Source organism: Phytophthora infestans, genomic scaffold (genome assembly GCF_000142945.1).
Source record: "Phytophthora infestans T30-4 supercont1.54 genomic scaffold, whole genome shotgun sequence".
Taxonomy (NCBI): Eukaryota; Oomycota; class Peronosporomycetes; order Peronosporales; family Peronosporaceae; genus Phytophthora; species Phytophthora infestans.
Genome location: NW_003303705.1, coordinates 575,869 through 647,957, shown reverse-complemented (window position 1 = coordinate 647,957; position 72,089 = coordinate 575,869). Strand labels below are relative to the sequence as shown.

The following is a 72,089-nucleotide window of genomic DNA, read 5'->3' as shown; positions in this document are numbered from 1 at the left end:
ACATTCCTTGGCCATGTGACCGTACTGATTACATGAGTAGCATTTGGGTCCCGTTGGGCACTGTGCTGCCCAATGTCCACTCTTGTCACACTGCCAGCATGCTTGTGGATTCTGCGGTACTCTTGGCTTCCCTGGTGGCTGTGTACTACCACTTCGTTGTTCTTGTCGAGGTACTGCTGCTTGTCGTACAGCGGCTTTCTGTTTCTTGCGCTGCGGTTTCACATCTGACTCATCGCTGCTCGATGTCGGCGGTTCAACTCTCGTCATCTGCGCCTTCGCTGGCTTCTTTGTTTCTTTCCGTGAGCTTCTGGCTGCATTCTCGGCAGAGCGTTTCCGGCTGGCCTTCTTGGATTCGTACCAGAACTTGCCGTTCCATATGCGACCCGCTGGTACATCCCACGTGCCTGAATACTCGTTCCATACACCTTGTGGGTTCGTAAAGAGGGCTAATGTGCCATGCTCTCCCTCCGCAGCTGTCATTCCACTTTCATGCGCGACCTGCAACTCCGCTGGCAATCCAGTCCCGCCAATCCCAGGATTCACTAACGTTTGGCCAGTTGTGCCACCAACTGGTACCGGATAAGGACTTGGAACTATGGCCCACGGCTGTCCTATATTCAGCATGCCCTGCGCCACATTATCCATGGGGTCGTCGATTTCATTGGCTTTGTCCGCAGCCTCTTCCAAAGTTGAAGTCTTCGGTCGCTGTTTCACCAACTTCTTCGTAGTCTTATCCAGATTTCTGTAAAACTGCACCAATAGAATGCGTTCACTGACGTTATTACGACCAACCACATCTCGCAATGCTGCCGCAAAATCAGAGTACGTCTCTCCAGGCATCATCCTGCGCATGTTCACACGCCATTCTGCTGCCGATTTATCCAGCCTCTCACCATAACGTCGTAGAAGTGCTTTCTTTAGGTAGGCCCATGCCCGGTCACCTGATGGCAATCGTCGATCCATATTCACCCACCAACGTGCGGCATTGTCCATAAGTGTTTCCCAAAATAAAATACAACGCATGGTCGGACCATTTCCCACGTCCAGACTCCGCGGCAACTTCAAGGCTAAGTCCACCCTGTCTATCCACGTCGAGACGAGGACCTTTGGCGAGGGGGTGAAGGTCGGCAACTCTAGATCCTTCACGTTCCTGCGACGGGGTTGTCTTTCACAGTCTTCATGTCGTCCCCGCTGGACTTGACGCCTCCGTCGTTCTCCTCGTACATGTCGCCAATGTCGCCGTCGGCTTTCCTGACGCCCTCGTCGCTCATCCGACTTGGCCATCACTGGAGGCGCTAGAGCTTTCACTCGGCTCGCTACTGTCGTCTCCGCTACTGCCGTCGCCATCTGGATTCCCCCCGCTGCAGTCGACTCCAACTATCGTTGTTATCAGGAGTGCTCCCGTCCGACGAACCGCTGTCTCCACTATCACCATTGTGACGTGCTTCACCAGCTCGGTAATTCTGGGTTCTCGAAGGAGCAGGCTGCAGCTTCGCGACCACGGTCGTCAACGTGAATATGGCGGACGCCATCGCTTTCATGTTCACGTGGTTGTTTGGTGCACTGCCGCCACTCGCGGCTGTACTGGCCACCAATTCAGCACCATGTTGGTCCTCGTCATTGCTTTGTTCATCGGGTTCTCCCTCTTGGGCCTCCCCAACAGCTCCATCGTCACTGGGCACACGGCGCACTCTCTGTACACGGCGTCGATACTTCCCACGTGCACACCCATGATGTCCTCCCTTGTCAGCTCCACGGACCTCCTTGGCTGACGCTTGTAGCTCGGCTATTGCCCTCGTCAATCGCTGCATTGTGGCTGTCATGCCCATCGTATCTTTACTTTGCGCTCCTGCAGCGTCTTCGCCACTCTCTTCCGCTTCGCGGCTCCGCGTGCAGTCCTTCTCATCAGTGGCTATAACCCGTCCGAGTTCCTTGGCATCCTTATTCTTCGAGGTCGATCGCTGCTGATTCGCCGACGCTCTCCGTTTGATCTTCACCGGCTTCGCTTCCGCCTGTTAGATCACCCACGTCCTCGCCGAAGAACCGTGACGTCCCGATGCGATCCAGATCACACTCAATCTCCAAGCCACTTGGGCGTACGCCCACGGCGCCTACCCTACTCGTGCGCGGCCACCACAGCGAACTCGGGTGCTCCACTTCCCCTGTCTGGTCTCACCGTACGTCGCTTCGCTTGTCCGTACGTTCTCCTCCTTGGATCCTACTTGTCCTTCTTTCTACGGTACTGCAGTGTGGTGTAGTGATTTCTCCGTAGTTGCGGATTATCACCCGTCGACAAAGGCGTGACACCGCCCAATATGTTCAAGCGACGAGCCCACGGTCATGTGATGTACGGTGACGCCAAGGTGCAAGGGAATCGACGGCGTCACTACCGAACTCTCATCGGATATTGCATACGGTCCATATGTCACTGAATCCAGGCTGTCCTTATTATTCATAATGGACTGGCCGGATTCGCATTCAGCGGCCAAAAACCGCTGTGCAGCTAGGTGGCAGCGGGGCCACTGTTGCATTGTCTTTTCGGCTACAATTCGCTGCCCTTCTTCCAGCACATGGCACTCAAAATTGTCATAAAGAAGGACAGCGGGTTCGTCTATTTCAAATTTAGGAAGTGTCTCTACATAGAACTTCCAAACCGACGTATCCATTCATGCACTCCGTTGCATGGCGTATAAGTGACCGTCGGGATACTCCTCAAACTCACTTTGCTCGATTTTACCACCGGGAAACCCACAGATGATAAAAAGTATTGGAAATTTTGCTCTTAACAAAAACAATATTTATTAGAAAAAGAACAATTAAAATATGTCAATAAATAATTAAACTCTTACCATCATCACGTACAGTCAGCACGGCTGGTATGCGGCCTGCATGCTTGTTTAAACCGACGATGTGAGCCGAACCCTTGCATCCTTTGCCCGCTTAGCTTCTCTTGATGGCATGTCAAAAAGAATGGCTGTTTCATCGACGTTGAACATGCCTCCTTCTTGAAATGCAGCATATTTATCCCGAAACTCTATTGAGAATTTTGCACGAATTTCTTCGAGCTCGTCGGGCGTCTCCTTAGCAGCTTAGGGCTTTTGAAAAGTAAATTCGGTAATGTCAGAGACGCCGGGAAATATTTCCTTGCGCCTCTGACCTTTCATCGTTTTGACATGGGGTCACCGGTATAGGCATATATAGCGTCAGATTGCTTGATCCAGTCGTAGACAGTCCTTCCCGCGTGATTTTAGGGTCCTCTGAGGCAGCCCTAACCTAGACTTGTTCTAACAGAGCCAAAGTCTCGCGTTTTACCTTGTAGTGTAGCTACGCTTTGCGCGATTTCGCGTCATTTTGAAGAATGAGACCGAATTTTACGGGCGGGGCCTGGTGATTTTGTCTGGAACCATTCATTATTTTATAGATTGTCATTGGTTGTATTTTTTCAAATATCTAATTTAATTTGCTAACATAATAAAAATGCCTTTGGTATGGAAATCAAATCCGTCCCACTGTGCGAGTCGAATTTTTGTGTCTGTCGAATTTATGCGCCATTGTCTGTGCCTTTATAGCCTTTAACGGCATTAATGCTCGTCTCACGGAATGTAGACCGCTCAGGTTTTGAGTGCTAAGCTTAGCTAATCTTCTGCCATAGCACGAGATTGAGTAATACTTGTGTCCTGAACACATGTCGTTCAATTGCCAGGTCTTGCTAATAACACACAAGTACGTCCTTCGGCTTCCTGGTGGCCTTTTTCAGGCTCGCGCTTCTCTAGAAAGAGATTGTTGCGTGAATGATGCTCTGTCTGGCGGCAAGTCAATAGGGCGTGTATATGTGCCTGGCGGTTGACTTGGGCTGATACGTACGCGAGTGCCATTGCCCAGTCTTGATCATCGGTACGATGTTCATGGACAGCGCTAAATAAGCTACTAAAGTGCCGTCTGTTACTTGAGCACGTATCGTAACCAAACATCGACGCCTCAAGTATATAATGCAGATCGATCTAGCACGCAGGAATCTATCTGTTACACCCAGTTGTCACGCATACATAGCTATAGGTGATGTTGTCAAAAGAGACTTTACGATACTATGACTGAGCATGTGAGCCCTAAATATATAGAGTACAGTGTTGTTTTATGAGAAGCAAAATTAGAAGAACACGGTTTATATATAGTTTATATAGCCTCGCTTAAAGTAAAAAACCTAAGCCCACCGCAGCGTAGCGGAGGTGGTCGGCCCTCTCTACATCAACAAACCATGTCCTAGCGTCCGCAGAGCCGGCGCTTAGAGTGCTAGTCGCTCCGCTTCTAAACTTGCAGCCTGTCCGTCCGTCTGTGAATCGGTCCGTCGTTTTCCTTTCTTGCTGCTAGTTCCTACTATCTGCCATTGCTACAATCGGCATTTCTAATACATTTTCTCCCATCTTACCGACCACACCTATTTTTTTTATTCGGCCTTACTATGCCAAAATTACAAAAACAGCATAAACGCCACACAATTAACTCGCACCCGGATTGGTTGCTATTTGACGACATGCGAGATCTGTCACACGATCCCACTGTCTCTCGCCTTCGATATTGACGGATGTAAACATTTTTGCTGCGAACGAAACGCACCAATTGGATGCAAACAACAAGGTGAGCTTTGTTGATGATTGATTATTTACATTTAGCTACGCAAACCTGTCATATGTACTGCAAATCGGGCACAGTAACTACCTCATCGTGTAAGAGCTCTGCGGTTTTAATTTCCACACACTCTAAGTAAAGACGACATTTTTATCAATTTTATTTTTTATAAAAGTAGGCTTCACGGCATTTGCATTAGATGCACCCGGACACCACACTGTATGCGCGCATGGCACCTCCGTGATAGTGTTTATTATCATTGTAATTGCTTAAAAGTATGTTTTGCTCGAAAAAAAATAAAAATCTTACCCCTGTAGTGGAGTGTGTTGTCCGTCAGTCTGTCCGCGGCTAGGGCTAATTAATCTAACGCAAATACGCGCGTTTTACTGGCTGCCGAGCGCAGCGAAGGCGGCCCCCATTGGCCAAAATCGACATTATGTAGTGTACGCATTGTATGTGGTCTAAACATCGTACTTAAATGCTCCGTTTAAATTATATTTAGCCCCATTTTCAACTGGGGACCACCACCTCACGCGAAGGGCGCTGCCTGTGTGCGCGTTAGTTAGCATTGGTAGAAGGCGCCAATGCGCACACACGTATTATATGTTCTTATGAGCCGGTAGTAAAATTTGTAGGACCTGGTGACACATATTGCGTTTCAAATAGTCATTTTAGTACTTATTGCTTACTAATATAATACTTTAAGATTTTGTAGTACTTTTAGAATAATGTTTCTCCCAAAAAAACGCTACTCTTAGAATCTTTCATATTTTTTATTTCAGTTATTTGTAGTATTAGTTCACATAAATGTATTGAATTTAGCGTTAAATGAAAAGGTGTTTTTACTAATATTTAGAGCTAAACACTTTAGTAGTAGTAGTACACGTAATTATTATATTAGCGTTTGATGAAAGTACACAGTTTCTTACAAATATTAATTACTAGAATCTTATATTCTTTTCAACTCCGCCACCGCGAGAAAAAAAAACGTATCCCCTTAATTGGTTTATATTCGCGTGTGTAATGTGCGAAATAAGATAGTTGGCGCACTTTCCAACACGTTACGTAGCTTACATCAAGCGCACTGGGTGATCGAGCTGACGCGAGGTAACTGAACAACACGAGCTCAGGTAAGAGCAAGAAACACGGAAGAATATTAAGCTAGACAATGTTCACGCTGGGGTGGAAGCGGAAGCACGAATGGGTACGAAAACATCAAAAGCCACTAGCTATTCAGAAAGCGACGAACCACGAGAGAGCACGCAGACATAAAAATTAAAAGGAACAAGAACATGACGGGAGTGTACGTACCACGGAAGAGAACCAAAATATTGACACCCCACATTCTAAAAAGCATGGGTTACGGAAGAGCACGCACGTTCGAAGCCACGGTAGAGCACGTAGCGGTAAGGATACACGGACAGCAACTCTCTTACAGCACCACGGTCGAGCACGGAGCACAGTCGACGAACCAATCATGAAGGCGAGGGCGACCATTAACGGAAGATCACCGAGCGTTGAAATACGATATTTGGGTAGCACCGGACTTCGCCGAGACCCGGAGCATGATACTACGAAAGCTAAGGATCGCACAGACGACCGACCAGCCGCGACACCACAAGATAACACGATAGCATGGAAGGTGTCACTAAACCATGAGCTAACTCAGCCGCCGATCTATAGACGGGAAATCACCGATCCGCCGAGAGCAATACCAGTGTAGAACCTGAGCTCCCCAAACCACGGAGGACGATACTACATTCGAACCGGACTGCACAGACGGTAGACCAGCCACGAGACTACGAAGAACACTCTAGCATGGACGGTGGCCCAACCACTTACCCATGGAAAGCCAAGCAACCATGAGAGCTATAGACCGAAGATCATCAAGCCACGGAACACCATACCAGTGTAGAACCTGAGCTTACCGAGCCACGAAGGACAGTAGTACATGAGAACACGATTGCACGCACGGTGGACCAGCCACAAAATAAACAAGGGGGCGCTTAGGGGGACCACGATTCCCTTTTATGGATGAATATCATCACTTATCGGACCTCACTTAAGGTAAGTATCAGCATTAATGGCCAATCATATATTATTTGTTTTGGATAACCAATCATATCCAAATAATACGTCAGGCTTGGCCAATCAATCCGTCAAGGGTTAGGCTGGTCATCTAAACTCCACATCGGACGCATTAGGTCCGAGGGGCCCGGAAAATATGTGTATCCCCTTACAAATATTAAGATGCCGGCGTATCACACGCATATTTTCATTTTATCCGACCGACGTAATCATTTCGGTACAAACGACTCCATTTGCGCTTTTAAAATTTGTTGTATTGATACCGTAGCAATTTCTCGAAAGCGCTTAAATGGCGACATGATGCATGGAATTAAGAGCCTCTGTGCTGACGAGATGCAGTAGCTACACTTGTAACTTCTAATAGCTTCCGTGAGGTGGTGCATTGCGAATTCTTATTATTGTACCCGTTTTTAAATAGACATTGACAATTTGCATCAATTACTTAGACATGTTTTACATTATTTAGTGCTCGCTAGCTACACGCAACTACTGAGAGCATCGAGCTCTTCATCGACACGACCAGCAGCTGGGACAAGCACCTGGACTTGGTGCGTCGCCAGCGGGCTATCGGCCGGCAGCATGCTTCCCGCCCTGCCGGGTGGGGAAATAGATCTTGCGGGGTCTGCACGGGGCCTGGCGGCGGCATCCTCGCTGCTGATAGCTGGATGACTCGACGATACCATCGAAGTCCGCCCTTCGGAGTGCCACCTGCAGGCACGCACCCAACGGGCAGCCTGCCGCCCGCCCTGCCGGGCAAGCCACCACAGCCCTTGAGGATCCGCCCGCTGTTGTTGTCCCCTTCGCTCCTTCCGTCTTTGTTGTCCTTCCTGTCCATGGTGTTGCCCCTCTTGTCGCCGCTGCCACCCTCCTGCTGCATGCCGTCATCGCCACCCTCCTGTCACACGTGCCGCCGCCGTCATCGCCCCTCGCCATCTCCCTCCCCGCCTTCTGTAAAATAATAATGTTTAGTGTGTGGGCCACAATATCTAATCCATAAACTAATAAATTGATTTTGAGGGTTTTTATTTAGCGTACCCTAGTTTTGGTACAGGTCCGATAAGGTCATCCGGTCCGATAAATTTTGGTATGGAGTACGATGCCATTGCAAAACATGATAGCACGGGCAACGCAGGTGCACTACGCGAGCACAATACCATATACAGCAAACCACACCGCGATTATACGATAGCGTGATACCGCGGTCGATGGAACCTCACCAGGAGAGCACGATACACGGGTGATGGAACAATACGACTGCATGGAGGCATCAAACCACGGAATAGCACCCTTCGGCTAGAGTACCAGCGATGAGAGGCCAACGGCCACGAAAGCGGCCGTACTAACGAGTATGATCCCAAAAGAGAGGTCGTATAGCCACTAAGCATCGTGGGCCACCGGTGCGCAGGGAGCCACGAAGCCAGATAGAACACGGAAGAGCGCCGGCCACTGTAGAACATGACATCCAACCTGTAGTACGGGGTAACGGAAGCGTACCAAACAACGATATTATACGGGTCCACATGAGACTACGGAATTATAATTAGTTAAGTACACGAAGCCAAGACCTACTGGGGTGAACGACGCTAACAAAGTACGCGACACCAAGAAGCATTTAAATTTGCGGCCACCGCATCTCCAACAAACCATGCCACTCCGCCGCGTAGCGGCGGCGAACGGCTAGTCTACCCCATCTAGTGGAGTGTGTTGTCTGTCAGTCCGTCCGCGGCTAGGGTTACCGTATTCACTATGTGCTTACTGACAGGCATATTTACGATTTGTACCTGCACTATCCATTGACATAAAAGTTACCTTCATGGATGGCTTTCATGAAAGAAATATGTGACGTGTGAAAAATGTTGTGTGGCTATTTAAAAGTCTTCGTCATCCGAGAAGTTAAACTCGTCGTCTGAAGAGATGTCGCTGATAAAAGCGTTTTGGCACGAATACGGGGTCTGTAGCGTTTTAAAAATCCATTTTGCCAATGCCACGATCCACGGAAACCCTCAACTGCTAAATCTTCTGCTACTTCTAAAGCCTTGAGTTGCAGCATTTCGGAGCTAATAGGAACACCTTCTTTTCTTAGCAGATTGATCCACTGAACAATTTCAGCCTCCTCGTCCTTGGGTAGAATTGTTGCGATCCCTGGCGCCCGAACATACCTCATGTCTGCTATTGAAGCAGTCTTGCAGCGTTCTTCGAGCACCCGCACATCGTTCTTCCACTGATAAATCAGTTTCCTCCTCTACTCTTTAGCGTGATCATTTAGGCCTAAATAGAAATTAGCCAGAGTTGCCTGAACATCCTCGCATAGGATGAAGTGCCGTGCTACTTCTAACTTGTGGCGGTTGGTGAAGATCGTTCTGCTGTGCTTGGCCTTCTTGCGCCCCGCACCGGTCGTTTTTGGTCGCCCTTGATGCTGGGGCATCGTCGCTGAATGCCAAATGGGTTTATTTTCTGCACCACACTGAGCCTGTCTGTAAGCACATAAACTCCTGTAACACACTATTTCTAGACCTGCGATTGGCTGGTTAAATTGTCAGGAATGACTGAACGTCAGTAAGCGCATAAGGAATACGGTAATAAAAACCACGCTAATGCGAGCGTTCTACAGGCTGCCGAGCGCAGCGAAGGCGGCTTCGTTTGGCTAAACTATCATTAAGTGGTGGACACATTGTATGTGGTCTACATCGTACTTAAATGCACCGTTCGAATTTCATTTTGCCCCATTTCAGCTGTGGACCGCCACCTCACGCGAAGGGCGCTGCCTGTGTGCGCGTTAGTTAGCCTCAATATAAGGAGCCGATGAGCACACACGTACTATATCGTCGTAGGAGCTGCTGAAAAAAAATGTAGGCACGGGTGACTTATATTTCGGCCTCAATTGAAACTTTAGCACTTATTAATAATAGAATGATGTGTAGTACTTTTTTTTAATAATTGCACTTTCAATACTGTTTTGCGTAGTACTATTCTAAATACATTTCATATTTTTGCTCGCCGTTATTTGTAGTAGTAGTACACATAATAATTAAATCAGCGCTAGATCAGAAATTACAATTCTACTACTATGATTAGTAATGTGAAAACAAAAAAAATATGACTATTGTGGCTTCCCACCCGACACACCCCTGCACCCCACACTGCCTCCGGGTAAAAGTATCATCTTCCTTTGTATTTGCGCGCGCAGTGTGCGACCTTAAGATATTGTGCGAACTTTACAACAATGTATGTAGCGTACATCGAACAAAATGGGACAGCTTTTGTGTTTAAGTTAGCGCGGAGGCACGTGACTAAGCAAGAACAAGAAACACGAAGAAAGACCGACCCACACTATGCACACGATGGAATAGAAGAGAAACACGAAGCGCGGAAGGCCATGGACGATGATAGAAGACATAGCCGATGCAAGCCACGAAGTTTTATGCGTAGCGTGGGAAACGGAAGAGCACGCTACCATGAAAACTTGGAATGGCAAAAACATGACGGGAGCGTACGAATGACGGAACGTAATTGAAAAAATGACATCCCAACATGTTGGAAAGCACGGGCTACGAAAGTTTATGCACTATCGAAGCCAAGGTAGAACACGTTGCGGGAAGAGAGTGCACGGACCGAAATTCTCCCGTGGCACCACGGTAGAACACGGACCACAGTCGACCGACCAAACATGAAACCGCGGTAGATCATAACCGGAAGATCACCAAGCATTGGAGCACGACATTAGGATCGAACCGGGGCTCACCGAGTCCGACAGCACGATACTACGGTAGCTAACGATCTCACGGACGACAGACCAACCGCGACACCACAAGTTAGCACGATAGCATGAACTGTGCCACTAAGGCATGGGAGAACGCACCCGTGGAGCTATAGACAGAAAATCACAGAGCCGCGGAGAAAGATACCTGTGTAGAAGCTGAGCTCCCCAAGCCATGGAGGACGATACTACATTAGAACACGATTGCACAGACGGCAGACCAGCCACGAGACTACGGAGAACACACAAGCGTGGGCGGTGACCCAATGACTAAACTGTGGAAAACCAAGCAGCCACAGGAGCTATTTACGGGACCACCGAGCCACGGAGCACGATACCAGTGTAGAACCTGAGCTTACCGAGCTACGTAGGACAGTAGTGCATTAGAACTGGATTGCACGGACGGCGGACCAGCCACGATATACACGGGGGGGGGGCTTCGGGTGACCACGATTGCACTTTGGGGAGCACGATGCCATTGTAAAACACGATAGCACGGGCAACGCAGATGGCCTACGCGAGCACAATACCATATACAGCAAAACCACACCGCGATTAAACGATAGCGTGATAACGCGGTCGATGGAACCTCACCAGGAGAGCACGATACACGGGCGACGGAACAACACGACTGCATGGAGGCATCAAACCACGAAATAGCACCCTTCGGCTAGAGTACCGGCGATGGTAGGCCTACGACCACAGAAGTCTATGTACCACGAAACCAGTGCAGCCCACGAAAACGGTTGTTTACAGATAATAGCTACCATCCACGAAAGGGGCAGTACTAAACATCATGAACCTAAAAGAGAGAGCACATAACCACTAAGCAGGGTGGATCACGGGTGAGCAGGGAGCCACGGAGCCAGGGAGAACACGGAAGAGCATGGAAGAGCACGGGCCACTGAAGACCATGACAGCCAACCTGTAGTACGGCGTAACTAAAACATACCAAACCACGATATTGTACGGGGTCACATGAGACTACGGAATGGTAAGTGGTTAAGTACACGAAGTCACGGCATACTGGGGTGAACGACGCTTACAAAGCACGCGACACCAAGAAGCACTTAAATTTGCGGCCACCGCATCTCCAACAAGCCATGCCACTTCGCCGCGTAGCGGCGGCAAACGGCTAGTCCTAAACTATTAATGCTAACACGGTGTTCGTCCGTCCGTCACACGAAACGCTCAGATTTTTTAAAGCATTTTCATTGGCTGCCGAGCAGAGAGAAGGCGACTTCGATTGGTTAAAACGGAATTATGTAGCTTACATCAGTAAATTCGGGTGATTCACAGAGCACATATGGAGATTGCACAAGACTATCCATTATCCGAAGGCGGCATCGTTTCTATATTACGCAGTTAATATTTACTATTTTAATAGTGCATGTTGTTTTTAATATTTTAGTGCTAAACAGACAGAGCTACTTATTCTCAAATGAAATAGCCCCTAAAGGCGCTTCCTTGCTGCAAGGTCCTTAGCGTACACGTAGGAATGCGTGTTTTCGAGGATGACTAAAATAGTAACTACAAGTGTTTTGTTGTAGAAATATTAATATTATCTGGGTGTGAGGCAACTGAATGAGCTGCCAAATCATAGTACATGTACAACAGAAACTGGCCGTAAGAACTGCCCGTAAGAACAACGCTATGCTAATAAACGTTGTCACTTGATTTATAAAAATAGATAGTTTTAGATTGAACAAAAAGAACTCATATGTGTTACTGCTGTAATTCATTGTTTTCTAAGAGCTGTATAGACAGTAAAATCCGATACTACTTAACGGGCGGACATGTCGCCGACAAGGGCGTAGGATACGACTTTCTTGGAGCGGCAAGACAACAACAAAACACGAGAGGTGTAAATTATAGCTGGTAAAGTCGACCCATAAAGAAATGTAAATAAAAGAAGGAGCCTAAATGACGTTTAACCATCCTGGAATCATCATTAAACTATTAAATAAAAAACACTTCCGTCAACAACAACAACAGCAAGGCGTCTTGCCACACATTATTTAAATGCTTTAATTATAACTGGCACAGAATCGAGTGTCTCATGACAAATTCTGAATCAGCACAAATGAACGCTACATGCACAAAAATATTACAATTCGAATATTTTCTACAATCTTTAGTTACTTACAAGCCCAAATAGGCAGTACAAGCGGGTAAGTAGTACAAGCTGGGCAGGCCATTACTATCTTTTGCGTTGATGTGAGTTAAGTTTCATAGTGGTTCAGAAACGGCCCGTTATACCGAGCACGACACTGAACTAACAGTAAACATATTGTGTAGCATTTGAAAAATGCCATTTGAGGTGCAGGTGGAATATGAAGATGCAGTGATAGCAACAAAAGTAAAACGATTCTATCAAGATCATTAGAAACATAATTTTAGATGTAGTAGGCATAATACTGAGGGCGCTGGCTTTTGTTAAATAATTGCACGGATTACTGGGGACTCAGCATGTTGTTGAGACTGCTTAAAATCGTTTCGTGCCTGATAATACATATTATACCCAGATTATTGAACTTAAAAAGTCAGTTTAGAATATACTTTATTATGATAGGCTCCGTTTTTTCGAATAATTGTCCCGCCGAATTACAGCGGAGGCGAACAAGTAGAACTAAGCCTAAATTACCGCCGCGTAGCGGCGGTAATTTAGGCTAGTGGCATTTTGTAAACTATTACCAACATTTTAAATAAAAAAATATTTGTTTAATAATTAGTACCAGCATTAAATGGCCGTGTATTGGCTTATATTTTGATGTATTTTTTGGTAAAAGCAATATTATGATATAATAATACAGCGCTATTTATTATTTTGTTTGAAAATATACACCCCGCAGTAAATGACCGTTATAATACCTAATATTTATTCGCATGTTAGTAGCTGTAATAGTTTCTTCACAATTTGCAACATGACGAGGCTCACGTACAAGGCTAATATTGACCTGCTACTGCTGAACCCGCAGCGGTCTACGATGAGCACACGGGCGCGCTGCGCCTGCTGCAGGGAGCTGAAGTGGGGACTGAGCTCTTCCTAATATCAGATAGTACTGAAGGACGTGTACTCGATGTTCGCTGACTCGTTTTCATTAATCGGGGTGACATTAATAATAGATTTTGTCTTAACAATGGCATGAAAGGATGAACGTCATGGACTTACTAACGCCCTTTTTCATAGCTACTGACTGAGCGGCGTTAACTGGCTCCGACATGTATGACGCTCATTCAAAGCCACATGGGTTGTAGGCGGAAGATCCAATCATAGTGACGTTGAAACTTAAATCGAGTAGTAGCCCAAGTAAATTAGGTGACGTTTTTTCGCTGTTTACTTTTCAGCTCGGCGTGCTATTTGATGTGTCCGTGCATACCTCCTTTCGCCAGGTTGCAAATGGATGTAAATGCTATGCGCTCGTAATAACCAAAACCTATGCACGGGGTCATTGTTGATTTCTCGGAACGTTTGCATTGTCTTGCTAGCTCACTGTGCTTACGCTTCTGATGTATCAGTATATCAGACCCGGCCGGTCACTAACTGGGCACAGGCCATACCGCGGCGATACTGGCAAGCTAACCACACATCTGCTAGCAATAATAATTTATACGCGCGCGGCGGGTACACCTTCTAGCCATCCGCGATCATTTCCTATCAGAACTCGACCACTTTATGGCCGTTCTCTCAGGGATTAGAGCGTCAGAGGATGTCGCACCCGCTGGTTGTACGGACCACATATACAATTTGTTGTTGCAGTAACGTTTTTCGTCTGGTACCACAGGCTGCATCGCCCTTACAGCTCAAACGTGATCCAGTCACGCTAGTCTTCGTCCGCCACTTGCTCCATCTGCAGCCGATTCTTGCTCTTCTTGGCTCGCAAGTAGTCGTACAGCAGACCTTCACACGATAAGTTGGATGCTGGTTCCCAAGTTGGGTCTTCGTAGCCCACCCACTTGACTTTGAACTCGCGTACATCACATTCCGTGCTCGTCATCAGTGGTGTTCTGTCGTCGAGGATGGCCTCGACTTCATATTCACCTGCAACTTGATCTGGTTCCCAGCTGTCTTCAGGAAACAGCTCCTCTTCGAAATCGATTCTTGCTTCATTAGTCGCGTCTAATACCAGCTGAGTGTTCGGTCGACTGTTGAATTCGTTCACAGCCTTGAGTCTCGACACATGCATTAGTGGATAGAAGCGATACCCACTTCGGTCCGGCAGTTCCAGCTTGTACGCAAACTCTTCCACCTTGCGCTTGATCCGAAAAGGTCCATGCCACCGATGAGCTAATTTCTTCGTCAGGCCTGGTTTGACACGTTCCATGTACAACCACGCCCAGCTCCCAATCTTTAAAAGAGATCTCGGTGGGGCTCTTCCAGGATCATCTGTCTCTTCCGAAGCTTCGGAGGGTCCACCGAGTGTTCATTTCCACTTGGTTGAGGTACAGCGGCTTATCCCAGTCGACGCAGGGCATCATTCTGCTTTTTAGCCCGTCGCTCGTTTTCTACAGCCTGATAAGCTTTGGCCATAGTGAGGGCGATCTCATGTTGTCGGCTGATCCCACGCCGCCTCGCCAGTGTGTCAGACGGCTTGCCGAGTCCTCGTTTGAGTGATGACGACATTGCCGGCAACATCGACTGCGCATCCCAACCATGAACGAGGTAGAACGGTGTTTCCTTCCTTGTAGTGTCCTGAGAAAAATTAATAGCGAACACCAGCTTTTCGGCGATTTCGTCCCAATCTTGCTGTAGAGGGTCTTCCGCGTACACCCGTACGGAACCCATCACCGACTTCACTGAGCGTTCCTGCTGTCCATTAGCCTGTGGCCGATAGTTCAAAGTCGCCCGTGATCTTGACTGCATCATCTCTGCAAATGCTTGGAACACTTCGCTCATAAAGCGTGGGTCGCGGTCGTGCCTTATCAGTGATGGGGCTCCGAACCGTCGGTACACACATTCTTCGAACACTTGGGCAACACTCAGTGCAGTCGTATCCGACATAGCCTTGGCAATAACGAATCCCGTGAACGAGCACTGAAATAGGAGCAACGCCGTGTTGCCCCTACGAGATTTCGGTAGTGGGATCACAAAATCCATCGAGACGATCTGGAAAGGTCGTTCGGCTAGTACGTTGCCAGGCGAGTATCCACGAAGCTGCGGACGGCTTTTACTCGAGCTGCAATCTGGACATGACTTCGCATGCTTCTCCACGTCAGCGTACAAGCTGATCCAATAATAATCGGACTTAACGCGATGGAACGTTCTCATTACGCCTTGATGTCCTCCTTCCAGCGAGTCGTGACAGTTCTGCAAGACCTCTTGAATCATCGTTGTCGGTACCACAAGCCACAGCTTGGTCTCTTCTTGCCAACCGTGGTCGTACCGACGATTCAATCCAAGATAGTGAAGCACGCCGTCTTCTGATAACACGAACCGGTCAGCATCCTTCCAGGCATCTCGATCTTCTTTATAACTCAGCTCTTCAGCTTGGCCCTGAAACACCTTCTCGATGTTAAACCACTTCTTCTCCTCGTCTTGTGCCACCATTATCCGTCCGGGTCGCTCACGCTGTATTGCTACCGGGTCAACATCTTCCGCATCAGGAAATGCCGCTGGTACAGTCTTGTGATGATGGTCTGGCAAATCTTCGCCAATTGAATCTTCGTTGGACGTCTCTCGTCGTTCTTCATGCTGTTCTTGGGCTTTTGAGACCCCTCCGAGTGTTCATCTGCACACCTGACGCGTTTCTTGGCTTTCGTCTGTCGCCTAGTCATCACTGCCATATTACCATAATCATACTCGGGTGAGCTACGTAATTTTCGAAAGTTTACCACTTTGAAGACTCGCTGCCTGACAGTACGTGTACTTGACGCTCTGCTCCTCCACGTGACGAAACATCTACCCAGTCTTCATCCGGCTCGTAGATCATTTTTTGGATGCGAGTCAGCGACGCCAATTCCGACTTGCGAGTTTCAGCCAAGATAACACGACTGACTTTCGATTCCAGCGCTTCAGTGGCTAATGAGTCCGCGGCAGCGTTGTATTCTCGTACAGTGTACAACGTGATGACATTTCACTGATCGAAGCTTGGCCGCGAGTTCCTTGTGAGTATTCAGCAGCGCTAGCAGAGTTTCCTTCCTGCATGCGATCACCCCTAGAGATTGTTGAATCGCGAGCCTTGAGCCACCAGCGATGACCAAATCCTCGGCACCGTGCGCAATAGCAGCCTTCACACCGTTTATCATCCTTGTGTACTCTGCCTCATTTACCGTGGTGGCCGAGAGGAAGCGTTTGCAACAATCACTATCTTCCACTCAGGAAGGCTCCACAACACCCAGGAACAGCTCCCGTAGCCACCGTACTCCTCTGGCTTCGCTGATCCGTCAAAAGACATGACGAATACACTGTAACTACGGGGGAAGCCTGGCGTACAGCAACGCGGGGACCATTCGAACAGTCGGAGATCCCTTGTTTGGAGGTGCCACCGGCGCGAGTGAATCTTCCGAGTCGACGAAGCTCGTGATGTTGGACTGCAGTAGCTGCGCGAAGGCGACATCCTTCTCCTTCACGCGCTGCACCTTCAAATGCCACTGCGAAAGCAGCACAGCGAACTGGACCGCGCGTCCGAAGAGAGACTTCGATTTATGCACCTACTCTAAAGTCGAGAATCGTGTATAGACATGTAGCGTCTTTCCTACCAGCTGGACATAACAGATCATCAACAGCAAAAGTAACGCCAAAACTTCCTTCTCAGCAGGATGGTAGTTCATCTCGGATTCCTTGAGCACACGACCGAGGAATCGTACGGGGTGTAACTTGCCTTCGTGTTCTTGCATGAGCGTGGTGCTCAACGGCCATTTATTTGCAAAGAGCATGACGTGAGCTGCCTTCGACAGATCGAAGTGCCTGAGGATGGGTGAATGTGAAACACTCGCCTTCAATTTTTCGAAGGAACGACGTGCCACAGAAAGCTCACCTTCAACGGCAAAGTCTTCATCTTTAAGCTGGTACAGCGCCGCACCGTAGACCGCGAAGTCTTGAATGAAGCGGCTGTACAAAATTAACCGCTCCAAGAAACGAATGCATGCCCTTCTTACTCGTAGAAAACGAAAGTTCAATGATGGCCGCAAGCTTCTTTGGATCAGCCCTGATACCTTCTGGCAAAATTTTATGCGACAGAAAGTCCACCTTGGGCTGGCAGAAGATGCTCTTGGTGAAGCTAATGCTGATCCGACACTGTGCAAATCTTGCCAGCAATCGGTCCAGCGTCGCCAGGCAGCTGTCGAAATCCTCGCCACCGAAGCAAATATCATCCACAAACGACCGTCGACCGAGCACAGGTACCAGCGATGATTCGTCCGGTTCGCCGTTCGTAAACATGTCAGCGACGGGGCTGTTGACGAGTTGTAGTCCAGGGTCGGTCTTCACCGGTGCTTCGCGGTCTGCCGCGAACTTCGTTTGAAACGAACCCTCGGCGCTTGGCCCACGACGTTCCTTGGCTTGTTCTTCAGCTAAACGCATCCTCTCCGAGTATTCAAACCAACCTCCTTTAGGTTGAACGAGCCCCCAAAGTGCGTTGTCAATCATACGCTGGTAGATCATCGGCGCGTTCTTTAACCCGAAAGGCATGCGTAACCACTCGAAATGTCCGAGTGCGCAGACAAACGCCGACACTTTACGTGCTCGCAAGGTCATAATGACCGCCCAGAAGCCGCTTGCAGCATCCAGCGAGTAGAACCATAGGTAGCGCTCGAGATCGGTCAACAGATCGTCGACTAGCGACATTGCATACTCCATGATCGCGGTGATAGCATTCACCATCTTGTAATCAATGCAGAGCCGGATGTCCAGCCCGTTCTTTTTCATCACAATCACGATCGGCGATGCCCATGGACTGTCTGAAAAGACGATCAGTCCTGCTCGCAACAAAGCGCGCAGCAGCTCGTACAGTTTGCCGAGAAATCGTAGCGGCACGCGCCGGGCACGCTGTTTAATTGGGGCGTGCCCCTGTGTGTCTATATCGCATACCGCGCCGTAGGCTGGCGGTGGTAGTGCGTTCCCACTAGCAATCAGGATGTGCTCATGGTTCTTCAGCGTTGCGACCAGACGTTCCCTGCGATCGGTCGACATCAGCAACATTGGGCGACTTGAAGTATATTGTCGTGCTGATTTCTTCGGTAAGGTCCTGCAGGAATGCCAACTCCTTCGCATAATCTTTCAGACCAATGTTGTTAGCTGGGTGCTCGCAGAAATCACTTCTTGTGTCCTCCGTTGCTTCATTTCCTTCGGCTGTTAACACGCGAGCAACCGACATGTACTTCTCGTCCAAAGTTGCGACGGACGCTTCCCTTGACTCAATGCCGGCATCCGCTTTGATTTGAGCATTCGGTGCCGGGTCCATCGCCTTCCCAGCCTGGTTTCCCATCTCTGGGTCACCTGCCGAGTCTTTGTTCGTAAAATTGAATGTGCAGGGCGCCGATATTTTGGGCTGTTGACTTTTGTTCAGCGCTTCGAATGACCGTTGTCTTGACAGTCCGGCATTTCACACCAATCTCGCAGCGAACACTCGGTGCCGTATTCTCCACTTTCAGCGCGACGTCTGCATTCTCTGGACCAACCACCGATGATTCGTTCGCAAATTTGGCTGCGCACAAGGCCGGGACAACATCGTCGAAACTGGTGACTCCATATAATCCAGTGCTGTTACTTGTCGCTTCCGTTGTCACCCCAGACTTGAAACGAGCACTCGTAGGCGTGTGTACAACGTTTACAGAACTCAGTCGTTCGTGTATATGCACTACCAAGGCTTCGTTTGCATTATTGCCTCCACCGTGAGCTGTCGTGTCAGTGTCCAAAGGTGCTTCGGAAGACTGACCATCGGCCGAGTCCCCGGCTGTCACCCCACACGCCAGACAGACCTCCACTCGTTCACGCTCCGCCATGATCATTGCCCAGCGCTCTGCACATGGCAGACGATCACTAGAGTTCATTAGCGAGTCTTCAAGAGGCCTTGCTAGCACCCTACTGGGTTCTGGATAGTCTGGTCGCTCGACTGCCGAAGGCTGAGTTGCAAGCCATTGCTCGTAGATTTCGCACTCACGCTGAAACAGCTCGCGGTCTCTGCAACCTTCATAGGCCAGTACTTGCCAGTCTTGGTACTTCTTGGAATCCAGACACACATAGCCGTCACCTCGCAGCAAATCCCCATCTGGAATCCACATCGCGATCGAGTCGTGTGCTGGTAGGTACACAGTTTGGTCGGACACATTGTTCAATCGAATGCTCTGAGGCCGTCCACGCCGAAACCTCGCCACTGATGGGATTAACTTGATCGTTCGACGAACCCACAGTACGTGTTCTTTCAGCCCGACTTGACGCTTCGCTAGTCGATATTCTCGCCACTCGTGCGCTTGAATGCCTAAACGCTCAGGTGACCCGGCGTTAGCATGGTATCCACACTCTTCGGTGTCGATCATGTTTTTGGTCTTGATCAGTGGGATTTGAACTTCTTGCGGTAATTGCACCGCGCCGTGAAACAGGTCCAACCGCATCCCAGCTGGGATCATAAAGTCGATCCCGAGTACCACGTTGACGCCTGCGCTATGCGCCATGACCCACATCTCGAATTCATACACCATCTCCCATCCGAGCGTAATCTTGACGCACGCTCGTCGCGTCGTCGACATCTTGCCTTCGCTGGTTCCATGAATGTCAATACGGCGTCCGGGATCAGGTACATCTCGGAGCCACAACTTCTTGGCAAAGGCGTCAGTGGTCACACTAACGTTCGCTCTCGTGTCGAGGAGAATCCTCGTACGCTTGTCGTTTACAGCGCCTTACACCAGAGCTCTCATTCTGATCCGTCGGTCGCATTTCTTGGCCGACCATCACCCCTGTCTCTCGCAAGGGTTCAACTTCATCATCTTGGAGTGACCCTTGGGCTCGTCTCGCGCTGCACTCGGAACCACGCCGAACGAACTCTCGCTGGTGCCCTCATCAGCATCAGCACACTCCACTCTCTCTCCAACACCTCCACCGAGGGTTCTACCCCTCGCCGTTTCATTTTTCGTCGCGTTCACACTTGTTACGTAATTATCAGGCCATTCACTCTGCCCCATGAAAGCAAAGATACACTATGCTTCCATTGAAGGCTCGGTTAGCTGTGGCAGCCCGATAGGGACCAACCCAGTTGTAGTTGGCGGGCTGCCTAGTTTAAATGACGTTCTTGAACGACGGCCTTGAGCTCTGGTGGGAGTTCCTCCTTTGTGCCTTTAGTACGCACGAATTTGGCAAGGTCTTGGAAGTTGCGGAAAAATTCGCATTGTCCAGCATCGTGGAGTTGTTTGCAAAACTTGCATCACCTGCTACAGTAGTCGGCGGGGTGACTCATCCCACCACACACCGCCCATGGTCCTTATTGTGGGCGTCTGTTGTCGCGGTTGAAGTCGCGCCGACCGCGTTGGTCCTGATTGAACCCACGGCCACCACCTCGGCGATCTTGATTGAAGCCATTCTCGCGATCAGGCGTGTTTCCACGCGTCGGACGATTGTCTTGACGTGCGTAGGTGTCTTCAACGACTGCACGGCGCTCATTTTCGTTAGCGCGGCGAGGTATCGGTCTTTTTCATCCAATGAGAAATCACCATCCGTATAATCGGGCAGAAAGTCGTTGTACTCGTCTTGGACATCGTTGTAAGCTTTCGGATCTTCATTTGAATACTCGGTGCCCCCCTGAGCAGCTTCACGACCCTCCAATTCAGCTAGTAGGCTTCCACCGTGTCTTCAATGAGCGTCACGCTTGGTTTAGTGCGGTTGTCGTCGCGGCGACGGTCATCACGCCGATTGTTGCGGGCGTACCCATCGTCGCGTCGCGCATCACGACTCTTGGAGTATCGATACTCGCTGTCACGCTTGGCCATTCTCTCCTTGCCCTTGAGGACATCTTTGATGATCTCTTCGAGCTCGTGAATGTCGGTGACTCGAGCGTGGTAAAGACTCTCCGCCAATTTGTCATCATCGCACGTTGCCAGGAACTGCTGTTCGTGTTATTTCGCGTCGCGACCACTCTTCTCGAGGTGTAGACGGGCGGTCCGAGCGTAGCCATTCAGCCTGTTTATGTAGTCGCACAGATGTTTGTTACGTTCCCGCCTTGCAGAGTAGTAACGTGACAGTGCCGTCTGCGTGAGCTGCGAGCAGTAATAGCGGATGAACGCATCGCTCAACAGCTTCCACTTGCGCTTCGTCCTCTTCGGAAGTTGACGGAACCAATGAATGGCTCCGTCCCGGAGCCTTAGCTCAAATGGAATGCCCCATTTGTCGTCATCTGTGTGGGTTCCAGACCTTTCGTAGACGAACCCACGGAGCCACTGCATACAGTTCTCGCTCTTGTTGCAAAATCCGGAGAACGGCTTGATGCGATCCAATGGTCGGTGCGATGCTATTTCAATCCTCATTGTCGGGTCCACGTCGCTCAGCGTCGCTAGCTCCTTCGGTTGACGCATCAACTCGACTTGAGGATCTTCCTCGTCGTATGTACGCACCAAAATGTCATCGTCGCTTGACAAACCATCGCTGTCATCCTGACGACGTCCGGCACCGCTTTTAGGAGCTCGCGCACCGCCCCGGCGACCGAACGAACCCTCGTTACCAGCGTGAACACGTTGCATACGGCTCTACGAACGTGACGTAGCCATGTGCGAGTCTTGAAAGTACGGTGAAGCTTCGGTAGTGATAAAGGCACCACGCTCAGCTCCACGCTTGGTCGGTGAAGTACGGTCGTGTCGTTGGGGTGTCTGCGGCAGCGGAATCCTGGACTGATCTTCAGCTTGAACGATCGAACGACTCACAGGCTGCTTTCCAGCGTTGATGCCAACCGCGCCAAACGCCTTCCGAAGCTTCTTCTTCCATTTCTGGAGAGCAGCTCCGACTTCATGTGGACTCCAATCCTGGAGCGACATCGTCGATGGGTACGTCTCGTTCTCGAACCCCAGCGACAGCAGTAGCGAGACTGAATCCTCGGCAACTTGGCTAGTCGACACCGAGTTGACTGGGTATTGAAGTTCCTGCGTAAGCGCAGGCCAGTCGGCCTTTCTCTTGGGGATGGACTTGAACAGCTGCATCCACTCATCATTCTGCATTAGCACTTGTACGCGGTCGAAAACGCGCTTTGGCAGTTGGTGTATCACTGCTGATAGGTGGGCGAGGTGCCTTCAGCAGTGCTGACTGCTTTGCACTCGCCACCGAAGGTTTAGAACCCTCGGTCCCATCGTCGTAATCTTCATAGACCGGTTCTGGCCCCGCAACGTCATCTAGCTCGTCGACGAGGTTCCTCGAAATGGGCCTGGTCGCCCCGCTCAGCCCCGATGATAGCGTCGCCGTCTCCGGGGTCGCTGCGCCTGGCTCTGGAGCCAGCGTCTTGTCTTCGTAATCTTCATAATTGTGGGCGTCAGGATCGATGTCCGCCTCGTCGTCAAAGCTCACCGAAAGCTCAGTGGCGGCTGCAAAGCGTGCAGCCGGGCTTGAGCTCTCGTTACGAGCTCCGCCGGACTTGGCAGGCGTAGCTGGTACCGTCGGTTGTCCTTTCGCCATGTTTCTTGTTTTCTTTTTCTTGTCCTTCTTCTCTTGGTAGCTCGTAAACTGGACGGCCATACAAACAGTTCACAATGGTCACAATTTGTTCCCGGGTCGCGGCACCAGCTGTGGTGTTGAAATTTCCACGTGAACGCTAGCTACAAATGTAGTTAGGAAGTTCTTACAACAATACGTCTGCTAGGATAGCTAACGATCGCTCGGGCGGACCTGAAGACCAGTTCTGCCCTTGCACTGGGACAGACTAGACCTTGTAAACTACTTATATAGGCCAGCCAGCAAAAATAACAACACACTATTGGCACGAGCAAAGCTCACATGTGTTTTGAATCCTCGTGGTCCCAACAGCGGAAGGGTACCAGGCACGGGTAAGCCTTTTATGAGGGCACCGAGTGTTCAACACTCGCTTGAAAGAATAAAAGGGATGCAATACAAGCACTCCCAGTCGTGCAAATAGGCAACAACAAGCCGTCACGTAAAACCTCCCGATATAAATCGGCCAATACACACACAGTCTCTTGGCCTTGCCGGATGAACCCTCGCTACAGAGCTTCGAGTTTACCGACAGGCATAACACACTCAAACAAGCTTGACCAGACGCTTACCATGAAGCCGGACTTTGCTCTGTGTGCTTGAGTGGAAATTCTGTTCTGTATCTATGTTTACCTTTTCAGGTCTATTCCTAATAAGAAGTCCTAATCAAGTATACAAATATCAAGTGAACAATGATCCGTTATGGATCTTCTTGCACGCCAAGCGTCGTCTGCACCGTCGCATGAGCATCTTTAACGGCTCGCCCCTGTCCCAGACGGTGAATATGCCTTCCAAGGGTCGCTGAGTCTTCCGCGAACTCATTCCAACCGCCACCGAGGGTTCGTACCGTAGATGGTCAGTTATTGGCCGCTGAATGCGAATTCGGCCAGTCCATTATTAATAATAAGGACAGCCTCGATTCAGTGACATATGGACCGTATCTAATATTTGCTGATCGTTAGGTACTGACGCCGTCGAGTCTCTTGCACCTTGGAGTCACTGTACATCACATGACCGAGGGTTCGTCGCTTGAACATATTGGGCGGTGTCGCGTCTTTGTCGACGGGCGATTATCCGCAACTATGGAGAAATCACTACACCACATAGACCTAGTTTTGATCATCTCCGCATGCATAGTATGGTTTATAACCGGTAGTATTTGCCGATGATCACCCAAATGGCAAATTCCTCCCTCCATATGACTCGCTATGCTTTTGAAGAACAACATGAGCATGATTACGCTGTGGAAGTGGACTAAGAATAAGAAAACATGAATGCCGACAGAAGTTCGACCACTGAAAACGAAACCCCGCTGAACCCCTCAACAGTTAGCTGTGATGTCGGAGAACGTCGTGGAGCATGCAGCCAGGATTCAAAGTGACTCCAATTGCCTGGCAGCGGTGGCCAAGAGTGCCAACGAAGTTGAGTCCACACTCTCCTTCTCCTCTTCATCAGAACGCTGAACCTCGGCAGCTGGAGCCGCATCCGGAGCCTGCGAATCCTCGGTACCAGCTTCAACAGGAGCGGCAGCCAGAGCGGGACGTGGAGTAACCGGTGGCGAGTCGACCAGGTCGCGCCAGGTCGGAATAAGTTCAGTAAAATCCAGAGCCGGATCAACGACCACGCTTCGGTACACATCCACGAAACGCGTACCACGAGGATTGAAGAGCTCCGGGTTACACTGGCACGGGAAGTACATGGTGTTGTACGGGTGCTAAGGCGGCGCGTTCATCCATCCAGTACGCCAGGGCTGGCGAGCATCGAGAGCTGGAACTTCGGAAAGCCAGTCAGAGGTCCGAGGTGCGAACGACAAGTTCTCAATTAGGTACCACGGCTTCGACGGTTTCAAAAGCAACTCTGGACAAACAAATGGCGTATCGAGGAGACCGAGTCACGACTCCACGACATGTACTGTTCTCGGTACTTGTTACGGAGACGATCGGCTCGACGGTCGCGCTCACTGAAGAGCTTCTTCAACAGGGCTCTCAGTTCCTTCAAGAGCTCCTTGTCGTGACCGACCTTCTTGGCTTCCTCAACGAGACCTCGTTCAAAAAATAAGCCAACGGAAGCCAGTGGAGACGTTCCCATAACGCGAACCCGAGGTCACCCTGCTTGCCGCCGTCAACCCCGAAGGTTCGCCCAGATCATCTTGAGACGAGTCTCAATCGGGACACGCTTGGAGATGGGGACGTTTGGATCGAAGTCGATGGTGTCGAAGAGACACGCCTGGAGAGGATAAAGCTGTCGGAGTTGCTGGTACGGATGATCAGGATTCGAATAGTCGAAATATACTTGGAGACCTTCCAACGTCGTACGGACGACTACTTCACCAGCCGGTTTCGGAAGAGACATGCTCAAGAGGCGTTCGAAACCCTTTTTGGCACCTGCGTCGGCGAACTCGATATCAAGGTACGGAAAAACCCACGGTGGCAAGGTGAACGAGGCCGGCACCGTTGGGCGAGCACCAGGCAACACGCGGTGAGGCAACGGCTCAACCGACGGTGCGCCGCCACGACGCGGCAACGAAGTGTAGGTGGCCGTGATCTCTCGCCCAGGTCCAGCATCGAGAGTCCGAGAGATTGGACGAGGAGACGCCGGAGCAGGAGGCGAAGATGGTGGTGCTTGTGGGCTTGGCGATGACGGAGGAGGCGGGCCACCGACAATGATCGGAGAGGCCACCCTCGGCGAAGGATTTGGCCGAGAAGGCGTCGGAGGCCGAGCAGGACCAAGACCGCTCCAGTTGCCGTCGGAATCTTCAACGTCTTCGTCATCGGCTGTGCTTGAATGCTCGGTAGGTGGCGGAACATCACCGCCACCACTTGTACCATCCGGAGAATCATTCACCGAAAGCTCATCATCATCCACGTTATCTCCACCATCTTCATCAACATTTCCATCGTCATCAATCTCCATCGAAAAATCGGTCGAAGAAACACTTGGCACGGCAGCTGTTGAAACAGTCGGAGCCGGTTTTGAAGGCACGGAGGCTTGTGGAGCTGCTTCAACAGGGGTACACCCTGCTGTAGATATTACTTCCGAAACTTCAATCGTCTTGGAAGTCGCAGCGGACGACGAAGCAGCCTTGCCTGGTGGGACGGTATTATCTGAAACTTCATCATTTGAGCCGAACATGAGTCGCAATTCCTCAGTGTCACGCAAAGCCACTTCAGCGGCACGTATGTAAGCTGGAGAAAGAGAGATCGCCGACGTTGGTGGCTTGACCACGTCGGGAGGACCTTGAGACAGAGGCGAAGGCGCGTCAGGAAGACTGGAGACATCGTCGTGAGCCCCTGAGCCCACTTCTTTGCCCAATGACTCGGTGGCAGTATCTTGAGCCGACGGGACCCCCCCTTGAACCAGCGTCAACCATGTCCACGTCGCTCTGGTCACCGCTGAGGTCTACAACAGCGGGAGTCAAGGATGACGCTAGCTTGGGAGGTGGCAACCATGAGCGAGGCGAAGACGGTACAGACTTAGACCGAGTCTTCAAATGACGTCGGGGCGACTTGGCAGGAGAGCGAAGGCGAGACTTCTGGCGCTTCTTCTGGGTTGCTTGCTTCCATGCCTTCGGGCTGAACAGTGACCGACGTGCAGACTTGGGGGTTGAAGTGTCGGCAGGTGGCTCATCGGCAGGTGGCGCATCACCGAGACCAGCAGCTGTCATATACGTACTGGCCTTCCCCGTTGGGATGGGACCCTTGTCTTCGTCAGAGTCGTCCAACTCGTCGTCTGACTCCTTGCCACCTGGTCGAAGACGCTTGTGGGGCTTCCCATAAGCCACTTGATGAGCAGCCTTCGCCAAAGCTGCAGGAAGAGCTTGTGGATCATCCGAGGACCCGGCAGCAGACTGTATGCACTGCAAAGCGACCAACGTCTCTTGGTCCAAGTCCAGAGCTTCCAGGTCCAGCTCATTTGCAGTAAGACCTATCACGAAGGATAGTGAACAAACGTTAGTTGCTGAGCTCACGGTGGAAAGAACAACATGAGGGGCGTACCATCAACGGCCAGACGCAGCATCTCGGGATTCATCCCGGCCAGACTCACGTGTGCACGGAGAGTGCGATTCACTTGAAGGAGGCGAGTGTTGCGATGTTGCTGGTTCTCGAGGACCTTGAGCGTGTCGTTGTCGACGTACTTGCCCTTGGAAAGCTTGACCAAGAGGAGATGAAGTTGCCGAGACTGTTCGGTATTCGCGCCAATCGAAGACTTGTATACTTCGCGCTCACGGGCCAGCTACTTGTTCAAGGTGGCGTTAAACGCGTGCCGCGCTTGGACCTCGCAGTGCAGACGATTCAAGTCTTCTGTATGCTGCTCCATGATAGAATGAACACTCGCGAGCATGGCTTCGTTCTTGGCGCTCAATTCGCGGAGAAATATTTGACGTCCTTGCGAAGAGCTTCGACTTCGGCGTTGGCAGCCTTGACGTACGCCTCCGCGTTCTCCCGAGCCATGATTTCGGGTGCCACCGAACGTACGGCGGCAGCAGCCTCGGTCTGGGCAGCCCGCAACTGACGCTCCAAGCGCATAACTCGGTCGGGCAATGCCGACAACGCATCGGGAAGAGGCTGTACGGCGGCGAGGACTTCGTCGAAGCACATGGCGGCCTCGAGGCGACGTTGATTGTGGACATCGCCGTGAAGCGGAGGCGCAACGTTGAGCTGCACTTGGTGACAAGCCATCGCATTCAAGTACGGAAATATCGAGGTCATCGTGTGATCGACCGACGCCTCCGTACTTTCAGCCAGCATGGCGCGCAATGAATCCTCGGTGAGTGGTGGAGATCCACCAGCAGGCGCAGGCGGACCAGCAGGAGCCATCCCCGTAGATTCGGCTACGACAGTGAGTGCCGCAGGAGCTACAACAGGAAATGAAGAGTCCGGGGCAGGAAGCGCCAGAGGTCCAGCCGACGACGTTGCCGTCGAAGGAAGTGTAGCAGGCTGAGGGGCGTTCGAAACCTCGGTGTCGCCCTCCTGAAGGACAACACGAGTAATGCATGGTGATGAGCAAGGCATCGGTGATTCAAGAAGAAGATGAGCTGACGTACCTCCAGCTGGTCACGTTCACGTCGTCGGCGAGGGTTAAGAAATCGGATCGCGTTGTTCACAGCACGATTGAGGTGCTTGGACATCCTGAGATTGAATGGAAATTTGGAGAATGAAGAAATGTCACAACGGGCACCAGTACCGTGGCTTCCATTGCGACAGGGGCTGTTGTGGTTTAGTGATTTCTCCATAGTTGCGGATAATCGCCCGTCGACAAAGACGCGACACCGCCGAAGATGTTCAAGCGACGAACCCTCGGTCATGTGATGTACAGTAACTCCAAGGTGCAAGAGACTCGACGGCGTCAGTACCGAACGCTCAGCAAATATTAGATACGGTCCATATGTCACTGAATCGAGGCTGTCCTTATTATTAATAATGGACTGGCCGAATTCGCATTCAGCGGCCAATAACTGACCATCTACGGTACGAACCCTCGGTGGCGGTTGGAATGAGTTCGCGGAAGACTCAGCGACCCTTGGAAGGCACATTCACCGTCTGGGACAGGGGCGAGCCTTTAAAGAGGCTCATGCGACGGTGCAGACGACGCTTGGCGTGCAAGAAGATCCATAACGGATCATTGTTCACTTGATATTTGTATACTTGATTAGGACTTCCTTTTAGGATTCTACCTGAAAAGGTAAACATAGATACAGAACAGAATTTCCACTCAAGCACACAGAGCAAAGTCCGGCTTCATGGTAAGCGTCTGGTCAAGCTTGTTTGAGTGTGTTATGCCTGTCGGTAAACTCGAAGCTCTGTAGCGAGGGTTCATCCGGCAAGGCCAAGAGACTGTGTGTGTATTGGCCGATTTATATCGGGAGGCTTTACGTGACGGCTTGTTGTTGCCTATTTGCACGACTGGGAGTGCTTGTATTGCATCCCTTTTATTCTTTCAAGCGAGTGTTGAACACTCGGTGCCCTCATAAAAGGCTTACCCGTGCCTGGTACCCTGCCGCTGTTGGGACCACGAGGATTCATAACACCTATTAGCTTTGCTCGTGCTCGTAGCGTGTTCTTATTTTTACTGGCTGGCCTATATAAGTAGTTTACAAGGTCTAGTCTGTCCCGGTGCAAGGACAGAACGGGGGCCTTCAGGTCCGCCCGAACGATCGTTAGCTATCCTAGCAGACGTATTGTTGTGGGAACGTCCTAACTACATTTGTAGCTAGAGTTCACGTGGTAGCTCCAACACGACATCTAGCTTACCGTGGCAAGGAGCGATATGGTCACGAATACCTTTCGCGTAGGCAAAATAGTACCTGTCGTCCAATTTACCCTATGGCGTGGGATCTCAATACGCGTTGGTAGGCGTGTTTACTATCGCTAAACTTATCTGGAATCTCCTCACCGATTTAGATTGAAGTTTGGCGCACAAAGGATAATAACCCACCTTCTGAATAACATAGGGTGGCTTAACAACGAAGCGCACGTCATAGTGGTGCAAACAATATTCATCCGAGCTAGATCTAGCACACGGGAATCTATCTGCAATAGCCAGTTGCCACGAATCTTATGATGTTGTCAAAAGAGACTTTAGGATACTATGACTGAACATGTGAGCACTAAATATATAGAGTATAGTGCTGTTTTATGAAAATCAAAATTAGAAGAACACGGTTTACATATAGTTTATAAAGCTTCGTTTTGAGTAAAAATCTTAGCCCACCGCAGCGCAGCGGTGATCGGCCCTCTCTACACCAACAAACCACACCCTAGCGTCCGCGGTGCGGGCGCCCAGAGTGCTAGCCCCAATATATCAACGCTAGCCCGGAGTCCATCCGTCCGTCACACGAAACGCTCAGATTTTTTAGCTTTCCCATTGGCTGCCGAGCGGAGCGAAGGCGGCTCCAATTGGTAAAAACTGGATTGTGTAGCTTATACCATTAAACCATATGGAGAGATTTGCACAAACGCTGTCGCTTGAGCCACAAAATAGATGGTTTTAGATTGAACAAAAATAACTTATACGTCCTGGAGACAGTTACTGCTGTAAACGAATTGAACTTGACCATTGTTTTTTGTTCAAAGCGTGTTTCAGACAGCAAATTCGATACTACTTAATAGGCGGACATGTTGCCGACAAGGGCGTATGATAAGGTTTTACATGGAACGGTAAGACAACAACACTACATGAGAGGTGTAAATTATAGTTGGTTAAGTAGACCCCATACAGAAAGGTTAATAAACTTAGTGCCTTATTGACGTTTAACCATCCTAGAATCATCGTTAGAGTATCAAATAAAAAAACACCGCCGTCAACAACAACAGCAACAACAAGGCGTCTTGCGACGCATTACCTAAATGCTTTAATCAAAACCTGGCACGGATTGGAGTGTCTAATGATAATTCTGGATCGGCACAAAATGAACGCTAAATGCATAAGACATGTTACAATTTGAAAATGTTTTAGCTTTCATTGAGTTTGGTATGAGAAGTGATCAATTTTTAGGTACTTACAAGCTCAAACGGGCAGTGCAAGCGGGTATTCAGTGCAAGCTGGACAATCCATTACAATCTTTTGCGCTGATGTGAGCTAAGCTTCATACCGGCTCAGAAACGGCCCGTGATATCGAGCACGAAGCTAAACTTAACATATTTTGTTGCGTTTGTAAAAATGTTATTTAAATTGCATGAAGATACAGTGATAGTCAACAATAATAAAGAGATTGTATCACGCTGAAGCGTAGCGGAGGGGGAAAGACATAAACTAGTAGAACACAACCTAAACTACCGCCGCGTAGCGGCGGCTCTAGGCTAGTTCTACATGTGCTACTGCAGTATACAGCACACCTGATTTGTACGACGTTTTGCGTATAAGTGTCGCTTTCGCTAATATTACGAAAATTGATGCTGATTGTGAGTGGTGGTCGCTTCGTTGTTCGACTTACAAGCCTCAGTCAAAATTACCATTAAACGTAAGCAACAGATTGTTATCATATCTACCATTAGTCTTTTTATTCTGTTTAATTAAGGTGATTCCTATAATACTAGGTGATACATGTAGTCTACCATTAAGTCTGTCCAGTCAAACCAGCAATAAATAGTAGTATGAGGCCTAAAAATAGGTAATACATATCACGATAGCTTGGCTTATTTGTTCACGTTTACTCGCCATCGCGACAGCCACCACATTGAATACGGGTGTTGTATTCAAGATTGCCAGGGGGTAGTAAAGTTTTTCGTTTGTGGAGATGCAACTGGATGTCTTGGACGTATAAGGAAAACGGAATGAGGAGATCAGTGATAAAATGACCAGAAAAGATCACGAAAACGTAGATTGGAGCTTCCGGCGTCCTGTAAAATTGGGAATTCTTTAAAAGGTTTAAGCACCCTGCAAATGGCATTTTATTCCATTTTAGAACTGAGAGGTAACTATTAACACATGTACTGCTAAGTTTGCAGCATATTTTTTTTGGGAAGGTCTAAACATTACTACCGAGGGGATGTCTGCATAGAGATCTGTCAACTCTCTGAATTGAGGCAAAGCCTTTAACACGCGCCACTGTCACGGCCTCATCTTCGCATCACGAAACTCACTTAGCGAGTAAATCGAGCGCAAGAAAGTGTCGTGGCTTCAGCGAAAGCTCCTCCAGCGAGATTGCTCCTAACCTCTTTAGCCTCTTTAGAATCTTTGGATGCCCGCTTAAGAGGGAGATCAGAACGTGTTGAACGAGATCATTCTACTTGTGGCCATATCTGCAACTGCTGAGCGCTTCCATCCTGTAAGGAAGAGCGAGATTATTGGGTGCTCGCTGTTCTTTTTGTGGTAGTTCACTTACGCTTGAGCGTTGTCCGCATTTATGCCACCTCTTTTAAAAATATGTATTAGTAATATTAATATATATACCGGTAGTACTTGGCAAGTAGTACTGTACAAGTGGTGGTGCAGTACAGAATACCGGTACCACCACTTGTATAAAGTAGTAGTTTTGCGAGTGCCCATTTTAGGGCGAAATGGGTTGCTGCATAGAGATGGACAGAACTCGTCGCTGATTGGTACATGTACCGCACGCGTTTCTCTTGGACCACCTGCTGTTGCAGGAAGCGAAGCCAGCTTCGCCGCCATTTCCGAATTCAAAGCAAAACAAGCAGCTACAGTGTACTATAGATCACCTTGAAGACTCTCCATGGCCGACAGCGATGATAACACCACACGCAACATGTTGCAGTACCTAATTTTCGCGCTGTTACTTGTGATCGGGCTCTCGCCCTTCGTGCTGATGCTTTGGAAAAATGTAGCGTACCGCGAGCGGCTGCGCGACACCTTTTGCTGCAAGGATTGCAGCGATCTCTGTACGCGGCGTGTGCACTACGACGAGGCGGACCTGCGAACGCTGCGAGAGCTGGAGGAACCTCCACAGCGCGAAAGCGTGGGCATAAACGGCGCCTACCGTATGTACCAGGCGCGACGATCAAGGCTGTCGCTGCGCTTGGCCTCGTGGCGTGAAGATGTCAAACGTGGTGGCGGCGATGATGACCGTCTGCACCACAAGTTGGCACAAATCCAGGCAGCACAGTACCGGCGCCAGCAGGCACAGCCGGCAGTAACACTGAATGCCAGCAGCGCTGCAAGCCGAGCCAACTTGGCGTCAAACGTCCCTTTCGACATACGAGTTGTGGAGATTAACGACCGCGTCGATGAATCCACCAGCTCATCAGTGGCAGCAGCATCGTCGAATGTGTCAAATAACTCGAACGACTCAGATGAGGAGGCAGTTTACGAATTGGTGCTTCCGACGCCGAAGAACGAGCAACGAGAAGCACCCAGGGCAGGCAGACGATCAGTGGTCACTGCGGAGGAAGAGGAGGAGGAGAAGGAAGATGTGAAGTCCCGCGGCTATGAGATCGTATAGGTGGCGTGAAATTATCTGAACGAATGCAATTACGACGAGAAAGAACACCGCGGCAAAAGCGTGAACAATGAATGAAGAAGCTGCTGCGGTGATAAAGTGAGTGAAGACGTTTCTGGTGGCGGCTACTATTTATCTGGTCGTGAACTTTTGCCGAAGGTTGTTTTGAGATACTGCTGCTTGCCAGTGGGTGAGACTACTATCATTGTTTAGACTGGGAGCTGACGTTTTCCTCAATGAACGACTCAGGGATAGTCAGCAAGGTAATACCACAAACTATTAATAGTATTTATTTCCCTTTTGAAGACTATAATAATACATGTAGTACTTAACTCCATGTACAAGATGCAGTGCCCATCAACATCTTTGCTGTGTGCGTGTAGATGATCATTTTGCCGTCATCAGGCGACTATAGATTACCTCGGAGGAATTACCATAATAAAGTAGAAAAGTACTGGATTGTCTATCACTGGCCATTTCAGAGCTCTGCAAAACCGCATTTTGCCTCATGACTATTATGGTTTATAGGTTGGAAGGTCGCACAAGACTTTTGTAGCAGTTCATACAAGTAATAGGAATGTGTTTTTAAGTGGTGCGAGATAGATACCAGCGAAATCGCAGCGATAATCTAAAAATGTACTTAAGTAAGGTTGGATAAGAATCAACTGCATGCAAGAAGCTATTTACTTCGCATTATTTCCTCGTTCATACTGATTGCACCTTGTATTCTATGAATGGGGCGATTCTGAGCTAATAAACGGAGCAACGCCTGAAACAATTGCATTCCATAGGCAGATAGATAAGCTCGCTGGGCCAACTGCGTATCTGCTGCGTTATAAAAATCATTTGGGTACAATCCAGTACTTTTCTACTGAATTACGGTAATTCCTCGATTACCTTGCTTGAAATAATTAGCATGCAATAGGAAATAGGGTGTTTGGAGCTGATAGGGATTCAGTAAGGACCTTAATAGAGAGCTGTAGTTCTGGAATTGGAGTAAGGAATATCGAAGCAAAAATTCGAAAAAAATCTAGAGATACCGTAAAAGTGTAGACTCTAAGTGTGTTTTCCGGTATGCCGAAATGTGGGATCGGTAATTCGATCTGAGACATGTATTTCAAATATTCAAAGAAATCGAATTTATAAAAATTTGAGTGCCATTCATTTGTAAGAAGGATTCGCGTGGGGAAGAGTAAATGGTACGAAAACTTGTTCCATTTGTTAGACTGCCTGTACTGACGTGTGACGTGCTGGGGCTATACGGCAGAGTGAGCGCGAAGAAGATCCCGATGGGCAGGTGGAGCGGGGTCACATCCTTCTCCAAGGTCGAGATCGTCTATTAAACCTTCGCGCTAGCCACGAGAACCTCGAGAGAACCAGAGAGCTACCAAATTCTCAACCGCCCTGGCAAGCGACGCAATCTGCTGCGTTAAAGCTAGTGGAGGAAGCTCTGAACGATGAGGCCGTGAAGGCTCAGGTACAGCAAATGCGTGCGGAGTACGCAGCAAAGCACGGGCCTTCAAAAATGATGCCAAGGGAGCGGGCTACGGCACCACCGCAACGTCATACGAATCGACTTAGCGAGCGCGTTTGCCGACAAGGACGTTTCTCCGAGAATGACCTGGTGGATGGAGTATCGGTGGGCACACTGGGAGAAGAAGATGAAGAAACGCTGCAAAAAATATCATCTCGTTCGCCAGTTGATGATGCTGATGCAGCGCGACCGTTTTTCGAGCTGCGTGGCTCGTCATCGGACGAGGGCTCGGCCGTACCTTTATCGCCACACAACTGCCGCTACTGGGAAGCCAACTGAAGTATCTGACGGATAATACGCACCAAGAGCAAGTTGATTGGGGCGCTAAACTACGGTGGAGCGCACTGGATTGCCTTTTTCATTGACGTGGGGAATCGGGTCTGCAGACGCTTTGACCCACTATAAGAGGATATAAACTACGCCAAGATTAAAGCAAGCATCAAGGAAGTGGTGGAACCTCTGCTGCCTGTAAATACCGAGCTGACGTACGACAACTGCACATCGTGCTTTCAGCAGGACAGCGACAACTGTGGATTGTGGTGTCTCATTGTTCTTGAGCTCAGCTTAACTGGTATACCATGTCACAAGGGATTGTACAAGCCTGCGTTTCCTGATCCTGGGCTTGGGCTACGTTGAGGAAAAGCGAGAATGCTGAGTTTGAAATCTGATATTGAATTGCGACTTAAACTTTTCAACGTACTACATTCATGAATGTTTCCTTTTGCTTTTGTTTCACTAAAATGACTGCATTTACTTGCTCAAGCTTTACAGTAACGTTCGTTGAGATCTACATTAACTGAATTCGCCGAATTTGCTCTATACATTCCTAAAGAAGACCATTTTGTTGGTATACATTTTTTTATTGCGTTGCTGCTATGAGTGGTGTAGCCGTAAGTGTATGCGCTGTTGTTATGAGTGCTGTAGCTGTTGCTTTGTCTCGGTAATAATGAAAATGATTTTGTGTTCTGTTTTATCGCAGTGCTGTAATTTCTACTGTACGGCGTTGTACTGTGAAGGTGTTGCTGTGAGTTCTGCAGATTTCTCTATTTTTAGAGACGTGTTGTTGTTAGAGTGCAGCTCTCTTTGATAAAGCACGGGCAAGATAAAAAAAACACGATCTACTGTTTCGTTTTTTTCGGTATGTCTAACAAGAGCCCAAAAATTCGGATTAGCCAAAAAAAAAGTTTGCGTGTGGGTATTTTGAGATACTCCATTACTTAACTCCAGTAGAGTTATCAGGGATCGCTCTAGCTCCAAGTCCCTATTTTTGGAGAGAGGCTTCGTAACCCTAGATTAGCTCCATACCTCGGATTGCTCCAAAACCTATAGTTCTCTAATAATATATGCCTTGGTTTTTATTTGATGTGATTTTTAACCCTCGATGATATTTTCAAGGGGTTTCAAAATGCCTTTAACGTGACATTGTGGTGTAGTGATTTCTCCAGAGTTGTAGATAATCGCCCGTCGACAAAGATGCGGCACCGCTAAGATGTTCAAGCAACGAACCCTCGTTCACGTAATGTACGGTGACTCCAAGGCGCATGAGACTCGACGGCGTCACTACCGAACACTCAGCGAATATTAGATACGGTCCAGATGTCACTCAATCCAGGCTGTCCTTATTATTAATAATGAACTGACCGGATTCGCATTTAGCGGCCAAGAACTGGCCATCTACGGTACGAACCCTCGGTGGCGGTTGGATGAGTTCGCGGAAGACCCCGCGACCCTTTGAAGGCGGCGCGAGCTGTAAAAGAAGCTCATGCGACGATGCAGACGACGCTTGGCGTGCAAGAAGATCCATAACGGATCATTCACTTGATATTCGTAAACATGATTAGGACTTCTTATTAGGAATAGGCCCAAAAGGGCAAACATAAATACAGAGCAGAATTTTTACTCAAGTATACAGAGCAAAGTCCGGCTTCAAGGTAAGCGTCTGGTCAAGCTTATTTGAGTGTGTTATGCCTGTCGGTGAACTCGAAGCTCTGTAGCGAGGGTTCATCCGGCAAGGCCAAGGGTTTGTGTGTGTATTGGCCAATTTGTATCGGGAGGTTTTACGTGACGGCTTATTGTTGCCTATTTGCACGGCTGGGAGTGCTTGCATTGCATCCCTTTTATTTTTCCAGCCGAGTGTTGAACACTCGGTGCCCTCGTAAAAGGCTTACCCGTGCCTGGTACCCTTCCGCTGTTGGGACCACGAGGATTCGAAACAGATGCGAGCTTTGCTCGTGCCAATAGTGTGTTGTTATTTTTACTGGCTGCCTATATAAGTAGCTTACAATGTTCAGTCTGTCCCAGTGCAAGGGCAGAACAGGCGTCTTCTGGTCCACCCGAACGATCGTTTGCTATCCTAGCAGACGTATTGTTGTGGGAACGTCCTAACTACATTTGTAGCTAGAGTTCACGCGGGAATTCCAACACCAAAGCATCCACGCCCTGCAAATGCATGCTGTGAATGACGTGGTGAGACAGGCGCTCACCTCGACGTGAGTATCGTAAAGGTGGCCCTTCGATCTAACCTAGGCCTGACCTACACACGAACCGCAAAAAATATTCCGTATTTAGAAGTTATAAAAAATTAAATATTTATTGTACGGTGATAGAAGACAATAAGTCGTATGAGGCACTTAAAATCATGCTTAAGATCTTTGACATGCACTTTATCCGTTTTTTTCGAATGCAGCAAGAGCGCCCCATTCAAAACACTTTGTTGGTACATTGACGCCACTTAGTTACTCTAACGACCTCCTATCACCTTGACGACCCCACGTCTCTTACCTCTCGCTCTATCTCCGTGTCCTACCGCTACGGAGCCCCGTCCGACCGTTAAACCAGGACAGCCTCGAACTCCGAAGAGCTCTCACTACGATTCCAGAATCCGACGTCGCCCTCCAGATAAGAGTCGAAACCCTCCCGCCTCGTACCAGAATTTGGTGATTGGAATGGTCGTGGCTGGAAGCTCCGCCGAGTATCCATCGCGACATTGGCCTATCAATCTGCCATTTTGTTGAAATCATTGCGAGTGGCGTGTCCACGACGCCACCTGTAGCCTGTCGGCGATTCGCTGACTTTGCCAGTGCAATCCTTGTAAGTGTTTAGCCTTTAACCGTCTCCGCAACCGCATCTGCACGACCACCAAGTGGCTATCCAGCATCGTGAGAGGCTTTCAGCCCTGTCAGCAACCCCATGTGATCAACAACATTGTTCGTCGTAGCTCTGGAAGCGCATGACACACTAATCATCCGACAGATCTCGTAACTATTTCCACCGGTTTCCATACGAATCATGACAACACCGCTGCTCCTCGGACCCGGATTACCGCGAGATCCGCCGCCAAAGAAGAGGGATGTAGCCCAAGTTACCCAGTGAAGGCACCCTCTTCCCTCCGGCTACGATATTTTCGAGTCCGCTACACAACACTTAACAGCGAGGGTGGGTGACATCTGTGGCGCCATCGGACGAGGGCGAGCGCGAGTCTCACTCTGTTCATTCACGCTCTGCCGGCTGTGGTTTAGTTATTTTCCAGATTTGGAGATAACCTCCGTCAACAAAAATGCGGCATCGTCAATATGCTCAAGCGACAAAATTCGATCACGTGATGTTCAGTGACTCCAAGGTGCGATGATGTCACTACCGAACACTCAGTGGATACCGGGTGGGGTCCAGATGTTACTCAATCCAGGCTGCCCTTTTTATTAACCTTTCGTGCGCCGCCTTCCTAAAACTATACCGACATTTACCTGTCTTAAGGGCTCACTTTGTCATAAAGGCAATATTGATCTGACCAATTAGACAGTGATATTGTGGAAGGTACAACTCGTGTTTGAAAACAGGATACGAAATAGAACATACTTATATCCACAAGCTTGCGACAAATTCAAAACTCTCGAAGAACGTGTATGTTAAATCGCAGCCGATAGGTTGTCGCATCACTCACGCTCTGTTGCTTCCGTCCTGTTGCCGAGCGATCCATTTCTTAAGTTTGCCCGAAAGGTTTTCTAGATGTCGGGTAAAAAAATATTTCTACTAATGACACAATAAAATACAAAGTATTTCTTCATGACACACCTAATGTGCTAACCTACACCTAGGTGCATTTAACAGTGCCCTTATGATAGGTAAATGCCGGTATTATGCAAATCTAAGTCATTTGCTACTAAAAGGACGCTTGTTCGCCCTTAAACAAAATCACTGTTCTCAGTTATGGACTATCGCTTGTAGCAAATCATTGAAGATAGCATTATGATGCTATCTGAAACATGAATCTCACTTGAGTAAAGTATGCTTTGATGATTACGAATACTACAGTATATGTTATGTCCCACAAGACGGTCCAGCAAGCTAAACATCTGTAAAAGAGCAAAAACTCGCCCTTTTAGAGGCTGGCTCGTACAGTTTTTTGCACAACCGCCCTTTTGTCACGAAAGGGTTAATAATGGACTACCCGGATTCGCATTCACCGGCCAAAAAATGATCATGTACGGTACGAACCCTCGGTTGGGATGAGTCCGCGGAAGGCTCCGAAAAGATTTGAAGACACGGTCACCGTCTGGGAGAGGGCGCTAGCTGTTGAAGAGGCGAATGCGACGGTGTAAACGTCGCTTGCAAGAAGACCCATAACGGATCATAGCTCACGTGATATTTGTATACTTGATTAGGACTTCTTGTTAGAAAAAGGCCCGAAAGGTCAACACAAGTACAGAGCGGAATTTTTACTCAAGCATACAGAGCAAAGTCCGGCTTCAAGGTAAGCGTCTGGTCAAGCTTGTTTGAGTGTGTTATGCCTGTCGGTGAACTCGAAGCTCTGTAGCGAGGGTTCATCGGGCAAGGCCAAGGGACTGTGTGTGTATTGGCCGATTTATATCGGGAGGTTTTACGTGACGGCTTATTGTTGCCTATTTGCACGACTGGGAGTGCTTGTATTGCATCCATTATATTCTTCCAACCGAGTGTTGAAAACTCGGTGCCCTCGTAAAAGCCTTACCCGTGCTTGGCGCCCTTCCGTAGTTGGAACCGCGAGGATTCAAAACACATGCGAGTTTTGCTCGTGCCAATAGTGTGTTGTTTTTTATACTGGTTGGCCTATATACGTACCAGTCTGGCCCATTTAAGAATGGACAGTTTGGTTTTCAAGCCATAATATTTTCCAGATTTTTTTGTTTGGCAGCTGCCATACCTAAAAAAAATACTGAGATTACCCTGTTTCGCGTGATATGATTGGCTGTCCATACCAGAAGAAATTGTGAATGCAAAGGTTCAATTTGCGTCGACGGGTTTGGGTAGAATTAAGTTATTTTATCGCAGCACCATCACTTTTTAATAAAAAAAAATGATATCAATTGAAAAAGGTATCCGTTTATTCCGGAGACATTATCCTACATGTTCATGTATGTGATATATGTCTAGCGTACTTTTGGGTTTCATTAAACAGGTCCACGTATCGAGGGTTTTCGGACTTATTTCGATGGCACATGGAAAACCCGAAACTTTTAACCAATCGTATGATATTGACCAATCTTTTGTCTAAGTAAAAGCCAAATGTGGACCACATTAAAATGAGATTAAATTTAACTGTCGATTCTTAAGTGGACCAGAGTGGTAATTTGCAAGGTCCTATCTGTCCCGGTGCAAGGGCAGAGCTGGGGTCTTCAGGTCTACCCGAACAATTATTTTGCTATTCTAGCAAACGTATTGTTGAAGGAGCTTCCTAACTACATTCATAGCTAGAGTTCAAATGGGATTTTCAACACCTCGACCGCTTTCGTGACCGGGGAGGTGAGTGTGATCATTGTGAACCGTTTGCAACCTAGAGAAGAAGAACGAGAAAATGAAAATAAAGAAACATGTCGAAAGGACAATCAACGACGCCAAGTCTGGCGGAGCGCATCGAGAGTTCATGTCTGAACGTGACGTCTGCATGCCTTGCAGCAGTCATTGAGCATTCGGTGAGCTTCGAAGACGAGACGGACCTTAATCCTGGTAATTACAACGATTGCGAGGACAAGACGCGGGCTCCAGCGCCAACACCGGTGACGGCCACGCTTTCATCGTCGCTGAGCAGGGCGTCCAAGTACCTTTCGAGGAACCTCGCCGACGAATTGAACGATGTTGCGAGACAAGACCCGGATTTTGATGAATATGACGATACGCCCGGGGGTTCTAAACCTCGGTGGTGAATGCAAAGTATTTAGCGTTACTAATTCACCTCACCCATCTATCAACGGTGATACACCAGCCTCCAAGCGCGTGTTAGAGCGCGTGCAGGCGCTGATACATAACGACGAGTGTATGCAGCTTTGTAAGCCCACCCCTAAGAGACAAGTCAATTGACCCATTTTTTGCTCAATGGATAGCTCCGTCCCGAAGGCTTAGCTCGAATGGGATGTACCATTGGTCAGCGCCAGTGTGCATTCCAGTCATTTCGTCGACGACCGCACGGAGTCACTGCATACAATTCTCGCTCTTATTACGAGAACTCGAGAACAGTTTAATGCGATCCAACTGTTGGTGCGAGACCATTTCAGTCCTGGTGTCGTTCAGCGTTGCCGGAGACATCAACATGGCTTGAGGGTCATCCTCTTCTAGCGTACGCACCAATATATCATCGTCGCTTGACGATCCGTCGCTGTCAATAGACGACGTCCGGCACCATTTTTGGAAGCCCGTGCACGTCCCCGACGACAGAATGAACCCTCGTTATCAGAGTACATACGTCGCATACGGCTCTCCGAACGTGGTGTAACCATGAACGAGTCTTGAAAGTACGGTGAAGCCTCGGTAGTGCCAAAGGCACCGTGATCATCTTTACGCTTATTCGAAGGAGTGCGATCGAGCCTATGGGGTGTCTGCGGCAGCAGAATCGTGGACGGATCTTCTTCAAGAACCATCGATGGGCTAGCAACTCTCTGTGCCAGATGCATCTCTCACGTGCATTTAATTGACTGCTGTGTGTCGTCCAATTGCAGCTAATCAGTAAGAATGTGGCTTCGGAAGTCGCTGACGAGCTGTGTGAGTCTGTCATCACTACCGTGGTCGGCCAGAGACTTGAGAGCTTTACTCGTATTTCCACTGTCGTTCGCAAGGCGTTGGAGGCTGCGCTGCTGCGTATTTTGACGCCGAAGAAGTCCACGACGTGCTGCGTGAAATTCTCCAAGCTAAGTCTGAGGGCCGTGCGTACAGCATTGTTTTCGTGGGTGTAAACGGCCGCTTTCTAGCGTTGATGTCAGCTGCATCAAAGGACTTCCGAAGGTTCCTTTTCAAATTCTGGAGAGTGCTACCGTCTCCCGAGGACGTCAATCTTGAAGCGACATCGTCGGCGGATACGTCTCGCTCTCAAAGCCCAGCTGCAAAAGCAGCGAGACCGAGGCCTCGGCAACTTGGCTAGTCGGAATTTGGCTACGTCAACTACCGAAGACGGCGAAACGCAAGTGGATGCTGCTGAGCGACGCGCTCAACCGCTACTACTGCTCTCAGTTCAAGTATACGGCTCTGTCCCGCAACTACTCCGCAAAAGGCGAACGTAATGAACATCTAGGGGATTACATAAATAGGCTGCGTCACTACGCTCGGAGCGACCGTCTGCTGATTATGTAATAAGTGGGAACGCGACGGAAATGAAAGGAGAAGAGTAGAATTTTCGGTAGAGGTGTTGGAGAAAGAGGCCAGTGTGCTGATACTGATGGAGGCACCAGCGAGGGTTCGTTCGATGTGGTTTCGAGCTCAGCTTGAGACAATCCCAAGGGTCACTTCAAGAGGATGAAGTTGAACCCCGGCGAGAGACAGGGGTGGTGGTCGGCCAAGAAATTCGACCGTCGGATAAGAATGAGAGCTCTGGTGCAAGGTGCTGTAAACGAAAGCATACGAGGGTCATCCTCGACACAGGATCGAACGTTAGTGTGATCACTGACGCCTTTGCCAAGAAGTTGCGGCTCCGAGATGTACCTGATCCCGGACGCCGTATCATTCAATGAATCAGCGAAGACAAGGTGTCGACGTCACGACGAGCGGGCGTCAAGCTTACGCTCGGATGGGAGATGGTGTACGAATTCGGGATGTGGGTAACGCAGGCGCTGAAGTGGTACTCGGGACCGACGTTATGATCCCAGCTGGGGTTCGTTTGGACCTGTTTCACGGCGCGGCACAATTGACTCACGTGATACAAACCCTACTGATCAAGACCTAAGCATTATTGACAGTGAAGAGTACCGCTCTCATGTTAACGCCGGGCCACCCGAGCGTTTGGATATTCAAGCGCACGAGAGGCGAGAATATCGACTAGCGAAGCGTCAAGTGGGGCTGGAACAACGCGTACTTTGGGTTCGTCGAACAGGTAATCCATTCTCTTCAGTAGCGAGGTTTAGACGAGGGCAATCTCAGAGTATTCGGCTGACAAATGTGTCTGACCAAATGGTTTTCCTACCAGCACACGCGCCAATAGTATTTTCATATGATAAACATATGTTTTTGCATTTGTGTAGTCTATGTCGAGAGGAATAAAATATTTACCTAATACATGTCTAATGTCACGCTACATGTCACATTTATGAAAAAGATGCGACTCCATGCACTTACATGGAGTGTATGAGTATACAGTACTGTCTATGCACCTTATATCTCGCACAACCCGATCGCCATGTTGATACCAGATGGAATATGATTTGCTGGAAAGCGACGGCTATGTGCAGATGGACTCCAAGAAGTACCAAAAATGGCAAGTTCGAGCTCATGAGGGGTTTATAGACCGCGAGCTGTTCTAGCGTGAGTGTGAGATCTACGAACAGAGGATTGTCACTCATCCTTCGTCAGTAGAGCGACCAGATTACCCAGCACCCCGTGGATGGCACGGCTTTTGAAGACTCGTTGAAGGACTCTGGTGGTCGTCTGATGTGTGCAGAACGCTGGAAGATGAACATGGAGGAACGTGCAGAAGCCGTCTGAAGTCTGGGGGAAAAACCGGGGACTCAGCGGACGTCCAACTTTCCGGAAGTCCTTCGGTCGTCTATACGACACCTTGCGGCGGCGTCCGTATTGTAAACGAAGCCTCGTCCACACGCATGCACGCCCTACTGATCCCAGTGAAGCTAGTGCGTGCGCCAACGAGTGTTTTCTTTTAAAATAAGGTCCCGTCGGAGCCGGAAAGCCATGACACTGGCTCAAATGGGTACAGCAGTTTAGACGGTGTTGGCTCGACCTTGTGCACTACCAAATCTGTGAATGAATGCAGCAAGTGGTTTATGGGCGATCATGATGACCTTGCGAGCACGTAACCTGTCGACGCTTGTCTGTGCACTTAAGCACTTCAAGTGGTTGCGCATGATGCGCCGATAACCAATGTATGATCGACAACGCACTCTGGGGGCTAGAGTTCGTTGTCGATCATACGTTAGCAAATCATCGGCGCTTTGTTTAAATACTCGGACGCAATGCGTTTAGCTGATAAACATCCAAGGAACGTCGTGCAGCCGGTACCGAGGGTTCATTTTAAACTAAGTTCGCGACAGACCGCGTAGTATCGGCGAAAACGGACTCTGTACTACACCTGGTCGACAGTCCCGTCGCTGACGTGGAAGCCCCGGGGAGCCGGACAAATCACCGTTGGTATCGGTATTCGTCGACAAACGTTTGTAGATGATATTTGCTTTGGTGGCGAGGATTTCGGCAGATGTCAGGCTACGCTGGACCGATTACTGACAAGATTTTCACGGTGTCGCATCAGTATCGGCTACACCAAGGGCATATTCTATCAGTCTAGGGTGGATTTTCTGTCTCATGAAATTTCGCCAGAAGAAATTAAGTCTAAGGTTGCGTCTATCACTGGCCTTTCGTTCCCAAACTGCAGCGGGCTGCCGAAGCTTCAGTGCCAGATGAAGACATTCGATTTAAAGAGTCATTAATACCAAGTTCCTTATCCGAAGGACACTTACAGCCCACGACCAGGGCTCAAAGTTAATACCATAACTTTATACTTCAAAACCAAATGTACTATTATTGCTGTCAAGCCGTCTAGGGGTAAGTGTATATTCTTAGCTTTCTAGCATAGTTAAGCCTAACAAGCCAAGCGCCGACGCTGCGCGGCGGTAGTTTAGGTTGTATTCTAGTCGTTTGCCTTCCGGCCTCCGCTTTGCTTCGGCGGGATAACTATTCCAGAAACTCGGAACCCCGATGTACCAAAATCAACTTCATTAATTTCATAAATCTGGGTTTAACTTAGACCAGTCGCTACAAAGTGATTACTTCAACAAAAGACTGAGCCCCTAGCATCATACTTACCTTGTTAAAAAAAGATTATTCTCGTGATCTTCACAGTCGCTTTATTATTGTTGGCTATCACTGTCAGAATCGCCTGCACTACAAATAGCATGTCTACAAACGCTACACAATACATTTAGTTTAGCGTCGTGCTCGATATCATGGGCCATTTCCGCTATGAAACTTGGCATGCATCAATGCAAAGGATAGTAATGGCTTGTCCAGCTTGCACTAAACACCCGCGTGTACTACTTGTTTGAGCTTGTAATTAACTGAAGATTGATCACGTCTCATACCAAACTCGATGAAAGCTAAAAATAATATTCAAACTGAAACATTATTAATGCATTGAAGTGCGTTCATTTTGTGCTGATTCAAAAGTCATTGGACACTCAAACCTGCCAGTTATGATTAAAACACTATGATAATGCGTCGCAAGATGCCTTGCTGTTGTTGGCCTCAGAGGTTTTTATTTAGTCGTTTAACTAAGATTCCAGAATGACTTAACGAACAATTATACTCTAGGCTTAACGTTTCTTAATGGGGTCTAATTAACCAACCATAGTTTACGCATCCCATGTTGTGCTGTTGTCTGTCCGCTCAATTTAAAATTTTATCCTACGCCCTTGTCGGCGACTCCTCCAGTTTAATAGTATCCATTTTTGCTGTCTAAACAACGTTTAGAGAACAAAGGCCAAATTTATTTCGCTTACAGTAATAATTGTCACCAGCACATATGAGTTTTTTTTGCTCCCTCTTAGACTAATGGCTCAAGCCACAACGGTTTTAGCTTTATTCTTAGGACTAGTCACATCTATTGCTGCCAGCTACTGTTGTACTACGATTTGGCCGTTACGCATAGAAACCATTTAGGTTACTTATTTTTACAACACAGCAATCACGGTTATTATTCTAGTCGATAATTGTCGTCGTAGCTTGCCGGTGCATAACTCGGTCAGAATCGATAGGGTACAGCGCATTACATGTACGTATATTAAAAACATGTCCTCGGAAACGTGTATTGCTACGTGTACGCTTAGCCCCTTGCAGCATTAAAAGCAAGCGATAGCACTCGAATATTAAAAATAACGGCTTTATTAAAATAGTACATCTTATTATTATAAAACGATGCCGCCTTAGGAAAATGGATAGCCGTGTGAAAATCGCCATATGTAAACTGTGAATCACATCAATTTAATGATGTAAGCTACATAATCATATTTTATTATTCGGAGCCGCCTTCGCTCCGCTCGCCAGACAATGGGAAAGCTCTAAAATCTGAGCGTTTTGTGTGACGGACGGACGGACAGCGTGCTAGCATTGATTAAATGCACTAGCCGTTCGCCGCCGCTACGCGGCGGAGTGGCATGGTTTGTTGAAGATGAGGTGGCCGCAAATTTAAGTGTTTCTTGGTGTCGCGTACTTTGTGAGCGTCGTTCACCCCAGTAGGTCTTGGCCTCGTGTACTTAACCACTTACCATTCCGTAGTCTCACCCGGACCCGTATAATATCGTGGTTTAGTACGCTTCCGTTACCCCGTACTACAGGTTGGATGTCATGTTCTTCAGTGGCCGGCGCTCTTATGTGATCTTCCTGGCTTCGTGGTTTCCTGCTCACCCGTGGCACACTCTGCTTAGTAATTACACTCTCTCTCTTTTGGGTTCATTCTCTTTAGTACGGTCTCTTTCGTGGCTGCTACCTATTCTCTGTTCTCAAACGTTTACGTGGGTTGCACCGGTTTCGTGGTACGTAGTTTTTCGTGGTCGTTGGCCTCCCGTTGCCAATACGCTATCCGAAGGGTGCTATTCCGTGGTTTAATGCCTCCACGCGCTCCTGTTGTTTCGTCGCCCTTGTATCGTACTCTCCTGGTGAGGCTTCATTATCGCGCTATCGTGCAATCGCAGTGTGGCTCTGTTGTCTATGCAATCGTGCTCGCATAGTATATATGTTTTGCTCATGCTATCATGTTCTACGCTAATACCATGCTCCACGTTGTGGAATCGTGATCTCCCGGATCCTTCTACCGTTATTTCTTGGCTGGTCCGCCGTCCTACTATTGGATATTAATGCGCATAAGCGTCGGCCTCCCATTGCCAGTACTCTAGACTACGGGTGCTATTCCGTGGATTGGTGCCTCCACGCAGTCGTATTGTTCCGTTGCCCGTTTGTCGTGCTCTCCTCGTGAGGTTCCATCGACCGCATAATTCTGCTATCGAGCAATCGCGGTGTGGTAATGCTCTCTATGGTATTGTAGTGCATCGGCGTTGCCAGTGTTTTATCGTGTCCTATAATGACATTGTACTCTGCGGTGTGCCATCGTCGTCACCCCATCGTGTTCCAACCGCTGCTCTTGTTTGGTCGGTCGACTGTGCTCCGTGTTCTACTGTGGTGTTATGGGAGAATTCCTGTCCGTGCACTCTTACAGTTACGTGTTCTACCGTGGCTTCTAACATCCAGGCTCTACCCTAACTTCTTACGTCCGTGCTCTTCCGTAGCTGTGCTTTTCAGCATGCTGGGGTGTCTATATATTTTATTATCTCCCGTGGCCCGTACTCTCCCGTCATATTCTTGCCCTTCTGTACTTTTCATGGCCGCGTGATCTTCCGTTTTTCACGCTACGTATACAATTCGTGGTTTGCATCGGCTAAGTCATCTAGCATCGTCCATGGCCTTCCGTGCTTCGTGTTGCTCTTCTATCCCAGCGTCTACATAGTGTGGGTCGGTGTTTCATCGTGTTTCGTGTTCTTGCTGAGTCACGTGCCTCCGCGCAAACTTGATCACAAACGCTGTTCCCATTTTGTTTGATGTACGCAACATATATTGTTGGAAAGCTCACATAATATCTTAAGGTCACACACTACGCGCGCAAATACGAAGGAAGGTGATATTTCTCCCGGAGGCAGTGTGGGGTGCAGGGGTGTAAGCCACAATTGTCATATTTTAAAATTTTCACATTATTAATAGTATTAGTAAAATTGTGATTTATTATTTAACGCTAATATAACAATTATGTGTACTACTACTACAAATAGCTGCAAGGAAAAAAATGAAATTTCTTGATAATAGTACTACTCGAAACAGTATTGTAAGTTTAATTTTTAGAAAAGTACTATGAAGCCTAAAATATCATTCTATATCCACTAGCTACTAAAGTTTCGATTGAGGCCTAAATATAAGTCACCAGGGCCTACAAAAACTTTCAACAGCTCGTACGACGATACTGTATGTGTGTGCACGTCGGCGCCTCCTATTAATGCTAATTAAAGGGTGCACAGGCAGCGCCCTTTGCGTGGCCTTGCAAGCCGCAGCTGAAAATGAGAGCAAAATTAAATTTGAACGCTGCATTTAAGTACGATGTGTTGACCTCATAGAGTGTGTACACCACATAATGCGACTTTAGCCTATCGACGCCGCCTTCGCTGCGCTCGGCAGCCAGTAGAACGCCCGCATTAGCGTGAGTTTTATTAGCCCTACCCTCGGACGGACTTACGGACAGACAACACACTCCACTAGAGAGGTAAGATGACGTGAGGCTTTCAGTCAACTTACTGAGATATATTGTTACCCTATCCGACTAATGTACTGATAGTTTCTTGACTCTCTGGGTACTCCGTACCCCTGTGTGTTTCACACCATGTAACCCCGTTACCCTCTCCCCCACTAAGATGATAACATTCATGTTCTCGAAACTTCCTCAGTGAGGACTCGTCTTGTCATGACGGCAATGTTTAAACACGTCGCACCAGCGTTGTACATCTCCGCGAGCTCACAAACGCTTACGCATCGTTGATCGCCAACTTCTCGTCGTCGGCCCACGGTCCAATACTCCAAGCACACCGCGCATCTTGTTCTCAAGCTGTCCCAGACCTACGCTCGCGCTCCGCGCCTACTCCAAGAGCTGTAAATCGCTTAGCGCTAGGCTCTTGACTCGTTCGAGCCATCGCCAACATCTCAGCAGTTGCACACTCGCTTCACAAGTGATAGGTCGGTGGTTCAAACCCACGAGAGTGTCACCCTCTCCTTCCATGAACGATTGGCCTAGAATGAACAAGCTTAAGAGCATCGCCCTTTTAGCTCAATGGCTAAGCGTTGGCTTTGATAGCCAAAGATCGGTGGTTCGAATTCACCAGAGCACAGCCCTCTCGCTCCATGAACTGTTGTCCTAGAATGGACAAGCCTAAGGACATCGCCCTTTATCTCAGTGGTCGAGTGTTGGCTTTGGAAGCCACAGGTCGGTTGTTCGATTCCACCGGGACGCAGCCCTCTCATACCATGCGTAGTCCGTACTCGGACTAACTTACGGACATCGCTATTATAGCTCAATGGTAGAGCCCCAGCCTGGAAAGCAAAGGGCAGTAGTTTGATTTCCGTCTAGGACACACCACGTTCGCTGTTACAGCGCATCCACACTTGGATCACGCTCATCAAGCAAGTTATTCCAAAACAACTATGCGTCTATAGGGACGCGTGTGCCTTAACCTTGTTCAACACAACACGAAGCATCTACTTTCTTCGGGACCACGTTCCCAACACCGCGAGGTCTCTCCACCTCCTGTTCCTGCTGCGAGCACCGCTCATACGTACGAGCTGGCTGCTGCAGCCACTGGTCAGAGCCTGAGCGCAGCTACTGACCTATTCGCTCCTCACTCTAATGGGAGCACCCAGCACCTGGCCACGCTGTAGCACGCCATGGTAGCGTTTCGGCACAAGATGTGCCCAGTAGTAAACGTCCACACCGTCAGGACAATCTTGCCGAAGGATAACCTCAAACAGCCATGATTTCTATGAGTGAGGGTAACCCCTTCACTTCACAAAGTACTGGGTACGACCCTTGCGTCTACGCTACGCCACATCGCGTTCCACGTGATAGTGGAGCTCACCATGCCATCGAGCAGAGCGGGGGGAAGGATACCTAGCCTCAGCCGGTTCTCGCGGGGAGAGTCAGCACCTGCCGGAGCGGCGTCTACGCCCATTCGACGGCGGCGTCCACAACGCGAGCGCTCACGTCCACCGCCCATCGGTCGATCTCAAAGCGATGATCCACCTTGTGGATAGGTTGCAGTCACCACAGTTGAGTCACAACCAAGTCTCGGACATTGAGCGTTCAGTCGCTCGGCTGAACGTTCAGCTTGATTTGCTCCTGCATCTCGAGCACTTAGCTCCGCGACCTGTGGCCATTCCACCGCTGGCGCCAACGCCTCCGCGTCACCTGATCAGAGTCTTAATATAGCTTAATCCTTCTAGCCCAATGTTTTATTCTGTATTATATAGAGTAAGAAAATCTCAATTAAAGTAAACTTTCAAGCCTGCGAAAATTATGGTATTGTAACCCCCTCCGCATGCTATGGGTAAGGACCAGGCAAGCCAAGCACAAAACAGCGATGAACGTGGACATAGTATCACCAATGTGTTGGTGATAGTACTGCTACTCTCGCAGAGTAGCAATCGTCTATTGGCTGGTTTCATGTTAAAATAGAGCCAAAACATGCATGTCTAAAACACCTGTCAATTTTGCAGTAGTCGAGCGATAAGCTAAACCCAACCATTACGGTGGAAGTGGGTCGCACGAACATGCACGAAGGGGAGAAAAATGCCTGGTTTCTAACTAGCGGTTAGTGAGGAGGAACGGGGCGATTTTCTCCCAGCGGAGGCCACGGTAAGGTGCCAACGAAACCATACAAGTGCGTCTCACTCATGCGTTTAATCTCACTTACATCTCCTCTTCCTTTCGCTTGCAGAATCGGATCTTCTTCTTAAGCTCAGGTGGAATAACCTTACCATTGTTCCAGATTTCGTGCCACACTTCGTACCATGTAGTTTTGCTCCCTTCATCCTTGTGTCTGATATTATCGCGAAGCGGCACCCGACCGCCAAAGATTGAGCTACAGTCCTCGTAGTAATAGCTTGTTTCGAAGGCCTTCTTGTCCGTGGCCGAGAACGCCGAACACACTTTACAAAAGAAATCTCGTCGCTTGGTTGTTCGAAGAATAGAAGTCAGCTGTGTTCACCAACTTGTGCTTCAGGCGTTGAATCGGTACATTCATCAGGTCTTCGACAATCAAATGGGTCTCAAAATGGATTGTTTGCAGCGCCAGCAGCTGGTGTTGCAACCGGCGCAAATAATTGGCGTGGGTTGGCGGAGTAACACCATTTTTGCTTGAGCGTAATACATAGGACAATGTATCCATTCACCATTGCCATGTCAACAATGCATATAAATGTCTGTCGGTAGTATTTCAATGCACTTCTGCATGCTGTAACGCTGCAGCCTGAGCTGATCGTGGACGTCTTCGCCTCCCATGCCGAGGCCGTAGTCCACGACCAGCTGTGGGCAAGATACTGTACTGCGGCTGCCGTCCTTTTACGTGCGATTAACGCTTGTCAGGTTTGCACTGCACCCTGTCGCCAGCATGCTCCCGGTTTTAAATCAATCCTGTTAAGTGCAATAAGCTGACGATGGTCACGCGTATATGCTATGCGGTAAGTACCTCGTGGTATTTTCTTCGGTCTCGGCTTCTGCCTGAACTGAAGCGAGCACCAGCCTAACCGATCCACATGTGTAGTACCGACGTGATACAACCCCATCTCAAGTAGCTTCAGACTCAGTGATACGGATGCGTAGTAGCTGTCCGTGACGACAAGTCGTTTTGCCGGCTGGCCGGTGAGCGCCGTGGATACGTTCCTCACGACGGTCATAGACCCAAGTCCCAGAGTGTCATGATTTGTTTTGTTTTTTCTGCTTCTTATTTTTGTCTGGTCCACAGCAAATATCCACTCTAAATTAGTAGAATACATTATACCATAAGCGCATGTTAGTTGTTCTGTAGCACGCAGAATATGATAATTCTAGACAAAAAGAAAGAAGATCACCTTGAGCAGTATGCGGTCTCGGCGCAACACGTCATGTAAAACTTGGTTCCTTATTTGCTGGGCTTGTCCGGCATGAGTACTCGCATCAGATTAAAACGTACTGCGGTTTGGCATCATGCCTTCGTCAAAGGATATCACCTTTCCGAGGCGATAGCCTCGCAGAAATGGCTTCTCCACTGTATGTAAGAGCGGCCTGATCTTCCAAGTCTTATCCCTATGCGCTTCTTCGTCTTCGTTACTGTTGAAGTGCAGGAACGGCATGATTGCCTCGAATCTATTGCGCTTCATGAATCTCGAAAATGTTCTCCGAGGAATAGCTCCATCTTCATCAATCTACCAGGGTTTGGCAAGACCATCCGGAATAGGAGGAATGGCTCGGCCTATTAGTAGAGCTACCACGTCCACAATTGCGTGTGGCTGAATTTGCTTGAGCTTGTTCAGGCATTCTTTGTACTTTTCTAATCTCGGAACACTCACTCGTGGGCTGCAACCTGACGTGCGTGAATTTTAGCTCGACGGGAAGCTGCGACAGCACCGATCGTTTGATGTCGGTACTGATTAGTTTCGTTGGCAATTCTCCTTTGGTTAGAAATAGAAGAACATGCCGAGAGGAGAGTTCGCGTATGCAACAGCCGAGCGGGTCGACCCCCAAGTTCCATCGGAATAGTCTGTCCCTGCGTCCAATTGAACTTCGTGTTAGGAATAGGCTCGAAAGGGCAAACATAAATACAGAGCAGAATTTCTACTCAAGCACACAGAGCGACGTCCGGCTTCAAGGTAAGCGTCTGGTCAAGCTTATTTGAGTGTGTTATGCCTGTCGGTGAACTCGAAGCTCTGTAGCGAGGGTTCATCCGGCAAGGCCAAGGGTTTGTGTGTGTATTGGCCAATTTGTATCGGGAGGTTTTACGTGACGGCTTATTGTTGCCTATTTGCACGGCTGGGAGTGCTTGCATTGCATCCCTTTTATTTTTCCAGCCGAGTGTTGAACACTCGGTGCCCTCGTAAAAGGCTTACCCGTGCCTGGTACCCTTCCGCTGTTGGGACCACGAGGATTCGAAACAGATGCGAGCTTTGCTCGTGCCAATAGTGTGTTGTTATTTTTACTGGCTGGCCTATATAAGTAGCTTACAATGTCTAGTCTGTCCCTGTGCAAGGGCAGAACTGGGGGCTTCAGGTCCGACCGAACGATCGTATGCTATCCTAGCAGACGTATTGCTGTATGAGCTCCCGAACTACATTTGTAGCTAGAGGTCACGTGGAATTTCCAACACCATATTCACGCCATTCTCTTCTTGCGTCCACGTCTTGAGCTGACACAGACGCACGAACTTGTGGCTCTACTCCAACCAGTCTTGAGCCGTGCCTCCACTAAAGCGTGGGGGCGTTTTATCTTCACGTACTCACGGCTCGATGTCGTACGTTTTCTCCCGTGTGGTTACCTGGTACACCACGCCGTTCTCTGCGCCGCTGATGTCGTCCATGGTGGCTCACCTGGTCTTCATCAGTTGCGGAAGTCGTCCAAAATCCACTTGAGCTACTTTAAAGTGATGTGCCCTTGGCTCGCAGAGGGTTTTTACAAGAAGGTAAAAAGAAGACTGATATTTCTGTTAAGGTACTGTGCCAGTGACGCACTCAGCCAGTTTCGTGTCAATAATGTTAGCTAGTTAGAGATCACAATTTGGTTTGCTCTTATATTCAATTGTCTAAAACAACGTTTGTTGAATCGATTTGATCTTGGTAAGGCTCAATTTATTTGTACTCAAATAAATTTCTAAACGAAAAGGAGCAGGAAACTGGCAAACCCCTATTTTTCAAAAAATAGTCATTTGTGACCCAAAGTAGGCAGCATATTACAGTTCTTTGGTTTAATTTGCCCAAAAAGAGCAAGTTTTATGAGTGCCTTTGTCGATGAAATAGGACATCTCGATGAAAAGTAATGTTGACTCAAATTTAGGACTTTCTAACGTGGCACGTAACTGGCACAATACCTAATGTTGCTGTTATGACCTGTCTCCGACCGGGAGACTCTCAAAAACAGTTTAGCACCTGATTCGTCAATAAGTGGGTCTGTCTCAGCACTATTAACCAATCAGGTGATGACACACTGGCACACGCTACCCGTATGCCACTTTGCCTACTTATGTAATATATCAAGAAATATATATAATTGGGGCTGAACCCATTACATCACCCTCCTCTCTAAGGTTTTCTTACGCAACAAAATCACACGGAACGCATTTAAAAAATAAGAAAAACGACGAAGCGGATACATCGGAGACAGCGCGGACAGCGGCGACGCCAGCGCGAAGGTAGTGGTGGTAACAAGGGCAACCCCAGGATCGGCAGGTGCGCCACGAGATCTGAATGTACTGCGAAGACCAACAACGCGCCTACCTACGCCCGAGACACACAGCGACAAAGCAACCAGCGCACATGCGACGTGGAAGATTTGAAGCTTGTGGAACTTGGATCACGGTCGCGAGAAACCCCACGAAGGCGTCTTCGTGGCGCAGTGGTCAAGCGTGTGGCTTCCAGTCAGGACGTCCGTGTTCGATTCCCACCGGGCGGATCCACTTACGCACACGCGAGTGTTCTTTTGCTGCGGAACGTCTTTGGACAGCTCATAGAGGTGAGACGTGCCGACAGAAATCAGCACTTGAGCAACGTGAGAATCGCGCTGTCATCGCTGGTGTCACTAGAAACATGTACTTGCTGACCACGATGTCGGTCCTGGTAATCGAATCCACTGCGACGTAGTCGTCGTGTGTCGGGCTGGCAACCAACTGGTCACCGGTGGTTTTGTATTATCATCCTTGCACTGACAAATTGTGTCAGTGTTCGTCACGGCTCATGCCGGCGCTGTTACAGACCAAGGACAGGGACGCCGTCGCTGCCTCAGCATCGCTCCACATGATCACTTTAATGCTCTCGTTCGTCGTGCCCGTGGGCTACCCCCCGACGTCATTGCGCTTGGTCTAGTAGTCGCATACGACGTCTGGAACATCACGAAGGAAATGGTCACGAAGCTCCGATGTGTCTTCCTCCTTGGAATATCCAAGCCATCGAACTCGGTATCGACGCGCGGCTGGTATTGCGCGAGGTGCGGGGCTGTGACGAGTTAACACCTCCGTCGGGACTGCCAAATCGTCCCGTAGCTGGTTGTGATGTTGGGGGCACCGGATTGATCGATATTGGGCTACAGAAACAGAGCAATCTGCGGAAAGCTCACGTGATGGCTGAAGATGTGTTTGTCCATCGCACTCGTGTGAAAGGTCCTCGCCATGCGCGTCCTCTACTATTAAGTTGTGCAAAATAACATACGCCTTCATAATATCAGCAAGATCTTCTTGGCTCCAAAACCTTGAAGGACCTCCGACAATCGTAAATTTCAACTGGAGCCCTCCAAAGGCTCATTCGACATTCTTCCTAGCTCCTTCTTGGCACTGAGAACAACGTCGCTCCATGTGTGATTATGAAGCAGCAATAGACAACGTTGCCCACTGTGGATAGATTCCTGTATTGCAAAAGCAAAATTTAGTCAGTTTTAGAATAGCAATTCTTTTGACATTATAAACAAATGAAAGTCACTTGCCATCTGCCAAATATTAGACCAGATCATACGAATTACCGGTGATCTGGTAGCTACATTGCGGTGATTGCATATTAGGCAATGGGAAGAACAGGGGGGATCGATCTAGCATGTTAATGTTATTATGAGATCCTGGCATTCCAAAGAACATGTGCCAAATCCAAAAATTCTGCAATGCAACAGCCCCAAAACAATAGCTGGCGACTTTTCCTTGCCTTCATTCGGCCCCGCCCAAGCTGTAAAACAGTTTTTCCAACTCCAGTGCATGCAGGCTAGGCTTCCCAGCATACCAACAAATCCTCGCTCTCCATGCATCGCGTGTAGCCGGCGAACATAATTCTCAGTCGGTAAACGCAAGTATTCATCTCCAAATTCAGCAATTACTGCAGCACAGAAACGTTTGAGATGTTTGATCGCGGTGCTTTCTCCAATCCGAATGTATTCGTCGACTGCGTCCGCAGGCAAGCCATAGGCAAGCTACTGTATCGCAGCCGTGTATTTTGCAATCCTCACAGCCCTATCTTGCCTGCAGCAGCATCACAGCGACGATTAAAATAGCTGTCTTGTCTCTCTACAGCACGAACCACGCGCTAAATAAAGATGCCGACGCATCCGGAAGCGGCAACGGAATGTGCGCTCGCTATACACCGGATCATTCGCGAAGTTGTACCGGATGAGACGGTCATGGCCTTGAGCAGTCCACGGCCGACATTGGGTGAGCGGGTGGCTGTTGAGCCACGCGCAGGCTGCTGAATATAAACCTAGACGTTCGCGGCCAAGACAGCTACTATGCTGTCATCTTCATCACCATCCAACAGGTGGAACAACTTGAGGGCGCTGCTATTGGTCTCCATAGTTGGTTGGCTGACGCTGGAGGGAAGAGAGCTCATTTTACTCATTTGCTTGAGCTACCCACAGGTGCAATACTGCCCTTTCACACGGCGGCTGACAAAGTACATTTAGTTTTATACATTGCAGGTGGAGATGCCCTATCGTCTCTGATACCAAGTTACGGTAAGAGTACAATCACAACAATAGGTGCACCGCCAACGAATACTACGTTTATGACACAAATGTTAGAAAGATTCTCGGTGTGGTCGTTAGTTTCTTCCATTGATATTCCGTCTCGCGTCATGCTTGTAGCGCAATGGTTAGAGCCCCAGAGTCTCGATTTAGTGAAACCAAGTCATTCCCATGCTCTGCAATCGCCTCATTGGGCTCGCGCTTTTCCCAATTTAGTAAAATTATTGTAAGCGCTTCCAGCTTAGTCTCTGGGTTTGGCTTCTGCTCGAATTGCTGTGGTGGTAAGGCTGCTTCCGCTTCGTCAGCCAGTGAGACTGGCAGCCGATATTCGGATTAATGATAAAACAAACTGATTCTTAACCCCTTAGTTCCCGGCCTTATTAACGAGGGTATATTTTACATCGCCCCATATACGTTTTACGTAATTTGCCAGTTGAGTGCGTGATGCCAATTACGTGCACGATGCAGAATTTCTTCCAGTTGTAATGCTTAAAATCAAAAATGTGCAATTGGATTGGTTGATCTCATTTAAGTCACAGCAGTGCACGCTTTTCCACAACCAACTGAATATAATCCACATTAATCCGACTCATCATTTTTTAAAAGGGTATTCGATTCTGACCAACCGCAGCCCATTCATTCACAAGCCACGAAGCCATGGGAGCAGACGACGAAGACGTGGAGTCTACAACGCTGCGCCGAGGGGGAACCTACACGCTTGAAGACCTCCTCATAGGTCTCAAAAGAGTTACTAAAGGGGAGAAATATGCTGTTGTGTCGCGCATGACCAACATCCCGTTGAGAACGTTGTTCAAGAAGGCGAAAGAGCAGAGATAAGGAAATGATCTGACGGGCAGTTGTCGTGGGACCAAGCCGACGTCGCCTATGGAGCTAGAAGATGACCTGGTGGAATGGGTGTGTGCTATGCAGCGAGTTGGCTTACCTGTTGAGCCGTCTGCCATATTGGCCAAGGCTAACGAAGTTTACATTGCAACGCTGCCCATGCCAACTCGCTCGACAGAACCAGCGACGCCGCTCACGGCGGGCTGGTACCGACGTTTCTTAGGGAGGCACCCACAGCTGACACCTCGGGTCCCTCAGCAGATCGCCCGCGTCCGCAATAACGTTGAAGCAGGGGCTCTTCTTCTACACTATGGCGCAGTTTGTTATCGAGCATAAGCTGGATAAGAGTCGCGTTTTCAACATGGACGAAACGGCGTTTATGCCGAAGGCATCTACGCGGAAGGTTGTGGCGTTGAAAGGGTCGTCCAATGTGTGGACACAAGAGTCTAAGGCAAAATTTCACATGACCGTGGTAGCTGCTGTGAATGCGGCAGGCGACACAGTACCTTCCTTGCTTATTTTGCCGGGGCAGAGGATTTATCGAGAGGAAATGGCTGCCATATCCATTGACAACACAACTGTGACTGGTGCACCCAAAAGTTTCAGTAATACCGGTATATTTAAGCTCTGGATGAAGACGTTTGACTCGTATTTGACAAGCAACAACGTGAAGCGTCCCGTAGTGCTGGTCCTGGACAACAGTTCGACTCATGTCGAAATCGGTAAGTGCTATTATATTTTATTGGAATTATTTTAATTAATAACAAGGATTTGGTATTAATCAATTTTGACGGGTTAATTTATTTCAGGTGAAGTTTCCGTTTGGTCACACAGAGGAATTTTGCTCATCGGCCTCCCTCCAAATGCCACTCACCTCTATCAGCCTCTTGACGTGGCTGTTTTCAAGCCTTTCAAGAGCATGGTGAAATCTACTTTACAAGCCAAAATGCTGCACAGTTCGGACTGTACTATTGCAAAATCGGATGCCATCGAGACAGCGTGCCATGCGTATCGTAACGCGGTGATGACAAGCCCTGAAAACGCTGTAAATGGCTTCAGAACCACGGGAATCTATCCACCATCCTTGCCTAGTATGCAGGCTCGTTTACGACTGTTTGCGAGCGGTCAAGCACGCGGAGACATTGGAAGGGCTGCATGGCTCAAGCGAAAGCGTGAAATTCAAGAAGATATACGTAGCAGCATATTACAGCTGCCACCAGCACCTCGCACTAAAGGCAAACGCTCACGACGCGCCGTGGGGTTTGTAGGGCGTTTTATAACCAAGGAGATGCTGCTTCAGGGTAAGCTTTAGTCGATAGCCAGAACCGTGCACAAAACTGATAGCCTCAAATTCCATTTTCACTTGTGACTAGCCATTGCTCCTCACATGTTCGTTTGTAAAAAACGCAAAAATAAGTATTAGATGCGTTGGTTTTCCCTTTTTGATTTCCAAAGACCCAATTCAAACAACAATTGGTGCCTTTTTTGCTAGATGCACCTTTTGAACATGCCCAAATCAGGCACTCAACTGGCAAATTACGTTATATGGCTATTTGTATGTGGCTCTAGGAAGTTCAGGGTTTGGGGAGAGTACGTGCTAGGACGGTCACTTCACGTCCAACATAAATCCTTATATGTAGTCTCAATACGTCGGTTCATTTAGTAACGCTAGCTTGAAAACATAAGCAGCGCCCTTTTTACTGATATACGATGTTTTATGCTGTTGCAAACGTCCAGCAACGGTACTCAACATAATATTTACCAATGGAAAGGGATATTTTGTTTTGTTTCAAGTGATTGCAAGCACCCGAAGCAGATCAGCCACCACAGCAGGCAGGGAAGAGACCGTGTTAACTACGCTTCATCCCATCCCGCGTTTCCAGTCGACTCATCAGCATTTCCGTCGCTCTGCTCGGCGGCGACATAACCACTACGCGCTTAGCCAGCCTCCGATACTCGGCGTCTACGCTTCTTTCCCGGGCGCGACGGGGGTAGGCGATGGCGCAGCTTGTGCTAGTCCAACAGTAGCCGCGGGATGTTCAGTCCATTGCTCCAGTCCGTGTGCCATACTGAAGCATGTCTTGTCCTTCCCTTCTCGAGCTACATTACAAAGGTATGTTCTTCAAATTCAACACATCTAGGTTAGAGATACATACCACACGCATGATGAAGCGGTTAGCAGCGCAACGTTTGTTGTCGTCCGAGCACTCGGGGTGGAAATACGCTGTAAAATGCATTGGCTGCACGTTGTAGATCACGCACACTTGACACGAGCTTTGGCGCCACTTCACACCTTGCTCGCCGTCGACAGTGTCAGGGCTCTCCTCTAGCCGATGACCACCATCAATACGTGCCGCGTCACCTTCATATGATACCGTACTGATCCTGACAGCGATGGAGAATCTGCCGTTTTGTCTCGCGCTTGAGTTACCCTCTATTCAAATATGCAGCATACAGTGTAATTATTTTTTATCTCAGTGGCTAAACCAAACGGTTTTGTTGAATATATCGAACTTGGTGCTCACCTCGATAGCCGCGTAAGTCGCCTTTGAATCACTTGCGAGTAGCTGCTCCATGAGTGTTTCGAAGAACACGAAATGATTAGCCGGGCACCTATTGTTCAGCTTTCGGTGGTGGCGAAAAACAATATATGCGCTCACCAACGCCATATCGAGCAGGCCTAATAAAAGCGTCCTGTAGTACTTCCTTGTCTTGTATCATAACTGGATACTGTATCGCTGCATCCGGAGCTGGTCGATACATCGACACCTCCCATCCAGCGGTGGTAATCACGTACCAACTCTGGGGCTGGTACCGGCTGCACCTCGCCGCGGACTCTCCACACATCCAAAAACATGTTAGAAATTGTAAAAAAAAACAAAGATGTCAGCAAACTTACTAAGAGTGTCAGTAGCCCGGCTATCCCCGCCAGACAGGCGGTGTACGGGAGTACGACCCATCCACATCGCTGTCGTTATTTGAGGGAATTGCTGGTTTTGCGTTATCTTGATCGTGCCTTGCGGAGGCACCATCTCCCCAACTTTGTTCACAGTCTTAAATTCCTTCTTTGTGACGACTCCTTTTGGAAACCCAGCTATATCGATCTGGATCGTACCCGTCAAGTACATACGATAGTGTAGCATCTCCAACGCAAGCGTAACGGACGTGTAAAAACGGTCGGTAGCCTCCAACATCCATGGTGATGAGGGCGTGGGTGGATACAAAGCCAGCATATTTCTCAGCACTGCGGCTTCTCCAATGTTGTTGTCTTTCTGGACTGGAGTTCGTAAATGGGTCTTGGTATACTTCAATCCTACAAAAAATATTAATCACAAAGTGTATGTTAATGTTATGTTGTCAACCAATAACATGCTAGATCCTTATGTTGCCTTTCGTCAACATAGGACTTGTACAAAACAAAAGGTGAGCCGCAGCTCACGTATCTACATCATGCAGTAAGCAAATTTGCTTACACAGCAACAAAAATATTCGTCCCCCATTTGTGCGGTTTATCTTTGCTGAATTGCCGAGCTGATTTGTAGCGCGAGCGGGAAAGCAGCGTGGCTTCATCAAAGCAAACAACAGGAGGTGCTTCGTATCCACGTGAAAATGTCCGCTGTAACACATCTAACATCGGTCTTATTTTCCACGCTCGATCCGTACTGGCTCGAGACGACTTCTTGTTGGAGAAATGCAGAAACCCCATCACATGATAGAATCGGTTCTTTGAGATGACGAGATTGAACCGATTTGTAGGTAGAGCTCCAACTTGTTTAGTATTCCAGTGTGCAGCGATCCCCTTCCGTATTGGCATCAGCATACGAGCAATCTGTAACCCCACAACACGTAGAATCTCCCATGGCTCAATGTCAGCGGTTCGAGAAAGACGTCGACGGATATCACCTAGTTCTTCAACCTCACCACCATTTCGACGCTGCTGGTTGCGAATTGTGCGAGCACGCTGTGGTATCAACTGCGTGTAATACCGATTACTCTTCACAGCAATTTGACTCCACAGTTTTGAAGGCACAAAGTAAAAGAGAAGAGCCAGGGCGTCGTCTGCCACCTCCATTACACTATCTCTTGGTCCGTATGGCCCATCATAAAGGCTGTGATCCCCCGGGTCAGGGCCAAACTTTGTAGGATCTGCAAATACCAAAAACAAAAAAAACGTTAGCTATTATGTTCGACAGCAGTCACACTCGAATGCGCTATGTTGGACATCGCAAACATAACATACCATACTCCCACCCGTCCGCTCACATCTTGGATATTCTCTGCTTGTCCCTCGCCGCGGCACACCGATTCCGGGAGACTCACCGTCTCTTCTTCTGCCTCTCCATTTGTCAGATCTCCAATATCCCAATCTTCTACCCAATCACCATCGTCGTCATCATCTTCGGATTCTTGTTCCTCTTGGAGGGAAGTGTCCTCGTCGGAGTTCAAGCTGGTACACTGCAGCGCCACTGGCCATCCGATTAGCATCCCCATTCCCAATACACTCCACCAGAGGTGCGGGGCTGAACATTGGGTCGTCACCAAGCGACTCCTCGTCACTCGCACTGTCTTCTTGAAGGACCGCTCGACGACGGTTTCGTGAAATAGGCTGCGTTTGTGTCGGAGCCGGAGGTGACACGGACGCACGTGTCGTAACCTCTGCGTCAGACGCAATAGTAGAAACCACAATATCAGCTAGCACTTCTCCAACATCCTTAGCCTCGTTCCCCGTTCCTGCTACCCCTTTTGCATCTGCTTCAGTTTACTAACACACTGCGTACTCTGCCACTGGGGGCTCGCGACTGTTTTTTTCTTCACTCACAATTCTCCACAGCTGTTGTAGTGCGCTTGGTATCCTCCTTTCGTGCGGCCTTTTTACTGGCCGGGCGAAAATCCTTCTTTTGCTCAGCTCGCCGAAAGCGGCGCGCGTGCCGCGAGCTCAGGAGTGATTCTTGGCACAGTCGGCGCTCTATCTCAGTCAGCTTGTTGCGCGGCTGCTTTCCTGCAGGAGCGATCACCTTGAGCACTAGCTGTCGGTTTGATGAATGAGACCGTTTGATGGCTGTCAGTCACCCCTACGTGGTGGGTGACCCGGTCTGTGACGGGGTCACACAGCACCTTGCGCTAGAGGAAGTTAGCTTCCGAGAGTATACAAACTCTCAGTGAACGGCAATTCACAGGTCCCCTCTTTATCAAAAGAGAGCGAAGTGACCTAATTAAGGTAGAATGTAAACTGAGTAAATTTATAGGTAGATAAAGCGTGGGTTTAATACAAACTATAAGTCCCCTATAGAAATGCAATGTCATTAGCCAATGGTTGGTTTTGGACGACCTTGGTACCTTGTACCAAATATCCCGAAATATGACGTGTCACACTTTACGTAACTAGGAATACACTTAGGGCTACGTATCCCGTTACATTCTCCCCACTTAGGTTCGGTTTACCGACCAATCAGAATGGAGAAGTGTTCGTCACAAACTTTCATTCTCAAAGTAAAAAAACATTGACTTGGCCCCGCGAGCGTGGAGGGGGCTCACTTCACAGTTAGAGCCTCGAGCAGCAGTCTGTGCGCTCTTCTTCTTGGTCCCCACTTCGACCGTTTACCATGCCGCGTGGCACTGCAAAGGGCGGTGCGAAGACACGCTCCAAGGCAGCTGCCGGAAAGGCGCAAGCCAAGAGCACTAAGCCTCACTGCAAAGGCTCGGCACTTCAGGTGGCTACTTAGGTGGCCTCCGAGGCGATCGGTTCATCGGGCGACAAGGCTATGGGCAAGCGAACAAGCAAGTGCCGCAGCCTGTCGCCCTCGGCCTCTCTAGACAATCGTCCGAGATCTCGGTTCGTAGAACGTGAGTTCGACTCTGGCAGTGAGGACGAAGCCGAGTCCGAGAGCACGCACGATGCTCCTACGGGCTCTGCGGGAGGGCACAGCCCAGTGCCCAGCGAGCACGAGGACGACAGCGTTCAGTCGTTTGCTAGTGATCAAGGTGAGCACAGCCCCCGGACGTCTGTGTGCTCTGAGAGTCCGGCCGTCAAGGCCAAGGGCACTCCCAAAGCTGGTGACGATGAGGAAGAGACACCTCGCAAACGCCTCTCGCTTGCCGAGGGTATTGCGCGTGGTAAGGCTTCCAAAGCCGAAGGCGCCAAGCCCTCTAAGAAGCGTACGGCCTCTAAGTCTCCACTCCGCGAGCAGAAGGAGACTTGGTACCGGGCCTCTTCGGCTCATAGGATGAAGAGAAAGAGAAGGAGAAGGAAGAGGACGCTATCTCTGAGCCCAACAGATCACGAATGATCTCGACCAGCAGCAGGAGGACTTCCAAGCTTCCCAGCGTGTGTCTGTGGGTTCGGTGGTGCACCCCTCAGGTAGGGAGCTGCCATCAACTCGCGAGGGCATTGGCCTCCCGAGGAGAGCTCTGGGGCTGACCTATTCCTGGGGCTTCTCGTTGCTCCTCGTGGCCTTGTGGGCAGCCACACCTCTAGGAGTATTTACGAGCGTACCTTTGTTCAGAAAGAACAGCTGTTCGTTGACAACTTGAAGGCTGCTCGGTGTGTGCTTCTCGCGCCACATCGCATCCCCCTTAAGGCCGTTACGACTTGTCGCAAGAAGCCCGAGAACCGGGGTGGTCTCTACCCTCTTTGGGGCTACCGCTGGGTTCTGCCCGAGAACTGCCCCACTTGGTGTTGTTGTGAGGACATGTTCTGGGCTTGGGTGGAGTCGCTCAAGTACTCATTCACGGAGTTACGGGAACTCCATGAAGATCAGCTGCTGTCCCGCATCCTGGTCTAGCGTGATCTTCGTGTTCGGTGTGCCCACATGGTCAGCAAGCACATGCTGCCAAGGGACATCCTGAAGCGCGCGGCTTCTAGCGCTCATGATGAGCGCGGGTACGGAGTGTCTTCAACGTCCGTACCCCGTTCGGGCAAGAAGCCCTGGACTACTTATGAAGCTGCCGCCGCTTCAGTTCCCAGATTGCGACAGCCTTCGGGCAGTCAATCGGGAGCCGTTCAATCGACTCCCACGACTTCTCGGAGTGAGCATGACTTCTCCACTTCACGAGGAGCTGTCGCTTACCGCGACGCCCGTTGCACCTGGAAGATCCACTCAACGTGGAAGTGGACTTCCCCATTCCGGCCAAGCAGGGGCGGAAGTGCCCTCGTACGAGTACGAGTACTCGGCGCCTTCTGAACGCCACTGCCGTCCGCGTGCTTCTGCTGCGGGTCCGACACAGGCCTCTGAGGTTGACCGCCTCCGTCAACGTGCTCTCGTGCTTGAGATTGCACTTGGCCTTGGGACTGGCGGTGATACTGCTGTGGCGTAGCGGGATCAGCAAAATCTGCGAGATTGCTGGATCCAACTTACCAACTGCGCCCAGACACCGACTAACGTAGGGGTCCCCCGATGATCCGTGCTCTGCTGAACTTTCCTCACCTTGTGTACCCGTCGGTAGGGCGGGATTTTGCTCTCTCGGTAACTGCCGAAGAGTTCAAGTGGTGAAGCTTGAGTGTCTTGGCGAAACGTGGGGATGAGGAGGTGGAGCAGTAGTAGTAAGATCTTCACTCTGCGCCCGTGGTTGGTTCTGGATCCTAAGCGAATATTTGAGCTTAAGTGGATCCAGGGCCTACATCGTGGATCTGGCCGTAGGGTTGCCTTGCGGGTGTATTCCCTCGCCTTTGCGTTGTCTTTACGTCGTACTTGCCGCCTCCTGTGACGGAATCTTGAGAGCTGAGAGCCTCTACGGTGTTGCCGGCCAAGTAGTAAATCCGGTTAGCCTTTCGGATCTGCACGTGTAAAGGAAAGCTCACTAGTTTGTAGGATCGGGCCAATGTAATATCCAGTTATCACTACTAACACTAGATTCGCAATTCCCAACCTTCGCTGAGCTCGTACAGCCAATGTAGTTACGATTCTTGAGGGCAGGAAGGCACTTGCGTGATACTGTACAAAATGAGGACTGTATTGATAATTAAGCCTATACCTGCCTAGATTTCTACCTTCTATGTATTTTACCTGTTAAATCCCTTATCAGGGTCGGCTGCATATCATTTCTCTCCTTGACCCATCATCCCAGCTGTATTATCATCAGATCCACCGGATCCATGGCGTAATCATTATGGTAGCCATATTATGGGTACACTCATCCGGATCCAGGTCGCCTTGATCCACCTCACTACAAGTGTACACTCGTCATGGATCTGAGCTCTCCAATCATCCAACATCATCTTGCAACCGTCTGTGATCTCCATTGTCCCACGAAAGTTCGAGATCCACTGTATCCATCATTCCTGGATCCAGGTCCCTCTATGCGGGATCCTCACCTCCTTGGATCCGAACTCGGAAGTATGGGATCCGGGACACCTCGCGGTGGATCTTGACTTCTCGTTAGTCGTGGATACGAGATCCACCTTCAGATGACACCTACCATCATTCCTTCATAGGATCCACACTCGATCCACCCGTACATAGTATATCCCATATCCTCCTAAGTGGATCCAGGTAAGGGTGGATCCGAGATAAGTTTTGGTGGATCTTGCCTTCCCGTACATCACTCATACCAGATCCATCGTCGTTTCATACGGGGTGCTGCTCGTCATGGCTAATCCACCTCAGGCAACTTGCATCCGCGCCGGACGATCCGAATCCTCTCTAATCACTTGAAATTGTCACTGATTCGGGATAGTGACCCCTTGCTAGGTCCATTCTCTTATTTTTGAGAAAGCGCTTCACCACATTCGCCTCCTGTACGTGGGTCGGCGCTGCACAACACCGTTCACGGCGTACACTCCCAGCGTCACTGCTCTTCCAACAGTTTCCTCCTCTACGTGACGTATGTCTCCCACCAAGCGCTCTAGCACATCCGCCGGGCAAGGCCCCATCCACCACTCCGCCGGTCAGTCCCTCTATGTCGCCCATCGATTTGCGGGCCTTAGCCCAAGCTCTTTCCGATCAGGTGCGAACCTTGACGGCGGAGCTCCAGACGGCCCAAAATGCTCGGGACCAAGCTCAACGCGCAGAGGCGGCGGCTCAGCAGGCCTATCAGTCATTATCCACGTCTTCGCACGCCACCCGACTTCCTAACTTTGCAAGCCCAGGTACATGATCAGGCTATGGAGATTCAAGGGTGGGAGCACCGCGCGGCCTCTTGCTCGCAGGATCTGCGACTCTTGTTGGCCGATCAAGTAGTCGAGATCCGTGACTTGACTGGACGGCTAGATCGCGCCTCCCGTCAACGGGATGGCATGCGAGACGACAACGACCATCCTCCTCGGGAGATGGCGCTCGCCGGATCCGAGATCCACCAGCTCCAATCCCAGATCAACGACCTCGAACGGGATCTGGAAGAGTTTCAAGCTGCTAGCGCCGCTGCTGTCGAGCTCATATATCGGTTCCGCGAGGAGTTGCGCCTGACTCAAGAAGCGGGGTGGCCAACGAATATGTGGGATCCGCCCTACGGATCCGCATTAGGGTCGGCGCGCGAAGGGTCCCCCGTACCGAATCCACCTCCCGCTTCGCCAAATTTGGCTCTTGCTCTTCTCTCCGAGGAGTTGAAAGATACCAAAGAGTCGCTCGACAAAGCATCGACTGGGCGAGACGAGGCGCTTGAGGAATTCGTACGAATGACTCAAGCCCGCGACGAGATCCGGGCCAAGCTGGCAGATACCAAGCTTCAGCGTGACAAGGCAGCCACCGAGTGGGCAGATGTCAAGCGAACGCAGACGGAGCTGGAATCCAAGATCCGTCGCATGAGTACTTGGATCCTCCTTTGTTACCTTCTAGTAATCCCATATTAACTCGTTATGTCGATCCAGGTGACAAATTTAAGGATGCCGAGGCAACTTCAACGAAGATACGGGATCAGCTCGCTACAGCTCGTGCTCAACACCAGCCTTTGGTTCTAGCGCGCAATCGCAGGTTATTCGAGCGGGCTTTGGCGCGTCGACGACTGATTTTGGTGGCCGCTGCTATCTCAGATCCCCTTTCCCCTCCCCCTGAATCATCGGATCCACTTTCTCCCCTGGCTGGATCGCCTCCTGCCGCTAGCGTCTCAACTGCTCCGCAATCACCAAGAGAGGCGGGTCCGTCGGCCGCGAAACGGCCGCGTAGTGCATCCCCTCCTCCTGGTACTGGATCCCCCGGCCTCACAAGCAGGCCCGAGCCCGTCCCAACACCAAGCCCACAACCGGTTCTGCCTTTAAAACAGTCTTCAAAACGGGATCCACACCCACGTCCAAGCCCTCCGCTTCGCCTACGAAGTCTGGTGCCGGATCCAAGGCCGGATACGTCGCTACATCCAAGTCGGGATCGGCTTCCAAGCCTGAATCCGTAGCTACTAGATCCGCTGCTGCATCCAAGTCGGCATCCACGGCATCCAAGTCTGTGTATCGACTGCCTAGGCTGGCTCCGTCGCTGCATCCAAGACGGGATCCACGGAATCCAAGTCTGGATCGACTGCCAAGGCTGGATCCGTCGCTGTATCCAAGTCGGGATCGGCGTCCAAGACCGAATCCATTATCGCGCCATCGTCCCAGGCAGTGGCTTCGACTAGATCCACGGCAATTGCTCCTTCTACGACGGGGTTAGCCAGATTCACAGCCAAGTCCAGTTCGGCTCAGTCGGGATTCACTGCTGGTCCTTCGGTGACGGTGCCTACCGCTCCCCGACCGGCTTCTACCAGCTCTTCGACTGTCGGAACTTGATCCGGAAAGGGGAAAGCCAAACATGTCATCCTCACTGGTTGTGGACTCGGCAGCTCGGAGGACGACGAGGAAGAGGGATCGGATTGGTCCGATGGCGCGGGGCCTCCTATCCGATCGTCCTCGAAGGGTACACTGTCAACCGGCCATTGTTCCTTCAGTCCTGACGACGATTACGATGACGATGCCGTCGAAAGTCCGGAGGATTCAGAGGAGGCCCGAGTCGCTGATGATGCCTTGGAAGAAGACACGCGGCGGGCCTTGTCCTAATCCAGATCCGAAGCTCGGCGGAGATCTCTCTCGACACCGCCCCAGCAAGGCGCCGACACGGCCAGATCCGGGGCCGACACTGCAGGACTCGCGCTCCAGGTCGACAGTGACGACGGGTCGGGTAGCGATGGTGGAGGGGATCACCACATGGTGGGGGACCCCCTGGATCTGTCTTGATCCCCGCTCCTCTTAATTCTTCTTTGCCAGGTATGCTCCCCGTGGCTCCGTTTGGTCCGGATGCTGTCTTCATTCCTGGTCGGCGGGCCCCTGTGGCTTCCACAACAAGAGACATTGAGCCTTGGTCCGCCAAGAAACTGAGCCGGGTAGCCATCGTCACGAGGAAGATCACTGTCCTTTCCCTGAGCTGCCGTTCCGTGCTGAGTGGATATTCCCTCGTGAAGAGGATGTCATCCCGACGTCCGGCTATGTGGATTCGCTCGTCGCCAGATCTCACGTGGAAGAACTACAGGATGCCGCACCATGGGATACGTTGACGACCGCACTAGTGGATCCTGTTAGCTTCCGAAGTGACGTGGGTGGACGTCTCAGGTTGTTCGCTCGTGCCTTCCGGGATTTCGTCTCCAAGCACCGTAATTGCCATATGGGAAAGGGCACCCATCGGTTCCCTGTCTCTCGCACCCAATTGCGGGGCTCGACATGGTTGTCGGACTTCAACAAGCGGCGCGGCAACATACGCAGTCACGCCGGTCGGGCTTGGAAGAAGGTTCTCGTTATCCTTTAGTTGGTGATCCAAGACGGTTGGTGTGACCTGGATATATTGTTGGATCCGTCCTTCTTGCACCTTCCCCGACGCGGGGATAAGGTAACGTGGTTTCCGGGATCCGTATCCTGTCAAGCCAACTTGGAGGATCCCAACCTCCACCGCTTAGAACCTACGAACCTCTTGGAGGCTCTGCAAGAGATCGATGAAGGCGAGCCCTGGGGTATCCGATTTTGGGGGGACCCGAGCCAACGCCCAGGACACTAGATCCAGCGTCTGGTGGGAAAGTTCTTCAATGTTCAGCCCCAGCCCACCTGATCCATATCGCTCTTCCATGCTACGCCCCCAGTTCCAGTCTTCGTGGATCCGCTTCGTAGTAGTAATTAGCGGCTGGAAGCTGGGTCGAGTTAGCCTTTTTGCATAAGCTATCCTAATCCACTCTTCGTTACTTGAATATGTACTTAACATTCTTTTGTTGGTTGAGGAGCTATGTCAGAGTCTTCCGACGTTCACCTGGATCCGGGCTGAATCCACCCTTTCATGGTACAACTGGATCTGGGCTAGACCCACCCTTTCAGCGTACACCTGGATCTGGGCTGGATCCACCCTTTCAGCGTACGCCTGGATCTGGGCAGGATCCACCCTTTCCGCGCTCACTTGGGATCTGGGCTAGATCCATGTGGTGTAGTAGAACACACAAATACCGTCAGATGTGGATTCCTTACACAAACCACAACGAATCGCAGAGTTAGGTCGGCGGTTGTATGGTCTGCGCAGAGGGTCGTCCCCTCGCGGTCCGGCCCTTCCGGGACAGACGAGTGGCTCGCTTCCACTCGGTTCCGACTAACCAAGTCAGATCACTTCCGAGGCTCCGCCGAGTTTGGTTCGGCTGAGCTCGTTCACAACCCTGTGCCCTCCACCAAAGGATGGACGACGGCGCGCGAGCGCTTTTACAGGTCAGCGCAGAGGCTTCTCGGCTAGAAGTGTTACGGCACCCGGGCTATCCGACGTACCGGCCCGCTGAGTATGCGGAACTTTCTTTGGCGCGTAGCGAGACTTTGTCCTACCCGGACCGACCTAATCTATTGGCGCTACCAGTCAATACCCTACAAGCTATGCCTCTTAAGTACTGACGGCAGGCATAATCCAGCCCTATGCAGGGACTTACCGGAAAAGTGTACACGTGTCTTGGACTTGGAAAATTATGCTCTGTTATCTTCTAAGAGCCTTTTCGGCTCCCCCTATTTAATTCTTTGCTTCTTATACAAATATCTAGTGGAATGTTGTCGTTTCGTATTGAGCTCGTCATAGCCTTGAGTGTAGACTTGGCGTCCCAACCATGTACCATATAGAAAGGGGTTTCTCGCCGAGTGGAGTCTCTTGAGTTGTTGATAGCGTGTACCATCTTCTCGGCGATGTCATCCCAGTCGCCTTGAAGTGGGTCGTCCACGTAGACCAGTATAGTCTAAACTATTGTCTTGACTGACCTCTCTTGTTGACTGTTGGCTTGTGGTCGGTAACTCAGCGTAGCTCTTGATCTCGAATGCATCATCTCGGAGAACGTTTTTAATACTTCACTCATAAACCTTGGATCTCGGTCGTGCCGTATCAGAGACGGAGCCCCGAACTGCCTGAAGACGCGTTCTTCAAACACCTTGGCCACTTCGAGTGCCCCGGTGTTGAACCCCGTGAAGTGGTCCTGGAACAGCAGCAGTGCAGTATTGCCCCGCCTGAGTTCGAGGCAGGGGAATCACGAAATCCATTGACACGACTTGGAATGGATGGTCTGACACCACATTTCCCGGCGAGTAACCTCTCAACTGCGGCTTGCTCTTACTGGTATTGCAGTCCTCGGAGGCCCTAACATGTTTCACCACGTTGGCTTAAAGACCAATCCAGGAGTAGTCGGCCTTGCCTCGGTGTTAAGTTCTGACGATGGCTTGATGTCCCCTTCGATCGAATTGTGACCGTTATGAAGTATCTCGTCGACCATAGTTGACGGAATCACCAATCTCAATGAGAGGTTCGATTCGCCGAGCTCGCCCTGTCGGCGAGTTTCATCTGGGCGGTATAACAGGCCGCCTTCGCTGAGTACAAAGACTTCTGCGACTTTGCCGGCATTCTGAGCTCGACGGTGTGTAAGGTCCTCAAATTCACCTCTCAGGTACACCTTCAGATCGGCCCATTTGAAATCTTCGTCTTGTGCCTTCGCGATTCGTCGTCTCCGCTCAGTCTGTACAATCACTGTATCAATGTCGTTGGCATTCTGAGCCGTCTGGGCTGACTCCATCTGCGACCCTGTTTCAACATTCGGGGTCGTGCGCTTAGTCTGCCGAGTCGACGCCCTGCTGACTTGTTTGAATTCATCTCCACTGCTTTCAAACGCGGATTCTCCAAGATTTATTGATATGGCTTCGTGATCCTGACTTCCTCCTCTTGCTCTAGCCGAGTCTTCATCCAGCTCATCCTCAAAGTAAACTCGGATGTACTTATCTACGAGTGGCTGCCGTGCCAATCGGGGCTTCCGCTGGGTTGTCGTTGGCGTACAGTTCTTCGGCTACTCGGTTAATCATTCTCAGTTCTGCTTTCCTATCCGTCCCGAGAATTACTCGTCCAGCTTTAGCTTCGAGTGCTTCTGTAGCGAGAGAATCAGCCGCTGCGTTATAGTGTCGCGCTATGTGTCGATACCGGACCGAGTTGAGTCGCTTAGTGAGATCCTTGTGTCGTGATAACTCCACTTGCATCGTCTCCTTCTTGCATGCTATCACCCCCATCGATCGCTGGATTGCAAGCCGGGAGTCTCCCACGATAATTAAGTCAGTTATCCCTCGGTCAATCGACGCCAAGACCCCATTGTTCATGCCGGTATACTCGGCGATGTTGACTGTGGTGGACGACAGGTACGCGCTCGCAGCGACCTCAATGTCCCAATTCGGAAGGCGCCACAGTATCCACGAACAACTTCCATATCCGCCGTATTAAGCTGTCTTCGCTGAGCTATCAAATGACAGCACATATTCCGCAAAGTCAGCTGGGATTCGGGCGTATAGCAGCTCTGGGTCCATTCGAACTTTCGCCGAGTTCTTGGAGGGAGGCGCAAGATGCTTCAAGGACTCGTCGAGTCCGATAAATGGGGTTATCGACGCCTGAAGCAACAGGACGAAGTCTATATCTCGTTCACGTACTCGCTTCACCTTCAAATCGTAGGGCGACAACATAACTGCGAAACTGACTGCGCGGCCGTACAACGACTTTGACTTAAACACCCACTCCAGCGTGGAGAAACGGATGTAGACGTGTAGCGTCTTTCCCG

The 72,089-nt window shown here is 49.6% G+C and overlaps 1 protein-coding gene and 2 non-coding genes across 3 annotated transcripts; all 3 read left to right on the top strand.

Moving 5' to 3' along the window:
* Positions 1-32,218: 32,218 nt before the first annotated feature.
* Positions 32,219-33,293, top strand: PITG_17430 (uncharacterized protein; the record flags this gene model as incomplete). The annotated part of the gene is made up of 1 exon (XM_002896696.1): positions 32,219-33,293. The coding sequence occupies one exon, from the start codon at positions 32,266-32,268 to the stop codon at positions 32,989-32,991; it is 726 nt and encodes a 241-aa protein (XP_002896742.1).
* A 15,544-nt stretch (positions 33,294-48,837) lies between these two features.
* On the top strand, positions 48,838-48,909 carry PITG_29278. Its single transcript has one exon. It is a non-coding gene; the product is annotated as a tRNA-Ser (tRNA).
* Positions 48,910-48,961: 52 nt separating this feature from the next.
* PITG_29277 lies at positions 48,962-49,030 on the top strand. Its single transcript has one exon. It is a non-coding gene; the product is annotated as a tRNA-Pro (tRNA).
* Positions 49,031-72,089: the final 23,059 nt, after the last annotated feature.